Source organism: Passer domesticus, chromosome 6, assembly GCF_036417665.1.
Source record: "Passer domesticus isolate bPasDom1 chromosome 6, bPasDom1.hap1, whole genome shotgun sequence".
Taxonomy (NCBI): Eukaryota; Metazoa; Chordata; class Aves; order Passeriformes; family Passeridae; genus Passer; species Passer domesticus.
The window spans coordinates 64,262,783-64,334,158 of record NC_087479.1 but is presented as its reverse complement, the minus strand read 5'-3'; positions in this window follow the sequence as shown (position 1 = coordinate 64,334,158).

The following is a 71,376-nucleotide window of genomic DNA, read 5'->3' as shown; positions in this document are numbered from 1 at the left end:
GAAACAAAAGTCACCAGGCCAGGTTCCTGATGTCAGTTTGCAGGAGGCACTTGGCACTGTCAAACCAACCGCAGGTGCCTGTGGGGGCACCTAACATCTGGGAGGTATCCTGATCCGTGTGGAATTTCAGCAGGCAGCCGGCCACTCCTGGCCACATGGCCCTGGACATGAACCATGGCCTTTCCCCAGAGAAACAAAAATCACCAGGCCAGGTTCCTGATGTCAGTTTGCAGGAGGCACTTGGCACTCTCAAACCAGCCAGAGTTTCCTGTTGGGGCACCTTGCGTCTGGGAGGTATCCTGATCCGTGCGGAATTTCAGCAGGCAGCCGGCCACTCCGGTCCACTGGGCACTGGACAAGAATGATGGCCTTTCCCCAGAGAAACAAAAGTCACCAGGCCACGTTCCTGATGTCAGTTTGCAGGAGGCACTTGGCACTCTCAAACCAGCCACAGTTTCCTCTGGGGGCGCCTTGCGTCTGGGAGGTATCCTCAACCGTGAGGAATTTCAGAAGGCAGCCAGCCACTCCGGACCACCGGGCCCTGGACAAGAATGATGGCACTTTCCCAGAGAAACAAAAGTCACCAGGCCAGGTTCCTGATGTCAGTTTGCAGGAGGCACTTGGCACTCTCAAACCAGCCACAGTTGCATGTGGTGGTACTTTCGGTATGGGAGGTATCCTGATCCATGCGGAATTTCAGCAGGCAGCCGGCCATTGCGGGCCACTAGGCCCTGGACATGAACCATGGCCTTTCCCCAGAGAAACAAAAGTCACCAGGCCAGGTTCCTGATGTCAGTTTGCAGGAGGCACTTGGCACTCTCAAACCAGCCACAGTTGCCTAGTGGGGGCACCTTGCATCTGGGAGGTATCCTCAACCTTGCGGAATTTCAGCAGGCAGCCGGCCACGCCGGTCCACTGGGCACTGGACAAGAATGATGGCCCTTTCCCACAGAAACAAAACTCACCAGGCCAGGTTCGTGATGTCAGTTTTCAAGAGGCACTTGGCACTGTCAAACCAGCCACAGTTGCCTGTGGTGGTACTTTCGGTATGGGAGGTATCCTGATCCATGCGGAATTTCAGCAGGCAGCCTGCCACTGCAGGCCACCTGGCGCTGGACATGAACCATGGCCATTCCCCAGAGAAACAAAAGCACCAGGCCAGGTTCCTGATGTCTGTTTGCAGGAGGCACTTGGCACTGTCCAACCAGCCACAGTTGCCTATGGTGGTACTTTCGGTCTGGGAGGTATCCTGATCCGTTCAGAATTTCTGCAGGCTGCCGGCCACGCCGGGCCACCGGGCCCTGGACAAGAATGATGGCCTTTCCCCAGAGAAACAAAAGTCACCAGGCCAGGTTCCTGATGTCAGTTTGCAGGAGGCACTTGGCACTGTCAAACAAATCGCAGGTCCCTCTGGGGGCACTTGCATCTGGGAGGTATTATGATTCGTTCAGAATTTCAGCAGGCAGCCGGCCTCTCTGGTCCAACTGGTCCAGGATATGAACCATGGCCTTTCCCCTGAGAAACAAAAGTCACCAGGCCAGGTTCCTGATGTCAGTTTGCAGGAGGCACTAAGCACTGTCAAACCAGCCACAATTGCCTGTCGGGGCACCTTGCATCAGGGATGTATCCTCATACGTGCGGAATTTCTGCTGGCAGCCGGCCACTCCTGGCCACCTGGCCCTGGACATGAACCATGGCCTTTCCACAGAGAAACAAAAGTCACCAGGCCAGGTTCCTGATGTCAGTTTGCAGGAGGCACTTGGCACTGTCAAACCAACCGCAGGTGCCTGCTGGGCACTTTGCATCTGGGCGGCATCCTGATCCGTTCGGAATTTCAGCAGACAGCCGGCCACTCCGGTCCAACTGGTCCAGGATATGAACCATGGCCTTTCCCCAGAGAAACAAAAGTCACCAGGCCAGGTTCCTGATGTCAGTTTGCAGGAGGCACTAGGCACTGTCAAACCAGCCACAGTTGCCTGTGGTGGTACTTTCGGTCTGGGAGGTACCCTGATCCGTTCAGAATTTCTGCAGGCTGCCGGCCACGCCGGGCCACCGGGCCCTGGACAAGAATGATGGCCTTTCCCCAGAGAAACAAAAGTCACCAGGCCAGGTTCCTGATGTCAGTTTGCAGGAGGCACTGGGCACTGTCATACCAGCCACAGGTGCCTGTTGGAGCACCTTGCATTTGGGCGGCATCCTGATCCCTTCGGAATTTCAGCAGACAGCCGGCCACTCCGGTCCACCTGGTCCAGGATATGAACCATGGCCTTTCCCCAGAGAAACAAAAGTCACCAGGCCAGGTTCCTGATGTCAGTTTGCAGGAGGCACTTGGCACTCTCAAACCAGCCACAGTTTCCTCTGGGGGCGCCTTGCGTCTGGGAGGTATCCTCAACTGTGAGGAATTTCAGAAGGCAGCCAGCCACTCCGGGCCACCGGGTACTGGACAAGAATGATGGCCTTTCCCAGAGAAACAAAAGTCTCCAGGCCAGGTTCCTGATGTCAGTTTGCAGGAGGCACTAGGCACTGTCAAACCAGCCACAGTTGCATGTGGTGGTACTTTCGGTATGGGAGGTATCCTGATCCATGCGGAATTTCAGCAGGCAGCCGGCCGTTGCGGGCCACTAGGCCCTGGACATGAACCATGGCCTTTCCCCAGAGAAACAAAAGTCACCAGGCCAGGTTCCTGATGTCAGTTTGCAGGAGGCACTTGGCACTCTCAAACCAGCCACAGTTGCCTAGTGGGGGCACCTTGCATCTGGGAGGTATCCTGATCCGTGCGGAATTTCAGCAGGCAGCCGGCCACACCGGTCCACTGGGCACTGGACAAGAATGATGGCCCTTTCCCAGAGAAACAAAAGTCACCAGGCCAGGTTCCTGATGTCAGTTTGCAGGAGGCACTTGGCACTGTCAAACCAGCCACAGTTGCCTGTGGTGGTACTTTCGGTATGGGAGGTATCCTGATCCATGCGGAATTTCAGCAGGCAGCCGGCCACTGCAGGCCACCTGGCGCTGGACATGAACCATGGCCATTCCCCAGAGAAACAAAAGTCACCAGGCCAGGTTCCTGATGTCAGTTTGCAGGAGGCACTTGGCACTGTCAAACCAGCCGCAGTTGCCTGTGGGGGCACCTTGCATATGGGCGGTCCTGATCCGTGCGGAATTTCAACAGGCAGAAGGCCACTACGGGCTACCGGGCCCTGGACACGAACGATGGGCGTTCCCCAGAGAAACAAAAGTCACCAGGCCAGGTTCCTCATGTCAGTTTGCAGGAGGCACTAGGCACTGTCAAACCAGCCACAGTTGCCTGTGGTGGTACTTTCGGTCTGGGAGGTATCCTGATCCGTGCGGAATTTCAGCAGGCAGCCGGCCACTCCGGGCCACCGGGCACTGTACATGATCTATGGCCTTTCCCCAGAGAAACAAAAGTCACCAGGCCAGGTTCCTGATGTCAGTTTGCCGGAGGCACTTGGCACTGTCAAACCAGCCACAGTTGCCTGTGTGGGCACATTGCATCCGGGACGTATCCTGATCGGTTCGGAATTTCAGCATGCAGCCGGCGACTCCGGGCCACCGGGCACTGGACATCATCTATGGCCTTTCCCCAGAGAAACAAAGGCACTAGGCCCGGTTCCTGATGTCCATTTGCAGGAGGCACTTGGCACTGTCAAACAAATCGCAGGTCCCTCTGGGGGCACTTGCATCTGGGAGGTATTTTGATTCGTTTGGAATTTCAGCAGGCAGGCGGCCTCTCTGGTCCAACTGGTCCAGGATATGAACCATGGCCTTTCCCCTGAGAAACAAAAGTCACCAGGCCAGGTTCCTGATGTCAGTTTGCAGGAGGCACTAGGCACTGTCAAACCAGCCACAATTTCCTGTGGGGGCACCTTGCATCAGGGATGTATCCTCATACGTGCGGAATTTCAGCTGGCAGCCGGCCACTTCGGGCCACCTGGCGCTGGACATGAACCATGGCCTTTCCCCAGAGAAACAAAAGTCACCAGGCCAGGTTCCTGATGTCAGTTTGCAGGAGGCACTTGGCACTGTCAAACCAACCGCAGGTGCCTGTGGGGGCACCTTACATCTGGGAGGTATCCTGATCCGTGTGGAATTTCAGCAGGCAGCCGGCCACTCCTGCCCACCTGGCCCTGGACATGAACCATGGCCTTTCCCCAGAGAAACAAAAGTCACCAGGCCACGTTCCTGATGTCAGTTTGCAGGAGGCACTTGGCAGTCTCAAACCAGCCAGAGTTTCCTCTGGGGGCACCTTGCGTCTGGGAGGTATCCTGATCCGTGCGGAATTTCAGCAGGCAGCCGGCCACTCCGGTCCACTGGGCACTGGACAAGAATGATGGCCTTTCCCCAGAGAAACAAAAGTCACCAGGCCAGGTTCCTGATGTCAGTTTGCAGGAGGCACTAGGCACTGTCATACCAGCCACAGTTGCCTGTGGTGGTGTTTTCGGTCTGGGAGGCATCCTGATCCATGCGGAATTTCAGCAGGCAGCAGGCCACTCCGGGCCACCTGTCGCTGGACATGGGCCATGGCCTTTCCCCAGAGAAACAAAAGTCACCAGGCCAGGTTCCTGATGTCAGTTTGCAGGAGGCACTTGGCACTGTCAAACCAACCGCAGGTGCCTGCTGGGCACTTTGCATCTGGGCGGCATCCTGATTCGTTCGGAATTTCAGCAGACAGCCGGCCACTCCGGTCCAACTGGTCCAGGATATGAACCATGGCCTTTCCCCAGAGAAACAAAAGTCACCAGGCCAGGTTCCTGATGTCAGTTTGCAGGAGGCACTTGGCACTGTCAAACCAGCCACAGTTGCCTGTGGTGGTATTTTCGGTCTGGGAGGTATCCTGATCCGTTCAGAATTTCTGCAGGCTGCCGGCCACACCGTGCCACCGGGCCCTGGACAAGAATGATGGCCCTTTCCCAGAGAAACAAAACTCACCAGGCCAGGTTCCTGATGTCAGTTTGCAGGAGGCACTAGGCACTGTCAAACCAGCCACAGTTGCCTGTGGTGGTGCTTTCGGTCTGGGAGGTATCCTGATCCGTTCAGAATTTCTGCAGGCTGCCGGCCACGCCGGGCCACCGGGCCCTGGACAAGAATGATGGCCTTTCCCCAGAGAAACAAAAGTCACCAGGCCAGGTTCCTGATGTCAGTTTGCAGGAGGCACTGGGCACTGTCATACCAGCCACAGGTGCCTGTTGGAGCACCTTGCATTTGGGCGGCATCCTGATCCCTTCGGAATTTCAGCAGACAGCCGGCCACTCCGGTCCACCTGGTCCAGGATATGAACCATGGCCTTTCCCCAGAGAAACAAAAGTCACCAGGCCAGGTTCCTGATGTCAGTTTGCAGGAGGCACTTGGCACTCTCAAACCAGCCACAGTTTCCTCTGGGGGCGCCTTGCGTCTGGGAGGTATCCTCAACCGTGAGGAATTTCAGAAGGCAGCCAGCCACTCCGGACCACCGGGCCCTGGACAAGAATGATGGCACTTTCCCAGAGAAACAAAAGTCACCAGGCCAGGTTCCTGATGTCAGTTTGCAGGAGGCACTTGGCACTCTCAAACCAGCCACAGTTGCATGTGGTGGTACTTTCGGTATGGGAGGTATCCTGATCCATGCGGAATTTCAGCAGGCAGCCGGCCATTGCGGGCCACTAGGCCCTGGACATGAACCATGGCCTTTCCCCAGAGAAACAAAAGTCACCAGGCCAGGTTCCTGATGTCAGTTTGCAGGAGGCACTTGGCACTCTCAAACCAGCCACAGTTGCCTAGTGGGGGCACCTTGCATCTGGGAGGTATCCTCAACCTTGCGGAATTTCAGCAGGCAGCCGGCCACGCCGGTCCACTGGGCACTGGACAAGAATGATGGCCCTTTCCCACAGAAACAAAACTCACCAGGCCAGGTTCGTGATGTCAGTTTTCAAGAGGCACTTGGCACTGTCAAACCAGCCACAGTTGCCTGTGGTGGTACTTTCGGTATGGGAGGTATCCTGATCCATGCGGAATTTCAGCAGGCAGCCTGCCACTGCAGGCCACCTGGCGCTGGACATGAACCATGGCCATTCCCCAGAGAAACAAAAGCACCAGGCCAGGTTCCTGATGTCTGTTTGCAGGAGGCACTTGGCACTGTCCAACCAGCCACAGTTTCCACTGGGGGCACCTTGCGTCTGGGAGGTATCCTCAACCGTGAGGAATTTCAGAAGGCTGCCGGCCTCTCCGGGCCACCGGGCACAGGACATGAATGATGGCCTATCCCCAGAGAAACAAAACTCACCAGGCCAGGTTCCTGATGTCAGTTTGCAGGAGGCACTTGGCACTGTCAAACCAGCCACAGTTGCCTATGGTGGTACTTTCGGTCTGGGAGGTATCCTGATCCGTTCAGAATTTCTGCAGGCTGCCGGCCACGCCGGGCCACCGGGCCCTGGACAAGAATGATGGCCTTTCCCCAGAGAAACAAAAGTCACCAGGCCAGGTTCCTGATGTCAGTTTGCAGGAGGCACTTGGCACTGTCAAACAAATCGCAGGTCCCTCTGGGGGCACTTGCATCTGGGAGGTATTATGATTCGTTCAGAATTTCAGCAGGCAGCCGGCCTCTCTGGTCCAACTGGTCCAGGATATGAACCATGGCCTTTCCCCTGAGAAACAAAAGTCACCAGGCCAGGTTCCTGATGTCAGTTTGCAGGAGGCACTTGGCACTGTCAAACCAACCGCAGGTGCCTGTGGGGGCACCTAACATCTGGGAGGTATCCTGATCCGTGTGGAATTTCAGCAGGCAGCCGGCCACTCCTGGCCACATGGCCCTGGACATGAACCATGGCCTTTCCCCAGAGAAACAAAAATCACCAGGCCAGGTTCCTGATGTCAGTTTGCAGGAGGCACTTGGCACTCTCAAACCAGCCAGAGTTTCCTGTTGGGGCACCTTGCGTCTGGGAGGTATCCTGATCCGTGCGGAATTTCAGCAGGCAGCCGGCCACTCCGGTCCACTGGGCACTGGACAAGAATGATGGCCTTTCCCCAGAGAAACAAAAGTCACCAGGCCACGTTCCTGATGTCAGTTTGCAGGAGGCACTTGGCACTCTCAAACCAGCCACAGTTGCCTGTGGTGGTATTTTCGGTCTGGGAGGTATCCTGATCGGTTCAGAATTTCTGCAGACTGCCGGCCACTCCGGTCCACTGGGCACTGGACAAGAACGATGGCCTTTCCCCAGAGAAACAAAAGTCACCAGGCCACGTTCCTGATGTCAGTTTGCAGGAGGCACTAGGCACTGTCATACCAGCCAGATTTGCCTGCGGTGGTGTTTTCGGTCTGGGAGGCATCCTGATCCATGCGGAATTTCAGCAGGCAGCCGGCCACTCCGGGCCACCTGTCGCTGGACATGGGCCATGGCCTTTCCCCAGAGAAACAAAAGTCATCAGGCCAGGTTCCTGATGTCAGTTTGCAGGAGGCACTTGGCACTGTCAAACCAACCGCAGGTGCCTGCTGGGCACTTTGCATCTGGGCGGCATCCCGATCCGTTCGGAATTTCAGCAGACAGCCGGCCACTCCGGTCCAACTGGTCCAGGATATGAACCATGGCCTTTCCCCAGAGAAACAAAAGTCACCAGGCCAGGTTCCTGATGTCAGTTTGCAGGAGGCACTTGGCACTCTCAAACCAGCCACAGTTTCCTCTGGTGGCGCCTTGCGTCTGGGAGGTATCCTCAACTGTGAGGAATTTCAGAAGGCAGCCAGCAACTCCTGGCCACCGGGTACTGGACAAGAATGATGGCCTTTACCCAGAGAAACAAAAATCACCAGGCCAGGTTCCTGATGTCAGTTTGCAGGAGGCACTTGGCACTGTCAAACCAGCCACAGTTCCTGTGGTGATATTTTCGGTCTGGGAGGTATCCTGATCCGTTCAGAATTTCAGCAGGCGGCCGGACACTAGGGGCCACCCGGCCCTGGAAACGTACAATGGCCTTTCCCCAGAGAAACAAAAGTCACCAGGCCAGGTTCCTGATGTCAGTTTGCAGGAGGCACTTGGCACTCTCAAATCAGCCACAGTTGCCTGCAGTGGGACTTTCGGTTTGGGAGGTATCGTGATCCGTGTGGAATTTCAGCAGGCAGCCGGCCACTCCGGGCCACCGGGCACTGTACACGATCTATGGCCTTTCCACAGAGAAACAAAAGCACCAGGCCAGGTTCCTGATGTCTGTTTGCAGGAGGCACTTGGCACTGTCAAACCAGCCACAGTTGCCTAGTGGGGGCACCTTGCATCTGGGAGGTATCCTGATCCGTGCGGAATTTTAGCAGGCAGCCGGCCACTCCGGTCCACTGGGCACTGGATAAGAATGATGGCCCTTTCCCAGAGAAACAAAAGTCACCAGGCCAGGTTCCAGATGTCAGTTTGCAGGAGGCACTAGGCACTGTCAAACCAGCCACAGCTGCAAGTGGTGGTACTTTCGGTCTGGGAGGTATCCTGATCCATGCGGAATTTCAGCAGGCAGCCGGCCACTCCGGGCCACCAGGCCCTGGACATGAACCATGGCCTTTCCCCAGAGAAACAAAAGTCACCAGGCCAGGTTCCTGATGTCAGTTTGCAGGAGGCACTAGGCACTCTCAAACCAGCCACAGTTCCCTTTTGGGTCTCCTTTCATCTTGGAGGTATCCTCAACCGTGAGGAATTTCAGCAAGCAGCCGCCAACTGCGTGCCAAAGGGCAGTGGGCACGAACGATAGCCTTTCCCAGGAGAAAAAAAACTCACCAGGCCAGGTTCCTGATGTCAGTTTGCAGGAGGCACTTGGCACTGTCCAACCAGCCACAGTTTCCACTGGGGGCACCTTGCGTCTGGGAGGTATCCTCAACCGTGAGGAATTTCAGAAGGCTGCCGGCCTCTCCGGGCCACCGGGCACAGGACATGAATGATGGCCTATCCCCAGAGAAACAAAACTCACCAGGCCAGGTTCCTGATGTCAGTTTGCAGGAGGCACTTGGCACTGTCAAACCAGCCACAGTTGCCTATGGTGGTACTTTCGGTCTGGGAGGTATCCTGATCCGTTCAGAATTTCTGCAGGCTGCCGGCCACGCCGGGCCACCGGGCCCTGGACAAGAATGATGGCCTTTCCCCAGAGAAACAAAAGTCACCAGGCCAGGTTCCTGATGTCAGTTTGCAGGAGGCACTTGGCACTGTCAAACAAATCGCAGGTCCCTCTGGGGGCCCTTGCATCTGGGAGGTATTATGATTCGTTCAGAATTTCAGCAGGCAGCCGGCCTCTCTGGTCCAACTGGTCCAGGATATGAACCATGGCCTTTCCCCTGAGAAACAAAAGTCACCAGGCCAGGTTCCTGATGTCAGTTTGCAGGAGGCACTAAGCACTGTCAAACCAGCCACAATTGCCTGTCGGGGCACCTTGCATCAGGGATGTATCCTCATACGTGCGGAATTTCTGCTGGCAGCCGGCCACTCCTGGCCACCTGGCCCTGGACATGAACCATGGCCTTTCCACAGAGAAACAAAAGTCACCAGGCCAGGTTCCTGATGTCAGTTTGCAGGAGGCACTTGGCACTGTCAAACCAACCGCAGGTGCCTGTGGGGGCACCTAACATCTGGGAGGTATCCTGATCCGTGTGGAATTTCAGCAGGCAGCCGGCCACTCCTGGCCACCTGGCCCTGGACATGAACCATGGCCTTTCCCCAGAGAAACAAAAATCACCAGGCCAGGTTCCTGATGTCAGTTTGCAGGAGGCACTTGGCACTCTCAAACCAGCCTGAGTTTCCTGTTGGGGCACCTTGCGTCTGGGAGGTATCCTGATCCGTGCGGAATTTCAGCAGGCAGCCGGCCACTCCGGTCCACTGGGCACTGGACAAGAATGATGGCCTTTCCCCAGAGAAACAAAAGTCACCAGGCCAGGTTCCTGATGTCAGTTTGCAGGAGGCACTTGGCACTGTCAAACCAGCCACAGTTGCCTGTGGTGGTATTTTCGGTCTGGGAGGTATCCTGATCCGTTCAGAATTTCTGCAGGCTGCCGGCCATTGCGGGCCACCCGGCCCTGGACAAGAATGATGGCCCTTTCCCAGAGAAACAATAGTCACCAGGCCAGGTTCCTGATGTCAGTTTGCAGGAGGCACTTGGCACTGTCATACCAGCCACATTTGCCTGTGGTGGTGTTTTCGGTCTGGGAGGCATCCTGATACATGCGGAATTTCAGCAGGCAGCCGGCCACTCCGGGCCACCTGTCGCTGGACATGGGCCATAGCCTTTCCCCAGAGAAACAAAAGTCACCAGGCCAGGTTCCTGATGTCAGTTTGCAGGAGGCACTTGGCACTGTCAAACCAACCGCAGGTGCCTGCTGGGCACTTTGCATCTGGGCGGCATCCCGATCCGTTCGGAATTTCAGCAGACAGCCGGCCACTCCGGTCCAACTGGTCCAGGATATGAACCATGGCCTTTCCCCAGAGAAACAAAAGTAACCAGGCCAGGTTCCTGATGTCAGTTTGCAGGAGGCACTTGGCACTGTCAAACCTGCCACAGTTGCCTGTGGTGGTATTTTCGGTCTGGGAGGTATCCTCATCCATTCAGAATTTCAGCAGGCTGCCGGCCACGACGGACCACCGGGCCCTGGACAAGAATGATGGCCCTTTCCCAGAGAAACAAAAGTCACCAGGCCAGGTTCCTGATGTCAGTTTGCAGGAGGCACTAGGCACTGTCAAACCAACCGCAGTTGCATGTGGTGGTACTTTCGGTATGGGAGGTATCCTGATCCATGCGGAATTTCAGCAGGCAGCCGGCCATTGCTGGCCACTAGGCCCTGGACATGAACCATGGCCTTTCCCCAGAGAAACAAAAGTCACCAGGCCAGGTTCCTGATGTTAATTTGCAGGAGGCACTAGGCACTGTCAAACCAGCCACAGTTCCCTTTTGGAGCTCCTTTCATCTTGGAGGTGTCCTCAACCGTGAGGAATTTCAGCAAGCAGCCGCCAACTGCGTGCCAAAGGGCACTGGGCACGAACGATGGCCTTTCCCCAGAGAAAAAAAACTCACCAGGTCAGGTTCCTGATGTCAGTTTTCAGGAGGCACTTGGCACTGTCAAACCAACCACAGGTGCATCTGGGGGAACCTTGCATCTGGGATGTATCCTCATACGTGCGGAATTTCAGCAGGCAGCCGGCCACTCCTGGCCACCCGGCCCTGGACACGAACCATGGCCTTTCCCCAGAGAAACAATAGTCACCAGGCCAGGTTCCTGATGTCAGTTTGCAGGAGGCACTTGGCACTGTCAAACCAGCCACAGTTGCCTAGTGGGGGCACCTTGCATCTGGGAGGTATCCTGATCCGTGCGGAATTTTAGCAGGCAGCCGGCCACTCCGGTCCACTGGGCACTGGATAAGGATGATGGCCCTTTCCCAGAGAAACAAAAGTCACCAGGCCAGGTTCCAGATGTCAGTTTGCAGGAGGCACTAGGCACTCTCAAACCAGCCACAGTTGCCTGTGGTGGTACTTTCGGTCTGGGAGGTATCGTGATCCGTGTGGAATTTCAGCAGGCAGCCGGCCATTGCGGGCCACCAGGCCCTGGACATGAACCATGGCCTTTCCCCAGAGAAACAAAACTCACCAGGCCAGGTTCCTGATGTCAGTTTGCAGGAGGCACTAGGCACTCTCAAACCAGCCACAGTTCCCTTTTGGGTCTCCTTTCATCTTGGAGGTATCCTCAACCGTGAGGAATTTCAGCAAGCAGCCGCCAACTGCGTGCCAAAGGGCAGTGGGCACGAACGATGGCCTTTCCCAGGAGAAAAAAACCTCACCAGGCCAGGTTCCTGATGTCAGTTTGCAGGAGGCACTTGGCACTGTCAAACCAACCGCAGGTGCCTGTGGGGGCACCTTGCAACTGGGCGGCATCCTGATCCGTTCGGAATTTCAGCAGGCAGCCGGCCACTCCGGTCCAACTGGTCCAGGATATGAACCATGGCCTTTCCCCAGAGAAACAAAAGTCACCAGGCCAGGTTCCTGATGTCAGTTTGCAGGAGGCACTTGGCACTGTCAAACCAGCCACAGTTGCCTGTGGGAGCACCCTGCATTTGGGAGGTATCCTCAACCGTGAGGAATTTCAGCAGGCAGCCGGCCACTCCGGGCCAGCGGGCCCCGGACAAGAATGATGGCCCTTTCCCAGAGAAACAAAAGTCACCAGGCCAGGTTCCTGATGTCAGTTTGCAGGAGGCACTTGGCACTCTCAAACCAGCCACAGTTGCCTGCGGTGGTACTTTCGGTCTGGGAGGTATCGTGATCCGTGTGGAATTTCAGCAGGCAGGCGGCCACTCCTGGCCACCGGGCACTGTACACGATCTATGGCCTTTCCCCAGAGAAACAAAAGTCACCAGGCCAGGTTCCTGATGTCAGTTTGCAGGAGGCACTTGGCACTGTCAAACCAGCCACAGTTGCCTAGTGGGGGCACCTTGCGTCTGGGAGGTATCGTGATCCGTGTGGAATTTCAGCAGGCAGCCGGCCACTCCGGTCCACTTGGCACTGGACAAGAATGATGGCTCTTTCCCCAGAGAAACAAAAGTCACCAGGCCAGGTTCCTGATGTCAGTTTGCAGGAGGCACTTGGCACTCTCAAACAAGCCACAGTTTCCTGTGGGTGCACCTTGCGTCTGGGAGGTATCCTCTACCGTGAGGAATTTCAGAAGGCAGCCAGCCACTCCGGGCCACCGGGCACTGGACAAGAATGATGGCCTATCCCCAGAGAAACAAAACTCACCAGGCCAGGTTCCTGATGTCAGTTTGCAGGAGGCACTTGGCACTGTCAAACCAGCCACAGTTGCCTGTGGGAGCACCCTGCATTTGGGAGGTATCCTCAACCGTGAGGAATTTCAGCAGGCAGCCGGCCACTCCGGGCCAGCGGGCCCCGGACAAGAATGATGGCCCTTTCCCAGAGAAACAAAACTCACCAGGCCAGGTTCCTGATGTCAGTTTGCAGGAGGCACTTGGCACTCTCAAACCAGCCACAGTTGCCTGCGGTGGTACTTTCGGTCTGGGAGGTATCGTGATCCGTGTGGAATTTCAGCAGGCAGGCGGCCACTCCTGGCCACCGGGCACTGTACACGATCTATGGCCTTTCCCCAGAGAAACAAAAGTCACCAGGCCAGGTTCCTGATGTCAGTTTGCAGGAGGCACTTGGCACTGTCAAACCAGCCACAGTTGCCTAGTGGGGGCACCTTGCGTCTGGGAGGTATCGTGATCCGTGTGGAATTTCAGCAGGCAGCCGGCCACTCCGGTCCACTGGGCACTGGACAAGAATGATGGCTCTTTCCCCAGAGAAACAAAAGTCACCAGGCCAGGTTCCTGATGTCAGTTTGCAGGAGGCACTTGGCACTCTCAAGCAAGCCACAGTTTCCTGTGGGTGCACCTTGCGTCTGGGAGGTATCCTCTACCGTGAGGAATTTCAGAAGGCAGCCAGCCACTCCGGGCCACCGGGCACTGGACAAGAATGATGGCCTATCCCCAGAGAAACAAAACTCACCAGGCCAGGTTCCTGATGTCAGTTTGCAGGAGGCACTTGGCACGGTCAAACCAGCCACAGTTCCTGTGGTGGTACTTTCGGTCTGGGAGGTATCCGGATCCGTTCAGAATTTCAGCAGGCGGCCGGCCACTAGGGGCCACCCGGTCCTGGAAACGTACAATGGCCTTTCCCCAGAGAAACAAAAGTCACCAGGCCAGGTTCCTCATGTCAGTTTGCAGGAGGCACTTGGCACTGTCAAACCAGCCACAGTTGCCTGCGGTGGTATTTTCGGTCTCGGAGGTATCCTGATCCGTTCAGAATTTCTGCAGGCTGCCGGCCACACCGGGCCACCGGGCCCTGCACAAGAATGATGGCCCTTTCCCAGAGAAACAAAACTCACCAGGCCAGGTTCCTGATGTCAGTTTGCAGGAGGCACTAGGCACTGTCAAACCAGCCACTGTTGCCTGTGGTGGTACTTTCGGTCTTGGAGATATCCTGATCCGTTCAGAATTTCTGCAGGCTGCCGGCCACGCCGGACCACCGGGCCCTGGACAAGAATGATGGCCTTTCCCTAGAGAAACAAAAGTCACCAGGCCAGGTTCCTGATGTCAGTTTGCAGGAGGCACTGGGCACTGTCATACCAGCCACAGGTGCCTGTTGGAGCACCTTGCATTTGGGCGGCATCCTGATCCGTTCGGAATTTCAGCAGACAGCCGGCCACTCCGGTCCAACTGGTCCAGGATATGAACCATGGCCTTTCCCCAGAGAAACAAAAGTCACCAGGCCAGGTTCCTGATGTCAGTTTGCAGGAGGCACTTGGCACTCTCAAACCAGCCACAGTTTCCTCTGGTGGCGCCTTGCGTCTGGGAGGTATCCTCAACTGTGAGGAATTTCAGAAGGCAGCCAGCCACTCCTGGCCACCGGGTACTGGACAAGAATGATGGCCTTTCCCCAGAGAAACAAAAGTCACCAGGCCAGGTTCCTGATGTCAGTTTGCAGGAGGCACTTGGCACTGTCAAACCAGCCACAGTTCCTGTGGTGATATTTTCGGTCTGGGAGGTATCCTGATCCGTTCAGAATTTCAGCAGGCGGCCGGACACTAGGGGCCACCCGGCCCTGGAAACGTACAATGGCCTTTCCCCAGAGAAACAAAAGTCACCAGGCCAGGTTCCTGATGTCAGTTTGCCGGAGGCACTTGGCACTGTCAAACCAGCCACAGTTGCCTGTGTGGGCACATTGCATCCGGGACGTATCCTGATCGGTTCGGAATTTCAGCATGCAGCCGGCGACTCCGGGCCACCGGGCACTGGACATCATCTATGGCCTTTCCCCAGAGAAACAAAGGCACTAGGCCCGGTTCCTGATGTCCATTTGCAGGAGGCACTTGGCACTGTCAAACAAATCGCAGGTCCCTCTGGGGGCACTTGCATCTGGGAGGTATTTTGATTCGTTTGGAATTTCAGCAGGCAGGCGGCCTCTCTGGTCCAACTGGTCCAGGATATGAACCATGGCCTTTCCCCTGAGAAACAAAAGTCACCAGGCCAGGTTCCTGATGTCAGTTTGCAGGAGGCACTAGGCACTGTCAAACCAGCCACAATTTCCTGTGGGGGCACCTTGCATCAGGGATGTATCCTCATACGTGCGGAATTTCAGCTGGCAGCCGGCCACTTCGGGCCACCTGGCGCTGGACATGAACCATGGCCTTTCCCCAGAGAAACAAAAGTCACCAGGCCAGGTTCCTGATGTCAGTTTGCAGGAGGCACTTGGCACTGTCAAACCAACCGCAGGTGCCTGTGGGGGCACCTTACATCTGGGAGGTATCCTGATCCGTGTGGAATTTCAGCAGGCAGCCGGCCACTCCTGCCCACCTGGCCCTGCACATGAACCATGGCCTTTCCCCAGAGAAACAAAAGTCACCAGGCCACGTTCCTGATGTCAGTTTGCAGGAGGCACTTGGCAGTCTCAAACCAGCCAGAGTTTCCTCTGGGGGCACCTTGCGTCTGGGAGGTATCCTGATCCGTGCGGAATTTCAGCAGGCAGCCGGCCACTCCGGTCCACTGGGCACTGGACAAGAATGATGGCCTTTCCCCAGAGAAACAAAAGTCACCAGGCCAGGTTCCTGATGTCAGTTTGCAGGAGGCACTAGGCACTGTCATACCAGCCACAGTTGCCTGTGGTGGTGTTTTCGGTCTGGGAGGCATCCTGATCCATGCGGAATTTCAGCAGGCAGCAGGCCACTCCGGGCCACCTGTCGCTGGACATGGGCCATGGCCTTTCCCCAGAGAAACAAAAGTCACCAGGCCAGGTTCCTGATGTCAGTTTGCAGGAGGCACTTGGCACTGTCAAACCAACCGCAGGTGCCTGCTGGGCACTTTGCATCTGGGCGGCATCCTGATTCGTTCGGAATTTCAGCAGACAGCCGGCCACTCCGGTCCAACTGGTCCAGGATATGAACCATGGCCTTTCCCCAGAGAAACAAAAGTCACCAGGCCAGGTTCCTGATGTCAGTTTGCAGGAGGCACTTGGCACTGTCAAACCTGCCACAGTTGCCTGTGGTGGTATTTTCGGTCTGGGAGGTATCCTGATCCGTTCAGAATTTCTGCAGGCTGCCGGCCACACCGGGCCACCGGGCCCTGGACAAGAATGATGGCCCTTTCCCAGAGAAACAAAACTCACCAGGCCAGGTTCCTGATGTCAGTTTGCAGGAGGCACTAGGCACTGTCAAACCAGCCACAGTTGCCTGTGGTGGTGCTTTCGGTCTGGGAGGTATCCTGATCCGTTCAGAATTTCTGCAGGCTGCCGGCCACGCCGGGCCACCGGGCCCTGGACAAGAATGATGGCCTTTCCCCAGAGAAACAAAAGTCACCAGGCCAGGTTCCTGATGTCAGTTTGCAGGAGGCACTGGGCACTGTCATACCAGCCACAGGTGCCTGTTGGAGCACCTTGCATTTGGGCGGCATCCTGATCCCTTCGGAATTTCAGCAGACAGCCGGCCACTCCGGTCCAACTGGTCCAGGATATGAACCATGGCCTTTCCCCAGAGAAACAAAAGTCACCAGGCCAGGTTCCTGATGTCAGTTTGCAGGAGGCACTTGGCACTCTCAAACCAGCCACAGTTGCCTAGTGGGGGCACCTTGCATCTGGGAGGTATCCTCAACCTTGCGGAATTTCAGCAGACAGCCGGCCACGCCGGTCCACTGGGCACTGGACAAGAATGATGGCCCTTTCCCACAGAAACAAAACTCACCAGGCCAGGTTCGTGATGTCAGTTTTCAAGAGGCACTTGGCACTGTCAAACCAGCCACAGTTGCCTGTGGTGGTACTTTCGGTATGGGAGGTATCCTGATCCATGCGGAATTTCAGCAGGCAGCCTGCCACTGCAGGCCACCTGGCGCTGGACATGAACCATGGCCATTCCCCAGAGAAACAAAAGCACCAGGCCAGGTTCCTGATGTCTGTTTGCAGGAGGCACTTGGCACTGTCCAACCAGCCACAGTTTCCACTGGGGGCACCTTGCGTCTGGGAGGTATCCTCAACCGTGAGGAATTTCAGAAGGCTGCCGGCCTCTCCGGGCCACCGGGCACAGGACATGAATGATGGCCTATCCCCAGAGAAACAAAACTCACCAGGCCAGGTTCCTGATGTCAGTTTGCAGGAGGCACTTGGCACTGTCAAACCAGCCACAGTTGCCTATGGTGGTACTTTCGGTCTGGGAGGTATCCTGATCCGTTCAGAATTTCTGCAGGCTGCCGGCCACGCCGGGCCACCGGGCCCTGGACAAGAATGATGGCCTTTCCCCAGAGAAACAAAAGTCACCAGGCCAGGTTCCTGATGTCAGTTTGCAGGAGGCACTTGGCACTGTCAAACAAATCGCAGGTCCCTCTGGGGGCACTTGCATCTGGGAGGTATTATGATTCGTTCAGAATTTCAGCAGGCAGCCGGCCTCTCTGGTCCAACTGGTCCAGGATATGAACCATGGCCTTTCCCCTGAGAAACAAAAGTCACCAGGCCAGGTTCCTGATGTCAGTTTGCAGGAGGCACTAAGCACTGTCAAACCAGCCACAATTGCCTGTCGGGGCACATTGCATCAGGGATGTATCCTCATACGTGCGGAATTTCTGCTGGCAGCCGGCCACTCCTGGCCACCTGGCCCTGGACATGAACCATGGCCTTTCCACAGAGAAACAAAAGTCACCAGGCCAGGTTCCTGATGTCAGTTTGCAGGAGGCACTTGGCACTGTCAAACCAACCGCAGGTGCCTGTGGGGGCACCTAACATCTGGGAGGTATCCTGATCCGTGTGGAATTTCAGAAGGCAGCCGGCCACTCCTGGCCACATGGCCCTGGACATGAACCATGGCCTTTCCCCAGAGAAACAAAAGTCACCAGGCCACGTTCCTGATGTCAGTTTGCAGGAGGCACTTGGCACTCTCAAACCAGCCACAGTTGCCTGTGGTGGTATTTTCGGTCTGGGAGGTATCCTGATCGGTTCAGAATTTCTGCAGGCTGCCGGCCACGCCGGGCCACAAGGGCCCTGGACAAGAATGATGGCCCTTTCCCAGAGAAACAAAAGTCACCAGGCCAGGTTCCTGATGTCAGTTTGCAGGAGGCACTAGGCACTGTCATACCAGCCAGATTTGCCTGCGGTGGTGTTTTCGGTCTGGGAGGCATCCTGATCCATGCGGAATTTCAGCAGGCAGCCGGCCACTCCGGGCCACCTGTCGCTGGACATGGGCCATGGCCTTTCCCCAGAGAAACAAAAGTCATCAGGCCAGGTTCCTGATGTCAGTTTGCAGGAGGCACTTGGCACTGTCAAACCAACCGCAGGTGCCTGCTGGGCACTTTGCATCTGGGCGGCATCCCGATCCGTTCGGAATTTCAGCAGACAGCCGGCCACTCCGGTCCAACTGGTCCAGGATATGAACCATGGCCTTTCCCCAGAGAAACAAAAGTCACCAGGCCAGGTTCCTGATGTCAGTTTGCAGGAGGCACTTGGCACTCTCAAACCAGCCACAGTTTCCTCTGGTGGCGCCTTGCGTCTGGGAGGTATCCTCAACTGTGAGGAATTTCAGAAGGCAGCCAGCCACTCCTGGCCACCGGGTACTGGACAAGAATGATGGCCTTTACCCAGAGAAACAAAAATCACCAGGCCAGGTTCCTGATGTCAGTTTGCAGGAGGCACTTGGCACTGTCAAACCAGCCACAGTTCCTGTGGTGATATTTTCGGTCTGGGAGGTATCCTGATCCGTTCAGAATTTCAGCAGGCGGCCGGACACTAGGGGCCACCCGGCCCTGGAAACGTACAATGGCCTTTCCCCAGAGAAACAAAAGTCACCAGGCCAGGTTCCTGATGTCAGTTTGCAGGAGGCACTTGGCACTCTCAAATCAGCCACAGTTGCCTGCAGTGGGACTTTCGGTTTGGGAGGTATCGTGATCCGTGTGGAATTTCAGCAGGCAGCCGGCCACTCCGGGCCACCGGGCACTGTACACGATCTATGGCCTTTCCACAGAGAAACAAAAGCACCAGGCCAGGTTCCTGATGTCAGTTTGCAGGAGGCACTTGGCACTGTCAAACCAGCCACAGTTGCCTAGTGGGGGCACCTTGCATCTGGGAGGTATCCTGATCCGTGCGGAATTTTAGCAGGCAGCCGGACACTCCGGTCCACTGGGCACTGGATAAGAATGATGGCCCTTTCCCAGAGAAACAAAAGTCACCAGGCCAGGTTCCAGATGTCAGTTTGCAGGAGGCACTAGGCACTGTCAAACCAGCCACAGCTGCAAGTGGTGGTACTTTCGGTCTGGGAGGTATCCTGATCCATGCGGAATTTCAGCAGGCAGCCGGCCACTCCGGGCCACCAGGCCCTGGACATGAACCATGGCCTTTCCCCAGAGAAACAAAAGTCACCAGGCCAGGTTCCTGATGTCAGTTTGCAGGAGGCACTAGGCACTCTCAAACCAGCCACAGTTCCCTTTTGGGTCTCCTTTCATCTTGGAGGTATCCTCAACCGTGAGGAATTTCAGCAAGCAGCCGCCAACTGCGTGCCAAAGGGCAGTGGGCACGAACGATAGCCTTTCCCAGGAGAAAAAAAACTCACCAGGCCAGGTTCCTGATGTCAGTTTGCAGGAGGCACTTGGCACTGTCCAACCAGCCACAGTTTCCACTGGGGGCACCTTGCGTCTGGGAGGTATCCTCAACCGTGAGGAATTTCAGAAGGCTGCCGGCCTCTCCGGGCCACCGGGCACAGGACATGAATGATGGCCTATCCCCAGAGAAACAAAACTCACCAGGCCAGGTTCCTGATGTCAGTTTGCAGGAGGCACTTGGCACTGTCAAACCAGCCACAGTTGCCTATGGTGGTACTTTCGGTCTGGGAGGTATCCTGATCCGTTCAGAATTTCTGCAGGCTGCCGGCCACGCCGGGCCACCGGGCCCTGGACAAGAATGATGGCCTTTCCCCAGAGAAACAAAAGTCACCAGGCCAGGTTCCTGATGTCAGTTTGCAGGAGGCACTTGGCACTGTCAAACAAATCGCAGGTCCCTCTGGGGGCACTTGCATCTGGGAGGTATTATGATTCGTTCAGAATTTCAGCAGGCAGCCGGCCTCTCTGGTCCAACTGGTCCAGGATATGAACCATGGCCTTTCCCCTGAGAAACAAAAGTCACCAGGCCAGGTTCCTGATGTCAGTTTGCAGGAGGCACTAAGCACTGTCAAACCAGCCACAATTGCCTGTCGGGGCACCTTGCATCAGGGATGTATCCTCATACGTGCGGAATTTCTGCTGGCAGCCGGCCACTCCTGGCCACCTGGCCCTGGACATGAACCATGGCCTTTCCACAGAGAAACAAAAGTCACCAGGCCAGGTTCCTGATGTCAGTTTGCAGGAGGCACTTGGCACTGTCAAACCAACCGCAGGTGCCTGTGGGGGCACCTAACATCTGGGAGGTATCCTGATCCGTGTGGAATTTCAGCAGGCAGCCGGCCACTCCTGGCCACCTGGCCCTGGACATGAACCATGGCCTTTCCCCAGAGAAACAAAAATCACCAGGCCAGGTTCCTGATGTCAGTTTGCAGGAGGCACTTGGCACTCTCAAACCAGCCAGAGTTTCCTGTTGGGGCACCTTGCGTCTGGGAGGTATCCTGATCCGTGCGGAATTTCAGCAGGCAGCCGGCCACTCCGGTCCACTGGGCACTGGACAAGAATGATGGCCTTTCCCCAGAGAAACAAAAGTCACCAGGCCAGGTTCCTGATGTCAGTTTGCAGGAGGCACTTGGCACTGTCAAACCAGCCACAGTTGCCTGTGGTGGTATTTTCGGTCTGGGAGGTATCCTGATCCGTTCAGAATTTCTGCAGGCTGCCGGCCATTGCGGGCCACCCGGCCCTGGACAAGAATGATGGCCCTTTCCCAGAGAAACAATAGTCACCAGGCCAGGTTCCTGATGTCAGTTTGCAGGAGGCACTTGGCACTGTCATACCAGCCACATTTGCCTGTGGTGGTGTTTTCGGTCTGGGAGGCATCCTGATACATGCGGAATTTCAGCAGGCAGCCGGCCACTCCGGGCCACCTGTCGCTGGACATGGGCCATAGCCTTTCCCCAGAGAAACAAAAGTCACCAGGCCAGGTTCCTGATGTCAGTTTGCAGGAGGCACTTGGCACTGTCAAACCAACCGCAGGTGCCTGCTGGGCACTTTGCATCTGGGCGGCATCCCGATCCGTTCGGAATTTCAGCAGACAGCCGGCCACTCCGGTCCAACTGGTCCAGGATATGAACCATGGCCTTTCCCCAGAGAAACAAAAGTAACCAGGCCAGGTTCCTGATGTCAGTTTGCAGGAGGCACTTGGCACTGTCAAACCTGCCACAGTTGCCTGTGGTGGTATTTTCGGTCTGGGAGGTATCCTGATCCGTTCAGAATTTCTGCAGGCTGCCGGCCACACCGGGCCACCGGGCCCTGGACAAGAATGATGGCCCTTTCCCAGAGAAACAAAACTCACCAGGCCAGGTTCCTGATGTCAGTTTGCAGGAGGCACTAGGCACTGTCAAACCAGCCACAGTTGCCTGTGGTGGTGCTTTCGGTCTGGGAGGTATCCTGATCCGTTCAGAATTTCTGCAGGCTGCCGGCCACGCCGGGCCACCGGGCCCTGGACAAGAATGATGGCCTTTCCCCAGAGAAACAAAAGTCACCAGGCCAGGTTCCTGATGTCAGTTTGCAGGAGGCACTGGGCACTGTCATACCAGCCACAGGTGCCTGTTGGAGCACCTTGCATTTGGGCGGCATCCTGATCCCTTCGGAATTTCAGCAGACAGCCGGCCACTCCGGTCCAACTGGTCCAGGATATGAACCATGGCCTTTCCCCAGAGAAACAAAAGTCACCAGGCCAGGTTCCTGATGTCAGTTTGCAGGAGGCACTTGGCACTCTCAAACCAGCCACAGTTGCCTAGTGGGGGCACCTTGCATCTGGGAGGTATCCTCAACCTTGCGGAATTTCAGCAGACAGCCGGCCACGCCGGTCCACTGGGCACTGGACAAGAATGATGGCCCTTTCCCACAGAAACAAAACTCACCAGGCCAGGTTCGTGATGTCAGTTTTCAAGAGGCACTTGGCACTGTCAAACCAGCCACAGTTGCCTGTGGTGGTACTTTCGGTATGGGAGGTATCCTGATCCATGCGGAATTTCAGCAGGCAGCCTGCCACTGCAGGCCACCTGGCGCTGGACATGAACCATGGCCATTCCCCAGAGAAACAAAAGCACCAGGCCAGGTTCCTGATGTCTGTTTGCAGGAGGCACTTGGCACTGTCCAACCAGCCACAGTTTCCACTGGGGGCACCTTGCGTCTGGGAGGTATCCTCAACCGTGAGGAATTTCAGAAGGCTGCCGGCCTCTCCGGGCCACCGGGCACAGGACATGAATGATGGCCTATCCCCAGAGAAACAAAACTCACCAGGCCAGGTTCCTGATGTCAGTTTGCAGGAGGCACTTGGCACTGTCAAACCAGCCACAGTTGCCTATGGTGGTACTTTCGGTCTGGGAGGTATCCTGATCCGTTCAGAATTTCTGCAGGCTGCCGGCCACGCCGGGCCACCGGGCCCTGGACAAGAATGATGGCCTTTCCCCAGAGAAACAAAAGTCACCAGGCCAGGTTCCTGATGTCAGTTTGCAGGAGGCACTTGGCACTGTCAAACAAATCGCAGGTCCCTCTGGGGGCACTTGCATCTGGGAGGTATTATGATTCGTTCAGAATTTCAGCAGGCAGCCGGCCTCTCTGGTCCAACTGGTCCAGGATATGAACCATGGCCTTTCCCCTGAGAAACAAAAGTCACCAGGCCAGGTTCCTGATGTCAGTTTGCAGGAGGCACTAAGCACTGTCAAACCAGCCACAATTGCCTGTCGGGGCACATTGCATCAGGGATGTATCCTCATACGTGCGGAATTTCTGCTGGCAGCCGGCCACTCCTGGCCACCTGGCCCTGGACATGAACCATGGCCTTTCCACAGAGAAACAAAAGTCACCAGGCCAGGTTCCTGATGTCAGTTTGCAGGAGGCACTTGGCACTGTCAAACCAACCGCAGGTGCCTGTGGGGGCACCTAACATCTGGGAGGTATCCTGATCCGTGTGGAATTTCAGAAGGCAGCCGGCCACTCCTGGCCACATGGCCCTGGACATGAACCATGGCCTTTCCCCAGAGAAACAAAAGTCACCAGGCCACGTTCCTGATGTCAGTTTGCAGGAGGCACTTGGCACTCTCAAACCAGCCACAGTTGCCTGTGGTGGTATTTTCGGTCTGGGAGGTATCCTGATCGGTTCAGAATTTCTGCAGGCTGCCGGCCACGCCGGGCCACAAGGGCCCTGGACAAGAATGATGGCCCTTTCCCAGAGAAACAAAAGTCACCAGGCCAGGTTCCTGATGTCAGTTTGCAGGAGGCACTAGGCACTGTCATACCAGCCAGATTTGCCTGCGGTGGTGTTTTCGGTCTGGGAGGTATCCTGATCCATGCGGAATTTCAGCAGGCAGCCGGCCACTCCGGGCCACCTGTCGCTGGACATGGGCCATGGCCTTTCCCCAGAGAAACAAAAGTCATCAGGCCAGGTTCCTGATGTCAGTTTGCAGGAGGCACTTGGCACTGTCAAACCAACCGCAGGTGCCTGCTGGGCACTTTGCATCTGGGCGGCATCCCGATCCGTTCGGAATTTCAGCAGACAGCCGGCCACTCCGGTCCAACTGGTCCAGGATATGAACCATGGCCTTTCCCCAGAGAAACAAAAGTCACCAGGCCAGGTTCCTGATGTCAGTTTGCAGGAGGCACTTGGCACTCTCAAACCAGCCACAGTTTCCTCTGGTGGCGCCTTGCGTCTGGGAGGTATCCTCAACTGTGAGGAATTTCAGAAGGCAGCCAGCCACTCCTGGCCACCGGGTACTGGACAAGAATGATGGCCTTTACCCAGAGAAACAAAAATCACCAGGCCAGGTTCCTGATGTCAGTTTGCAGGAGGCACTTGGCACTGTCAAACCAGCCACAGTTCCTGTGGTGATATTTTCGGTCTGGGAGGTATCCTGATCCGTTCAGAATTTCAGCAGGCGGCCGGACACTAGGGGCCACCCGGCCCTGGAAACGTACAATGGCCTTTCCCCAGAGAAACAAAAGTCACCAGGCCAGGTTCCTGATGTCAGTTTGCAGGAGGCACTTGGCACTCTCAAATCAGCCACAGTTGCCTGCAGTGGGACTTTCGGTTTGGGAGGTATCGTGATCCGTGTGGAATTTCAGCAGGCAGCCGGCCACTCCGGGCCACCGGGCACTGTACACGATCTATGGCCTTTCCACAGAGAAACAAAAGCACCAGGCCAGGTTCCTGATGTCAGTTTGCAGGAGGCACTTGGCACTGTCAAACCAGCCACAGTTGCCTAGTGGGGGCACCTTGCATCTGGGAGGTATCCTGATCCGTGCGGAATTTTAGCAGGCAGCCGGACACTCCGGTCCACTGGGCACTGGATAAGAATGATGGCCCTTTCCCAGAGAAACAAAAGTCACCAGGCCAGGTTCCAGATGTCAGTTTGCAGGAGGCACTAGGCACTGTCAAACCAGCCACAGCTGCAAGTGGTGGTACTTTCGGTCTGGGAGGTATCCTGATCCATGCGGAATTTCAGCAGGCAGCCGGCCACTCCGGGCCACCAGGCCCTGGACATGAACCATGGCCTTTCCCCAGAGAAACAAAAGTCACCAGGCCAGGTTCCTGATGTCAGTTTGCAGGAGGCACTAGGCACTCTCAAACCAGCCACAGTTCCCTTTTGGGTCTCCTTTCATCTTGGAGGTATCCTCAACCGTGAGGAATTTCAGCAAGCAGCCGCCAACTGCGTGCCAAAGGGCAGTGGGCACGAACGATAGCCTTTCCCAGGAGAAAAAAAACTCACCAGGCCAGGTTCCTGATGTCAGTTTGCAGGAGGCACTTGGCACTGTCCAACCAGCCACAGTTTCCACTGGGGGCACCTTGCGTCTGGGAGGTATCCTCAACCGTGAGGAATTTCAGAAGGCTGCCGGCCTCTCCGGGCCACCGGGCACAGGACATGAATGATGGCCTATCCCCAGAGAAACAAAACTCACCAGGCCAGGTTCCTGATGTCAGTTTGCAGGAGGCACTTGGCACTGTCAAACCAGCCACAGTTGCCTATGGTGGTACTTTCGGTCTGGGAGGTATCCTGATCCGTTCAGAATTTCTGCAGGCTGCCGGCCACGCCGGGCCACCGGGCCCTGGACAAGAATGATGGCCTTTCCCCAGAGAAACAAAAGTCACCAGGCCAGGTTCCTGATGTCAGTTTGCAGGAGGCACTTGGCACTGTCAAACAAATCGCAGGTCCCTCTGGGGGCACTTGCATCTGGGAGGTATTATGATTCGTTCAGAATTTCAGCAGGCAGCCGGCCTCTCTGGTCCAACTGGTCCAGGATATGAACCATGGCCTTTCCCCTGAGAAACAAAAGTCACCAGGCCAGGTTCCTGATGTCAGTTTGCAGGAGGCACTAAGCACTGTCAAACCAGCCACAATTGCCTGTCGGGGCACCTTGCATCAGGGATGTATCCTCATACGTGCGGAATTTCTGCTGGCAGCCGGCCACTCCTGGCCACCTGGCCCTGGACATGAACCATGGCCTTTCCACAGAGAAACAAAAGTCACCAGGCCAGGTTCCTGATGTCAGTTTGCAGGAGGCACTTGGCACTGTCAAACCAACCGCAGGTGCCTGTGGGGGCACCTAACATCTGGGAGGTATCCTGATCCGTGTGGAATTTCAGCAGGCAGCCGGCCACTCCTGGCCACCTGGCCCTGGACATGAACCATGGCCTTTCCCCAGAGAAACAAAAATCACCAGGCCAGGTTCCTGATGTCAGTTTGCAGGAGGCACTTGGCACTCTCAAACCAGCCAGAGTTTCCTGTTGGGGCACCTTGCGTCTGGGAGGTATCCTGATCCGTGCGGAATTTCAGCAGGCAGCCGGCCACTCCGGTCCACTGGGCACTGGACAAGAATGATGGCCTTTCCCCAGAGAAACAAAAGTCACCAGGCCAGGTTCCTGATGTCAGTTTGCAGGAGGCACTTGGCACTGTCAAACCAGCCACAGTTGCCTGTGGTGGTATTTTCGGTCTGGGAGGTATCCTGATCCGTTCAGAATTTCTGCAGGCTGCCGGCCATTGCGGGCCACCCGGCCCTGGACAAGAATGATGGCCCTTTCCCAGAGAAACAATAGTCACCAGGCCAGGTTCCTGATGTCAGTTTGCAGGAGGCACTTGGCACTGTCATACCAGCCACATTTGCCTGTGGTGGTGTTTTCGGTCTGGGAGGCATCCTGATACATGCGGAATTTCAGCAGGCAGCCGGCCACTCCGGGCCACCTGTCGCTGGACATGGGCCATAGCCTTTCCCCAGAGAAACAAAAGTCACCAGGCCAGGTTCCTGATGTCAGTTTGCAGGAGGCACTTGGCACTGTCAAACCAACCGCAGGTGCCTGCTGGGCACTTTGCATCTGGGCGGCATCCCGATCCGTTCGGAATTTCAGCAGACAGCCGGCCACTCCGGTCCAACTGGTCCAGGATATGAACCATGGCCTTTCCCCAGAGAAACAAAAGTAACCAGGCCAGGTTCCTGATGTCAGTTTGCAGGAGGCACTTGGCACTGTCAAACCTGCCACAGTTGCCTGTGGTGGTATTTTCGGTCTGGGAGGTATCCTGATCCGTTCAGAATTTCTGCAGGCTGCCGGCCACACCGGGCCACCGGGCCCTGGACAAGAATGATGGCCCTTTCCCAGAGAAACAAAACTCACCAGGCCAGGTTCCTGATGTCAGTTTGCAGGAGGCACTAGGCACTGTCAAACCAGCCACAGTTGCCTGTGGTGGTGCTTTCGGTCTGGGAGGTATCCTGATCCGTTCAGAATTTCTGCAGGCTGCCGGCCACGCCGGGCCACCGGGCCCTGGACAAGAATGATGGCCTTTCCCCAGAGAAACAAAAGTCACCAGGCCAGGTTCCTGATGTCAGTTTGCAGGAGGCACTGGGCACTGTCATACCAGCCACAGGTGCCTGTTGGAGCACCTTGCATTTGGGCGGCATCCTGATCCCTTCGGAATTTCAGCAGACAGCCGGCCACTCCGGTCCAACTGGTCCAGGATATGAACCATGGCCTTTCCCCAGAGAAACAAAAGTCACCAGGCCAGGTTCCTGATGTCAGTTTGCAGGAGGCACTTGGCACTCTCAAACCAGCCACAGTTGCCTAGTGGGGGCACCTTGCATCTGGGAGGTATCCTCAACCTTGCGGAATTTCAGCAGACAGCCGGCCACGCCGGTCCACTGGGCACTGGACAAGAATGATGGCCCTTTCCCACAGAAACAAAACTCACCAGGCCAGGTTCGTGATGTCAGTTTTCAAGAGGCACTTGGCACTGTCAAACCAGCCACAGTTGCCTGTGGTGGTACTTTCGGTATGGGAGGTATCCTGATCCATGCGGAATTTCAGCAGGCAGCCTGCCACTGCAGGCCACCTGGCGCTGGACATGAACCATGGCCATTCCCCAGAGAAACAAAAGCACCAGGCCAGGTTCCTGATGTCTGTTTGCAGGAGGCACTTGGCACTGTCCAACCAGCCACAGTTTCCACTGGGGGCACCTTGCGTCTGGGAGGTATCCTCAACCGTGAGGAATTTCAGAAGGCTGCCGGCCTCTCCGGGCCACCGGGCACAGGACATGAATGATGGCCTATCCCCAGAGAAACAAAACTCACCAGGCCAGGTTCCTGATGTCAGTTTGCAGGAGGCACTTGGCACTGTCAAACCAGCCACAGTTGCCTATGGTGGTACTTTCGGTCTGGGAGGTATCCTGATCCGTTCAGAATTTCTGCAGGCTGCCGGCCACGCCGGGCCACCGGGCCCTGGACAAGAATGATGGCCTTTCCCCAGAGAAACAAAAGTCACCAGGCCAGGTTCCTGATGTCAGTTTGCAGGAGGCACTTGGCACTGTCAAACAAATCGCAGGTCCCTCTGGGGGCACTTGCATCTGGGAGGTATTATGATTCGTTCAGAATTTCAGCAGGCAGCCGGCCTCTCTGGTCCAACTGGTCCAGGATATGAACCATGGCCTTTCCCCTGAGAAACAAAAGTCACCAGGCCAGGTTCCTGATGTCAGTTTGCAGGAGGCACTAAGCACTGTCAAACCAGCCACAATTGCCTGTCGGGGCACATTGCATCAGGGATGTATCCTCATACGTGCGGAATTTCTGCTGGCAGCCGGCCACTCCTGGCCACCTGGCCCTGGACATGAACCATGGCCTTTCCACAGAGAAACAAAAGTCACCAGGCCAGGTTCCTGATGTCAGTTTGCAGGAGGCACTTGGCACTGTCAAACCAACCGCAGGTGCCTGTGGGGGCACCTAACATCTGGGAGGTATCCTGATCCGTGTGGAATTTCAGAAGGCAGCCGGCCACTCCTGGCCACATGGCCCTGGACATGAACCATGGCCTTTCCCCAGAGAAACAAAAGTCACCAGGCCACGTTCCTGATGTCAGTTTGCAGGAGGCACTTGGCACTCTCAAACCAGCCACAGTTGCCTGTGGTGGTATTTTCGGTCTGAGAGGTATCCTGATCGGTTCAGAATTTCTGCAGGCTGCCGGCCACGCCGGGCCACAAGGGCCCTGGACAAGAATGATGGCCCTTTCCCAGAGAAACAAAAGTCACCAGGCCAGGTTCCTGATGTCAGTTTGCAGGAGGCACTAGGCACTGTCATACCAGCCAGATTTGCCTGCGGTGGTGTTTTCGGTCTGGGAGGTATCCTGATCCATGCGGAATTTCAGCAGGCAGCCGGCCACTCCGGGCCACCTGTCGCTGGACATGGGCCATGGCCTTTCCCCAGAGAAACAAAAGTCATCAGGCCAGGTTCCTGATGTCAGTTTGCAGGAGGCACTTGGCACTGTCAAACCAACCGCAGGTGCCTGCTGGGCACTTTGCATCTGGGCGGCATCCCGATCCGTTCGGAATTTCAGCAGACAGCCGGCCACTCCGGTCCAACTGGTCCAGGATATGAACCATGGCCTTTCCCCAGAGAAACAAAAGTCACCAGGCCAGGTTCCTGATGTCAGTTTGCAGGAGGCACTTGGCACTCTCAAACCAGCCACAGTTTCCTCTGGTGGCGCCTTGCGTCTGGGAGGTATCCTCAACTGTGAGGAATTTCAGAAGGCAGCCAGCCACTCCTGGCCACCGGGTACTGGACAAGAATGATGGCCTTTACCCAGAGAAACAAAAATCACCAGGCCAGGTTCCTGATGTCAGTTTGCAGGAGGCACTTGGCACTGTCAAACCAGCCACAGTTCCTGTGGTGATATTTTCGGTCTGGGAGGTATCCTGATCCGTTCAGAATTTCAGCAGGCGGCCGGACACTAGGGGCCACCCGGCCCTGGAAACGTACAATGGCCTTTCCCCAGAGAAACAAAAGTCACCAGGCCAGGTTCCTGATGTCAGTTTGCAGGAGGCACTTGGCACTCTCAAATCAGCCACAGTTGCCTGCAGTGGGACTTTCGGTTTGGGAGGTATCGTGATCCGTGTGGAATTTCAGCAGGCAGCCGGCCACTCCGGGCCACCGGGCACTGTACACGATCTATGGCCTTTCCACAGAGAAACAAAAGCACCAGGCCAGGTTCCTGATGTCAGTTTGCAGGAGGCACTTGGCACTGTCAAACCAGCCACAGTTGCCTAGTGGGGGCACCTTGCATCTGGGAGGTATCCTGATCCGTGCGGAATTTTAGCAGGCAGCCGGACACTCCGGTCCACTGGGCACTGGATAAGAATGATGGCCCTTTCCCAGAGAAACAAAAGTCACCAGGCCAGGTTCCAGATGTCAGTTTGCAGGAGGCACTAGGCACTGTCAAACCAGCCACAGCTGCAAGTGGTGGTACTTTCGGTCTGGGAGGTATCCTGATCCATGCGGAATTTCAGCAGGCAGCCGGCCACTCCGGGCCACCAGGCCCTGGACATGAACCATGGCCTTTCCCCAGAGAAACAAAAGTCACCAGGCCAGGTTCCTGATGTCAGTTTGCAGGAGGCACTAGGCACTCTCAAACCAGCCACAGTTCCCTTTTGGGTCTCCTTTCATCTTGGAGGTATCCTCAACCGTGAGGAATTTCAGCAAGCAGCCGCCAACTGCGTGCCAAAGGGCAGTGGGCACGAACGATAGCCTTTCCCAGGAGAAAAAAAACTCACCAGGCCAGGTTCCTGATGTCAGTTTGCAGGAGGCACTTGGCACTGTCCAACCAGCCACAGTTTCCACTGGGGGCACCTTGCGTCTGGGAGGTATCCTCAACCGTGAGGAATTTCAGAAGGCTGCCGGCCTCTCCGGGCCACCGGGCACAGGACATGAATGATGGCCTATCCCCAGAGAAACAAAACTCACCAGGCCAGGTTCCTGATGTCAGTTTGCAGGAGGCACTTGGCACTGTCAAACCAGCCACAGTTGCCTATGGTGGTACTTTCGGTCTGGGAGGTATCCTGATCCGTTCAGAATTTCTGCAGGCTGCCGGCCACGCCGGGCCACCGGGCCCTGGACAAGAATGATGGCCTTTCCCCAGAGAAACAAAAGTCACCAGGCCAGGTTCCTGATGTCAGTTTGCAGGAGGCACTTGGCACTGTCAAACAAATCGCAGGTCCCTCTGGGGGCACTTGCATCTGGGAGGTATTATGATTCGTTCAGAATTTCAGCAGGCAGCCGGCCTCTCTGGTCCAACTGGTCCAGGATATGAACCATGGCCTTTCCCCTGAGAAACAAAAGTCACCAGGCCAGGTTCCTGATGTCAGTTTGCAGGAGGCACTAAGCACTGTCAAACCAGCCACAATTGCCTGTCGGGGCACCTTGCATCAGGGATGTATCCTCATACGTGCGGAATTTCTGCTGGCAGCCGGCCACTCCTGGCCACCTGGCCCTGGACATGAACCATGGCCTTTCCACAGAGAAACAAAAGTCACCAGGCCAGGTTCCTGATGTCAGTTTGCAGGAGGCACTTGGCACTGTCAAACCAACCGCAGGTGCCTGTGGGGGCACCTAACATCTGGGAGGTATCCTGATCCGTGTGGAATTTCAGCAGGCAGCCGGCCACTCCTGGCCACCTGGCCCTGGACATGAACCATGGCCTTTCCCCAGAGAAACAAAAATCACCAGGCCAGGTTCCTGATGTCAGTTTGCAGGAGGCACTTGGCACTCTCAAACCAGCCAGAGTTTCCTGTTGGGGCACCTTGCGTCTGGGAGGTATCCTGATCCGTGCGGAATTTCAGCAGGCAGCCGGCCACTCCGGTCCACTGGGCACTGGACAAGAATGATGGCCTTTCCCCAGAGAAACAAAAGTCACCAGGCCAGGTTCCTGATGTCAGTTTGCAGGAGGCACGTGGCACTCTCAAACCAGCCACAGTTGCCTGCGGTGGTACTTTCGGTCTGGGAGGTATCGTGATCCGTGTGGAATTTCAACAGGCAGGCGGCCACTCCTGGCCACCGGGCACTGTACACGATCTATGGCCTTTCCCCAGAGAAACAAAAGTCACCAGGCCAGGTTCCTGATGTCAGTTTGCAGGAGGCACTTGGCACTGTCAAACCAGCCACAGTTGCCTAGTGGGGGCACCTTGCATCTGGGAGGTATCGTGATCCGTGTGGAATTTCAGCAGGCAGCCGGCCACTCCGGTCCACTGGGCACTGGACAAGAATGATGGCTCTTTCCCCAGAGAAACAAAAGTCACCAGGCCAGGTTCCTGATGTCAGTTTGCAGGAGGCACTTGGCACTCTCAAGCAAGCCACAGTTTCCTGTGGGTGCACCTTGCGTCTGGGAGGTATCCTCTACCGTGAGGAATTTCAGAAGGCAGCCAGCCACTCCGGGCCACCGGGCACTGGACAAGAATGATGGCCTATCCCCAGAGAAACAAAACTCACCAGGCCAGGTTCCTGATGTCAGTTTGCAGGAGGCACTTGGCACGGTCAAACCAGCCACAGTTCCTGTGGTGGTACTTTCGGTCTGGGAGGTATCCGGATCCGTTCAGAATTTCAGCAGGCGGCCGGCCACTAGGGGCCACCCGGTCCTGGAAACGTACAATGGCCTTTCCCCAGAGAAACAAAAGTCACCAGGCCAGGTTCCTCATGTCAGTTTGCAGGAGGCACTTGGCACTGTCAAACCAGCCACAGTTGCCTGCGGTGGTATTTTCGGTCTCGGAGGTATCCTGATCCGTTCAGAATTTCTGCAGGCTGCCGGCCACACCGGGCCACCGGGCCCAGCACAAGAATGATGGCCCTTTCCCAGAGAAACAAAACTCACCAGGCCAGGTTCCTGATGTCAGTTTGCAGGAGGCACTAGGCACTGTCAAACCAGCCACAGTTGCCTGTGGTGGTACTTTCGGTCTTGGAGATATCCTGATCCGTTCAGAATTTCTGCAGGCTGCCGGCCACGCCGGACCACCGGGCCCTGGACAAGAATGATGGCCTTTCCCTAGAGAAACAAAAGTCACCAGGCCAGGTTCCTGATGTCAGTTTGCAGGAGGCACTGGGCACTGTCATACCAGCCACAGGTGCCTGTTGGAGCACCTTGCATTTGGGCGGCATCCTGATCCGTTCGGAATTTCAGCAGACAGCCGGCCACTCCGGTCCAACTGGTCCAGGATATGAACCATGGCCTTTCCCCAGAGAAACAAAAGTCACCAGGCCAGGTTCCTGATGTCAGTTTGCAGGAGGCACTTGGCACTCTCAAACCAGCCACAGTTTCCTCTGGTGGCGCCTTGCGTCTGGGAGGTATCCTCAACTGTGAGGAATTTCAGAAGGCAGCCAGCCACTCCTGGCCACCGGGTACTGGACAAGAATGATGGCCTTTCCCCAGAGAAACAAAAGTCACCAGGCCAGGTTCCTGATGTCAGTTTGCAGGAGGCACTTGGCACTGTCAAACCAGCCACAGTTCCTGTGGTGATATTTTCGGTCTGGGAGGTATCCTGATCCGTTCAGAATTTCAGCAGGCGGCCGGACACTAGGGGCCACCCGGCCCTGGAAACGTACAATGGCCTTTCCCCAGAGAAACAAAAGTCACCAGGCCAGGTTCCTGATGTCAGTTTGCAGGAGGCACTTGGCACTCTCAAATCAGCCACAGTTGCCTGCGGTGGTACTTTCGGTTTGGGAGGTATCGTGATCCGTGTGGAATTTCAGCAGGCAGCCGGCCACTCCGGGCCACCGGGCACTGTACACGATCTATGGCCTTTCCACAGAGAAACAAAAGCACCAGGCCAGGTTCCTGATGTCTGTTTGCAGGAGGCACTTGGCACTGTCAAACCAGCCACAGTTGCCTAGTGGGGGCACCTTGCATCTGGGAGGTATCCTGATCCGTGCGGAATTTTAGCAGGCAGCCGGCCACTCCGGTCCACTGGGCACTGGATAAGGATGATGGCCCTTTCCCAGAGAAACAAAAGTCACCAGGCCAGGTTCCAGATGTCAGTTTGCAGGAGGCACTAGGCACTCTCAAACCAGCCACAGTTGCCTGTGGTGGTACTTTCGGTCTGGGAGGTATCGTGATCCGTGTGGAATTTCAGCAGGCAGCCGGCCATTGCGGGCCACCAGGCCCTGGACATGAACCATGGCCTTTCCCCAGAGAAACAAAAGTCACCAGGCCAGGTTCCTGATGTCAGTTTGCAGGAGGCACTAGGCACTCTCAAACCAGCCACAGTTCCCTTTTGGGTCTCCTTTCATCTTGGAGGTATCCTCAACCGTGAGGAATTTCAGCAAGCAGCCGCCAACTGCGTGCCAAAGGGCAGTGGGCAGGAACGATGGCCTTTCCCAGGAGAAAAAAAACTCACCAGGCCAGGTTCCTGATGTCAGTTTGCAGGAGGCACTTGGCACTGTCAAACCAACCGCAGGTGCCTGTGGGGGCACCTTGCATCTGGGCGGCATCCTGATCCGTTCGGAATTTCAGCAGGCAGCCGGCCACTCCGGTCCAACTGGTCCAGGATATGAACCATGGCCTTTCCCCAGAGAAACAAAAGTCACCAGGCCAGGTTCCTGATGTCAGTTTGCAGGAGGCACTTGGCACTGTCAAACCAGCCACAGTTGCCTGTGGGAGCACCCTGCATTTGGGAGGTATCCTCAACCGTGAGGAATTTCAGCAGGCAGCCGGCCACTCCGGGCCAGCGGGCCCCGGACAAGAATGATGGCCCTTTCCCAGAGAAACAAAAGTCACCAGGCCAGGTTCCTGATGTCAGTTTGCAGGAGGCACTTGGCACTCTCAAACCAGCCACAGTTGCCTGCGGTGGTACTTTCGGTCTGGGAGGTATCGTGATCCGTGTGGAATTTCAGCAGGCAGGCGGCCACTCCTGGCCACCGGGCACTGTACACGATCTATGGCCTTTCCCCAGAGAAACAAAAGTCACCAGGCCAGGTTCCTGATGTCAGTTTGCAGGAGGCACTTGGCACTCTCAAACCAGCCACAGTTGCCTAGTGGGGGCACCTTGCGTCTGGGAGGTATCGTGATCCGTGTGGAATTTCAGCAGGCAGCCGGCCACTCCGGTCCACTGGGCACTGGACAAGAATGATGGCTCTTTCCTAAGAGAAACAAAAGTCACCAGGCCAGGTTCCTGATGTCAGTTTGCAGGAGGCACTTGGCACTCTCAAACAAGCCACAGTTTCCTGTGGGTGCACCTTGCGTCTGGGAGGTATCCTCTACCGTGAGGAATTTCAGAAGGCAGCCAGCCACTCCGGGCCACCGGGCACTGGACAAGAATGATGGCCTATCCCCAGAGAAACAAAACTCACCAGGCCAGGTTCCTGATGTCAGTTTGCAGGAGGCACTTGGCACGGTCAAACCAGCCACAGTTCCTGTGGTGGTACTTGCGGTTTGGGAGGTATCCGGATCCGTTCAGAATTTCAGCAGGCGGCCGGCCACTAGGGGCCACCCGGTCCTGGAAACGTACAATGGCCTTTCCCCAGAGAAACAAAAGCACCAGGCCAGGTTCCTGATGTCTGTTTGCAGGAGGCACTTGGCACTGTCCAACCAGCCACAGTTTCCACTGGGGGCACCTTGCGTCTGGGAGGTATCCTCAACCGTGAGGAATTTCAGCAGGCAGCCGGCCTCTCCGGGCCACCGGGCACAGGACAAGAATGATGGCCTATCCCTAGAGAAACAAAACTCACCAGGCCAGGTTCCTGATGTCAGTTTGCAGGAGGCACTTGGCACTGTCAAACCAGCCACAGTTGCGTGTGGTGGTATTTTCGGTCTGGGAGGTATCCTGATCCGTTCAGAATTTCTGCAGGATGCCGGCCACACCGGGCCACCGGGCCCTGGACAAGAATGATGGCCCTTTCCCAGAGAAACAAAACTCACCAGGCCAGGTTCCTGATGTCAGTTTGCAGGAGGCACTAGGCACTGTCAAACCAGCCACAGTTGCCTGTGGTGGTACTTTTGGTCTGGGAGGTATCCTGATCCGTTCAGAATTTCTGCAGGCTGCCGGCCACGCCGGGCCACCGGGCCCTGGACAGGAATGATGGCCTTTCCCCAGAGAAACAAAAGTCACCAGGCCAGGTTCCTGATGTCAGTTTGCAGGAGGCACTTGGCACTGTCAAACCAGCACAGTTTCCTAGTGGGGGCACCTTGCATCTGGGAGGTATCATGATCCGTGCGGAATTTCAGCAGGCAGCCGGCCACTCCTGGCCACCGGGCACTGTACACGATCTATGGCCTTTCCCCAGAGAAACAAAAGTCACCAGGCCAGGTTCCTGATGTCAGTTTGCAGGAGGCACTTGGCACTGTCAAACCAGCCACAGTTGCCTAGTGGGGGCACCTTGCATCTGGGAGGTATCCTGATCCGTGCGGAATTTCTGCAGGCAGCCGGCCACTCCGGTCCACTGGGCACTGGACAAGAATGATGGCTCTTTCCCAGAGAAACAAAAGTCACCAGGCCAGGTTCCTGATGTCAGTTTGCAGGAGGCACTTGGCACTGTCAAACCAGCCACAGTTGCCTGTGGTGGTACTTTCGGTATGGGAGGTATCCTGATCCATGCGGAATTTCAGCAGGCAGCCGGCCACTGCGGGCCACCTGGTGCTGGACATGAACCATGGCCATTCCCCTGAGAAACAAAAGTCACCAGGCCAGGTTCCTGATGTCAGTTTGCAGGAGGCACTAGGCACTGTCAAACCAGCCACAATTTTCTGTGGGGGCACCTTGCATCTGGGATATATCCTCATACGTGCGGAATTTCAGCAGGCAGCCGGCCACTGCGGGCCACCTGGCGCTGGACATGAACCATGGCCTTTCCCCAGAGAAACAAAAGTCACCAGGCCAGGTTCCTGATGTCAGTTTGCAGGACGCACTAGGCATTGTCAAACCAGCCACAGTTCCCTTTTGGGGCTCCTTTCATCTAGGAGGTATCCTCAACCGTGAGGAATTTCAGCAGGAAGCAGCCGCCAACTGCGTGACAAAGGGCACTGGGCACGAACGATGGCCTTTCCCCAGAGAAACAAAAATCACCAGGCCAGGTTCCTGATGTCAGTTTGCAGGAGGCACTTGGCACTGTCAAACCAGCCACAGTTCCTGTGGTGATATTTTCGGTTTGGGAGGTATCCTGATCCGTTCAGAATTTCAGCAGGCGGCCGGACACTAGGGGCCACCCGGCCCTGGAAACGTACAATGGCCTTTCCCCAGAGAAACAAAAGTCACCAGGCCAGGTTCCTGATGTCAGTTTGCAGGAGGCACTTGGCACTCTCAAATCAGCCACAGTTGCCTGCAGTGGGACTTTCGGTTTGGATGGTATCGTGATCCGTGCGGAATTTCAGCAGGCAGCAGGCCACTCCGGGCCACCGGGCACTGTACACGATCTATGGCCTTTCCCCAGAGAAACAAAAGCACCAGGCCAGGTTCCTGATGTCTGTTTGCAGGAGGCACTTGGCACTGTCAAACCAGCCACAGTTGCCTAGTGGGGGCACCTTGCATCTGGGAGGTATCCTGATCCGTTCGGAATTTCAGCAGGCAGCCGGCCACTCCGGTCCACTGGGCACTGGATAAGAATGATGGCCCTTTCCCAGAGAAACAAAAGTCACCAGGCCAGGTTCCAGATGTCAGTTTGCAGGAGGCACTAGGCACTGTCAAACCAGCCACAGCTGCAAGTGGTGGTACTTTCGGTCTGGGAGGTATCCTGATCCATGCGGAATTTCAGCAGGCAGCCGGCCATTGCGGGCCACCAGGCTCTGGACATGAACCATGGCCCTTTCCCAGAGAAACAAAAGTCACCAGGCCAGGTTCCTGATGTCAGTTTGCAGGAGGCACTTGGCACTGTCAAAACAACCGCAGGTGCCTGTGGGGGCACCTTGCATCTGGGCGGCATCCTGATCCGTTCGGAATTTCAGCAGGCAGCCGGCCACTCCGGTCCAACTGGTCCAGGATATGAACCATGGCCTTTCCCCAGAGAAACAAAAGTCACCAGGCCAGGTTCCTGATGTCAGTTTGCAGGAGGCACTTGGCACTGTCAAACCAGCCACAGTTGCCTGCGGTGGTACTTTCGGTCTGGGAGGTATCCTGATCCGTTCAGAATTTCAGCAGGCGGCCGGACACTAGGGGCCACCCGGCCCGGGAAACGTACAATGGCCTTTCCCCAGAGAAACAAAAGTCACCAGGCCAGGTTCCTGATGTCAGTTTGCAGGAGGCACTTGGCACTCTCAAATCAGCCACAGTTGCCTGCGGTGGTACTTTCGGTTTGGGAGGTATCGTGATCCGTGTGGAATTTCAGTAGGCAGCCGGCCACTCCGGGCCACCGGGCACTGTACACGATCTATGGCCTTTCCACAGAGAAACAAAAGCACCAGGCCAGGTTCCTGATGTCAGTTTGCAGGAGGCACTTGGCACTGTCAAACCAGCCACAGTTGCCTAGTGGGGGCACCTTGCATCTGGGAGGTATCCTGATCCGTGCGGAATTTTAGCAGGCAGCCGGCCACTCCGGTCCACTGGGCACTGGATAAGGATGATGGCCCTTTCCCAGAGAAACAAAAGTCACCAGGCCAGGTTCCAGATGTCAGTTTGCAGGAGGCACTAGGCACTGTCAAACCAGCCGCAGTTGCCTGTGGTGGTACTTTCGGTCTGGGAGGTATCGTGATCCGTGTGGAATTTCAGCAGGCAGCCGGCCACTCCTGGCCACCTGGCCCTGGACATGAACCATGGCCTTTCCCCAGAGAAACAAAAATCACCAGGCCAGGTTCCTGATGTCAGTTTGCAGGAGGCACTTGGCACTATCAAACCAGCCAGAGTTACCTGTTGGGGCACCTTTCGTATGGGAGGTATCCTGATCCGTGCGGAATTTCAGCAGGCAGCCGGCCACTCCGGTCCACTGGGCACTGGACAAGAATGATGGCCTTTCCCCAGAGAAACAAAAGTCACCAGGCCACGTTCCTGATGTCAGTTTGCAGGAGGCACTTGGCACTGTCAAACCAGCCACAGTTGCCTGTGGTGGTATTTTCGGTCTGGGAGGTATCCTGATCCGTTCAGAATTTCTGCAGGCTGCCGGCCATTGCGGGCCACCCGGCCCTGGACAAGAATGATGGCCCTTTCCCAGAGAAACAAAACTCACCAGGCCAGGTTCCTGATGTCAGTTTGCAGGAGGCACTTGGCACTCTCAAACCAGCCACAGTTGCCTGCGGTGGTACTTTCGGTCTGGGAGGTATCGTGATCCGTGTGGAATTTCAGCAGGCAGGCGGCCACTCCTGGCCACCGGGCACTGTACACGATCTATGGCCTTTCCCCAGAGAAAAAAAAGTCACCAGGCCAGGTTCCTGATGTCAGTTTGCAGGAGGCACTAGGCACTGTCAAACCAGCCACAGTTTCCTGTTGGGGCTCCTTGTGTCTGCGGCGTATCCTCAACCGTGACGAATTTCAGCAGGCAGCCAGCCCCTCCGGGCCAGCGGGCCCCGGACAAGAATGATGGCCTTTCCCCAGAGAAACAAAAGTCACCAGGCCAGGTTCCTGATGTCAGTTTGCAGGAGGCACTTGGCACTCTTAAACCAGCCACAGTTTCCACTGGGGGCACCTTGCGTCTGGGAGGTATCCTCAACCGTGAGGAATTTCAGAAGGCAGCCAGCCACTCCGGGCCACCGGGTACTGGACAAGAATGATGGCCTTTCCCCAGAGAAACAAAACTCACCAGGCCAGGTTCCTGATGTCAGTTTGCAGGAGGCACTTGGCACTGTCAAACCAGCCACAGTTGCCTGTGGAGGTACCTTCGGTCTGAGAGGTATCCTGATCCGTTTCGAATTTCAGTAGGGAGCCGGCCACTCCGGGCCACCAGGCCCTAGAGAGGAACGATGGCCTTTCCCCAGAGAAACAAAAGTCACCAGGTCAGGTTCCTGATGTCAGTTTGCAGGAGGCACTTGGCACTGTCACACCAGCCACAGATGCCTTTGGGGGCACCTTGCATCTGGGAGGTATCCTGATCCGTGCGGAATTTCAGCAGGCAGCCGGCCAATCCGGGCCTTCGGGTCCAGGATGTGAACCATTGCTTTCCCCAGAGAAACAAAAGTCACCAGGCCAGGTTCCTGATGTCAGTTTGCAGGAGGCACTTGGCACTCTCAAACCAGCCACAGTTGCCTGTGGGGGCACTTTCCATCTTGGAGGCATCCTGATCCGTGCGGAATTTCAGCAGGCAGCCGAGCAGGCCGGGCCACCCGGCCCTGGACACGAACGACGGCCTTTCCCCTGAGAAACAAAAGTCACCAGGCCAGGTTCCTGATGTCAGTTTGCAGGAGGCACTTGGCACTGTCAAACCAGCCACAGTTGCCTAGTGGGGGCACCTTGCATCTGGGAGGTATCCTGATCCGTGCGGAATTTCAGCAGGCAGCCGGCCACTCCTGGCCACCGGGCACTGTACACGATCTATGGCCTTTCCCCAGAGAAACAAAAGTCACCAGGCCAGGTTCCTGATGTCAGTTTGCAGGAGGCACTTGGCACTGTCAAACCAGCACAGTTTCCTAGTGGGGGCACCTTGCATCTGGGAGGTATCATGATCCGTGCGGAATTTCAGCAGGCAGCCGGCCACTCCTGGCCACCGGGCACTGTACACGATCTATGGCCTTTCCCCAGAGAAACAAAAGTCACCAGGCCAGGTTCCTGATGTCAGTTTGCAGGAGGCACTTGGCACTGTCAAACCAGCCACAGTTGCCTAGTGGGGGCACCTTGCATCTGGGAGGTATCCTGATCCGTGCGGAATTTCTGCAGGCAGCCGGCCACTCCGGTCCACTGGGCACTGGACAAGAATGATGGCTCTTTCCCAGAGAAACAAAAGTCACCAGGCCAGGTTCCTGATGTCAGTTTGCAGGAGGCACTTGGCACTGTCAAACCAGCCACAGTTGCCTGTGGTGGTACTTTCGGTATGGGAGGTATCCTGATCCATGCGGAATTTCAGCAGGCAGCCGGCCACTGCGGGCCACCTGGTGCTGGACATGAACCATGGCCATTCCCCTGAGAAACAAAAGTCACCAGGCCAGGTTCCTGATGTCAGTTTGCAGGAGGCACTAGGCACTGTCAAACCAGCCACAATTTTCTGTGGGGGCACCTTGCATCTGGGATATATCCTCATACGTGCGGAATTTCAGCAGGCAGCCGGCCACTGCGGGCCACCTGGCGCTGGACATGAACCATGGCCTTTCCCCAGAGAAACAAAAGTCACCAGGCCAGGTTCCTGATGTCAGTTTGCAGGACGCACTAGGCATTGTCAAACCAGCCACAGTTCCCTTTTGGGGCTCCTTTCATCTAGGAGGTATCCTCAACCGTGAGGAATTTCAGCAGGAAGCAGCCGCCAACTGCGTGACAAAGGGCACTGGGCACGAACGATGGCCTTTCCCCAGAGAAACAAAAATCACCAGGCCAGGTTCCTGATGTCAGTTTGCAGGAGGCACTTGGCACTGTCAAACCAGCCACAGTTCCTGTGGTGATATTTTCGGTTTGGGAGGTATCCTGATCCGTTCAGAATTTCAGCAGGCGGCCGGACACTAGGGGCCACCCGGCCCTGGAAACGTACAATGGCCTTTCCCCAGAGAAACAAAAGTCACCAGGCCAGGTTCCTGATGTCAGTTTGCAGGAGGCACTTGGCACTCTCAAATCAGCCACAGTTGCCTGCAGTGGGACTTTCGGTTTGGATGGTATCGTGATCCGTGCGGAATTTCAGCAGGCAGCAGGCCACTCCGGGCCACCGGGCACTGTACACGATCTATGGCCTTTCCCCAGAGAAACAAAAGCACCAGGCCAGGTTCCTGATGTCTGTTTGCAGGAGGCACTTGGCACTGTCAAACCAGCCACAGTTGCCTAGTGGGGGCACCTTGCATCTGGGAGGTATCCTGATCCGTTCGGAATTTCAGCAGGCAGCCGGCCACTCCGGTCCACTGGGCACTGGATAAGAATGATGGCCCTTTCCCAGAGAAACAAAAGTCACCAGGCCAGGTTCCAGATGTCAGTTTGCAGGAGGCACTAGGCACTGTCAAACCAGCCACAGCTGCAAGTGGTGGTACTTTCGGTCTGGGAGGTATCCTGATCCATGCGGAATTTCAGCAGGCAGCCGGCCATTGCGGGCCACCAGGCTCTGGACATGAACCATGGCCCTTTCCCAGAGAAACAAAAGTCACCAGGCCAGGTTCCTGATGTCAGTTTGCAGGAGGCACTTGGCACTGTCAAAACAACCGCAGGTGCCTGTGGGGGCACCTTGCATCTGGGCGGCATCCTGATCCGTTCGGAATTTCAGCAGGCAGCCGGCCACTCCGGTCCAACTGGTCCAGGATATGAACCATGGCCTTTCCCCAGAGAAACAAAAGTCACCAGGCCAGGTTCCTGATGTCAGTTTGCAGGAGGCACTTGGCACTGTCAAACCAGCCACAGTTGCCTGCGGTGGTACTTTCGGTCTGGGAGGTATCCTGATCCGTTCAGAATTTCAGCAGGCGGCCGGACACTAGGGGCCACCCGGCCCGGGAAACGTACAATGGCCTTTCCCCAGAGAAACAAAAGTCACCAGGCCAGGTTCCTGATGTCAGTTTGCAGGAGGCACTTGGCACTCTCAAATCAGCCACAGTTGCCTGCGGTGGTACTTTCGGTTTGGGAGGTATCGTGATCCGTGTGGAATTTCAGTAGGCAGCCGGCCACTCCGGGCCACCGGGCACTGTACACGATCTATGGCCTTTCCACAGAGAAACAAAAGCACCAGGCCAGGTTCCTGATGTCAGTTTGCAGGAGGCACTTGGCACTGTCAAACCAGCCACAGTTGCCTAGTGGGGGCACCTTGCATCTGGGAGGTATCCTGATCCGTGCGGAATTTTAGCAGGCAGCCGGCCACTCCGGTCCACTGGGCACTGGATAAGGATGATGGCCCTTTCCCAGAGAAACAAAAGTCACCAGGCCAGGTTCCAGATGTCAGTTTGCAGGAGGCACTAGGCACTGTCAAACCAGCCGCAGTTGCCTGTGGTGGTACTTTCGGTCTGGGAGGTATCGTGATCCGTGTGGAATTTCAGCAGGCAGCCGGCCACTCCTGGCCACCTGGCCCTGGACATGAACCATGGCCTTTCCCCAGAGAAACAAAAATCACCAGGCCAGGTTCCTGATGTCAGTTTGCAGGAGGCACTTGGCACTATCAAACCAGCCAGAGTTACCTGTTGGGGCACCTTTCGTATGGGAGGTATCCTGATCCGTGCGGAATTTCAGCAGGCAGCCGGCCACTCCGGTCCACTGGGCACTGGACAAGAATGATGGCCTTTCCCCAGAGAAACAAAAGTCACCAGGCCACGTTCCTGATGTCAGTTTGCAGGAGGCACTTGGCACTGTCAAACCAGCCACAGTTGCCTGTGGTGGTATTTTCGGTCTGGGAGGTATCCTGATCCGTTCAGAATTTCTGCAGGCTGCCGGCCATTGCGGGCCACCCGGCCCTGGACAAGAATGATGGCCCTTTCCCAGAGAAACAAAACTCACCAGGCCAGGTTCCTGATGTCAGTTTGCAGGAGGCACTTGGCACTCTCAAACCAGCCACAGTTGCCTGCGGTGGTACTTTCGGTCTGGGAGGTATCGTGATCCGTGTGGAATTTCAGCAGGCAGGCGGCCACTCCTGGCCACCGGGCACTGTACACGATCTATGGCCTTTCCCCAGAGAAAAAAAAGTCACCAGGCCAGGTTCCTGATGTCAGTTTGCAGGAGGCACTAGGCACTGTCAAACCAGCCACAGTTTCCTGTTGGGGCTCCTTGTGTCTGCGGCGTATCCTCAACCGTGACGAATTTCAGCAGGCAGCCAGCCCCTCCGGGCCAGCGGGCCCCGGACAAGAATGATGGCCTTTCCCCAGAGAAACAAAAGTCACCAGGCCAGGTTCCTGATGTCAGTTTGCAGGAGGCACTTGGCACTCTTAAACCAGCCACAGTTTCCACTGGGGGCACCTTGCGTCTGGGAGGTATCCTCAACCGTGAGGAATTTCAGAAGGCAGCCAGCCACTCCGGGCCACCGGGTACTGGACAAGAATGATGGCCTTTCCCCAGAGAAACAAAACTCACCAGGCCAGGTTCCTGATGTCAGTTTGCAGGAGGCACTTGGCACTGTCAAACCAGCCACAGTTGCCTGTGGAGGTACCTTCGGTCTGAGAGGTATCCTGATCCGTTTCGAATTTCAGTAGGGAGCCGGCCACTCCGGGCCACCAGGCCCTAGAGAGGAACGATGGCCTTTCCCCAGAGAAACAAAAGTCACCAGGTCAGGTTCCTGATGTCAGTTTGCAGGAGGCACTTGGCACTGTCACACCAGCCACAGATGCCTTTGGGGGCACCTTGCATCTGGGAGGTATCCTGATCCGTGCGGAATTTCAGCAGGCAGCCGGCCAATCCGGGCCTTCGGGTCCAGGATGTGAACCATTGCTTTCCCCAGAGAAACAAAAGTCACCAGGCCAGGTTCCTGATGTCAGTTTGCAGGAGGCACTTGGCACTCTCAAACCAGCCACAGTTGCCTGTGGGGGCACTTTCCATCTTGGAGGCATCCTGATCCGTGCGGAATTTCAGCAGGCAGCCGAGCAGGCCGGGCCACCCGGCCCTGGACACGAACGACGGCCTTTCCCCTGAGAAACAAAAGTCACCAGGCCAGGTTCCTGATGTCAGTTTGCAGGAGGCACTTGGCACTGTCAAACCAGCCACAGTTGCCTAGTGGGGGCACCTTGCATCTGGGAGGTATCCTGATCCGTGCGGAATTTCAGCAGGCAGCCGGCCACTCCTGGCCACCGGGCACTGTACACGATCTATGGCCTTTCCCCAGAGAAACAAAAGTCACCAGGCCAGGTTCCTGATGTCAGTTTGCAGGAGGCACTTGGCACTGTCAAACCAGCCACAGTTGCCTAGTGGGGGCACCTTGCATCTGGGAGGTATCCTGATCCGTGCGGAATTTCTGCAGGCAGCCGGCCACTCCGGTCCACTGGGCACTGGACAAGAATGATGGCTCTTTCCCAGAGAAACAAAAGTCACCAGGCCAGGTTCCTGATGTCAGTTTGCAGGAGGCACTTGGCACTGTCAAACCAGCCACAGTTGCCTGTGGTGGAACTTTCGGTATGGGAGGTATCCTGATCCATGCGGAATTTCAGCAGGCAGCCGGCCACTGCGGGCCACCTTGTGCTGGACATGAACCATGGCCATTCCCCTGAGAAACAAAAGTCACCAGGCCAGGTTCCTGATGTCAGTTTGCAGGAGGCACTTGGCACTGTCAAACCAGCCACAGTTGCCTAGTGGGGGCACCTTGCATCTGGGATATATCCTCATACGTGCGGAATTTCAGCAGGCAGCCGGCCACTGCCCGCCACCTGGCGCTGGACATGAACCATGGCCTTTCCCCAGAGAAACAAAAGTCACCAGGCCAGGTTCCTGATGTCAGTTTGCAGGACGCACTAGGCATTGTCAAACCAGCCACAGTTCCCTTTTGGGGCTCCTTTCATCTAGGAGGTATCCTCAACCGTGAGGAATTTCAGCAGGAAGCAGCCGCCAACTGCGTGCCAAAGGGCACTGGGCACGAACGATGGCCTTTCCCCAGAGAAACAAAAGTCACCAGGCCAGGTTCCTGATGTCAGTTTGCAGGAGGCACTTGGCACTGTCAAACCAGCCACAGTTGCCTGTGGGAGCACCCTGCATCTGGGAGGTATCCTCAACCGTGAGGAATTTCAGCAGGCAGCCGGCCACTCCGGGCCACCGGGCACTGTACACGATCTATGGCCTTTCCCCAGAGAAACAAAAGTCACCAGGCCAGGTTCCTGATGTCAGTTTGCCGGAGGCACTTGGCACTGTCAAACCAGCCACAGTTGCCTGTGTGGGCACATTGCATCCGGGACGTATCCTGATCGGTTCGGAATTTCAGCAGGCGGCCGGCCACTCCGGGCCACCGGGCACTGGACATCATCTATGGCCTTTCCCCAGAGAAACAAAAGTCACTAGGCCCGGTTCCTGATGTCATTTTGCAGGAGGCGCTTGGCACTGTCAAACAAATCGCAGGTGCCTGTGGGAGCACCCTGCATCTGGGAGGTATCCTCAACTGTGAGGAATTTCAGCAGGCAGCCGGCCACTCCGGGCCAGATGGCCCCGGACAAGAATGATGGCCTTTTCCCAGAGAAACAAAAGTCACCAGGCCAGGTTCCTGATGTCAGTTTGCAGGAGGCACTTGGCACTCTCAAACAAGCCACAGTTTCCTCTGGGGGCACCTTGCTTCTGGGAGGTATCCTCAACCGTGAGGAATTTCAGAAGGCAGCCAGCCACTCCGGGCCACTGGGCACTGGACAAGAATGATGGCCTTTCCCCAGAGAAACAAAAGTCACCAGGCCATGTTCCTGATGTCAGTTTGCAGGAGGCACTAGGCACTGTCAAACAAGCCACAGTTGCCTGTGGTGGTATTTTTGGTCTGGGAGGTATCCTGATCCGTGCTGAATTTCTGCAGGCTGCCGGATACGCCGGGCCACCAGGCCCTGGACAAGAATGATGGTCCTTTCCCAGAGAAACAAAACTCACCAGGCCAGGTTCCTGATGTCAGTTTGCAGGAGGCACTAGGCACTGTCAAACCAGCCACAGTTGCCTGTGGTGGTATTTTCGGTCTGGGAGGCATCCTGATCCATGCGGAATTTCAGCAGGCAGCCGGCCACTCCGGGCCACCTGTCGCTGGACATGAGCCATGGCCTTTCCCCAGAGAAACAAAAGTCACCAGGCCAGGTTCCTGATGTCAGTTTGCAGGAGGCACTAGGCACTGTCAAACCAGCCACAGTTGCCTGAGGTGGTACTTTCGGTCTGGGAGGTATCCTGATCCATGCGGAATTTCAGGAGGCAGCCGGCCATTGCGGGCCACCAGGCCCTGGACATGAACCATGGCCTTTCCCCAGAGAAACAAAAGTCACCAGGCCAGGTTCCTGATGTCAGTTTGCAGGAGGCACTAGGCACTGTCAAACCAGCCACAGTTCCCTTTTGGAGCTCCTTTCATCTTGGAGGTGTCCTCAACCGTGAGGAATTTCAGCAAGCAGCCGCCAACTGCGTGCCAAAGGGCACTGGGCACGAACGATGGCCTTTCCCCAGAGAAAAAAACCTGACCAGGTCAGGTTCCTGATGTCAGTTTGCAGGAGGCACTTGGCACTGTCAAACCAACCACAGGTGCATCTGGGGGAACCTTGCATCTGGGACGTATCCTGATCCGTTCGGAATTTCAGCAGGCAGCCGGCCCCTCCGGGCCACCGGGCACTGGACATCATCTATGGCCTTTCCCCAGAGAAACAAAAGTCACTAGGCCCGGTTCCTGATGTCAATTTGCAGGAGGAATTTGGCACTGTCAAACCAGCCACAATTTCCTGTGGGGGCACCTTGCATCAGGGATGTATCCTCATACGTGCGGAATTTCAGCAGGCAGCTGACCACTCCCGGCCACCCGGCCCTGGACATGAACCATGGCCTTTCCCCAGAGAAACAATAGTCACCAGGCCAGGTTCCTGATGTCAGTTTGCAGGAGGCACTAGGCACTGTCAAACCAACCGCAGGTGCCTGTTGGGGCACCTTGCATCTGGGCGGCATCCTGATCCGTTCGGAATTTCAGCAGGCAGCCGGCCACTCCGGTCCAACTGGTCCAGGATATGAACCATGGCCTTTCCCCAGAGAAACAAAAGTCACCAGGCCAGGTTCCTCATGTCAGTTTGCAGGAGGCACTTGGCACTGTCAAACCAGCCACAGTTTCCTGTTGGGGCTCCTTGTGTCTGGGGCGTATCCTCAACCGTGACGAATTTCAGCAGGCAGTCAAGCCCCTCCGGGCCACAGGGCCCCGGACGAGAATGATGGCCTTTCCCCAGAGAAACAAAAGTCACCAGGCCAGGTTCCTGATGTCAGTTTGCAGGAGGCATTTGGCACTGTCAAACCAGCCACAGTTGCCTGTGGTGGTATTTTCGGTCTGGGAGGTATCCTGATCCGTTCAGAATTTCTGCAGGCTGCCGGCCCCACCGGGCCACCAAGCCCTGGACAAGAATGATGGCCCTTTCCCAGAGAAACAAAACTCACCAGGCCAGGTTCCTGATGTCAGTTTGCAGGAGGCACTAGGCACTGTCAAACCAGCCACAGTTGCCTGTGGTGGTACTTTTGGTCTGGGAGGTATCCTGATCCGTTCAGAATTTCGGCAGGCTGCAGGACACGCCGGGCCACCGGGTCCTGGACAAGAATGATGGCCTTTCCCCAGAGAAAAAAAAGTCACCAGGCCAGGTTCCTGATGTCAATTTGCAGGAGGCACTTGGCACTGTCATACCAGCCACAGGTGCCTGTTGGAGCACCTTGCATTTGGGCGGCATCCTGATCCGTTCGGAATTTCAGCAGACAGCCGGCCACTCCGGTCCAACTGGTCCAGGATATGAACCATGGCCTTTCCCCAGAGAAACAAAAGTCACCAGGCCAGGTTCCTGATGTCAGTTTGCAGGTGGCACTTGGCACTCTCAAACCAGCCAGTTTCCTCTGGGGGCGCCTTGCGTCTGGGAGGTATCCTCAACTGTGAGGAATTTCAGAAGGCAGCCAGCCACTCCTGGCCACCGGGCACTGGACAAGAATGATGGCCTTTCCCCAGAGAAACAAAAGTCACCAGGCCAGGTTCCTGATGTCAGTTTGCAGGAGGCACTTGGCACTCTCAAACCAGCCACAGTTGCCTGCGGTGGTACTTTCGGTCTGGGAGGTATCGTGATCCGTGTGGAATTTCAGCAGGCAGCCGGCCACTCCTGGCACCGTGCACGGTACACGATCTATGGCATTTCCCCAGAGAAACAAAAGTCACCAGGCCAGGTTCCTGATGTCAGTTTGCAGGAGGCACTTGGCACTGTCAAACCAGCCACTGTTGCCTAGTGGGGGCACCTTGCGTCTGGGAGGTATCCTCAACCGTGAGGAATTTCAGAAGGCAGTCAGCCACTCTGGGCCACGGGGCACTGGACAAGAATGATGGCCTATCCCCAGAGAAACAAAACTCACCAGGCCAGGTTCCTGATGTCAGTTTGCAGGAGGCACTTGGCACTCTCAAACCAGCCACAGTTGCCTGTGGTGGTATTTTCGGTCTGGGAGGTATCCTGATCCGTTCAGAATTTCTGCAGGCTGCCGGCCCCACCGGGCCACCGGGCCCTGGACAAGAATGATGGCCCTTTCCCAGAGAAACAAAAGTCACCAGGCCAGGTTCCTGATGTCAGTTTGCAGGAGGCACTAGGCACTGTCAAACCAGCCACAGGTGCCTGTCGTGGTACTTTCGGTCTGGGAGGTATCCTGATCCGTTCAGAATTTCTGCAGGCTGCAGGCCACGCCGGGCCACCGGGCCCTGGACAAGAATGATGGCCTTTCCCCAGAGAAAAAAAAGTCACCAGGCCAGGTTCCTGATGTCAATTTGCAGGAGGCACTTGGCACTGTCATACCAGCCACAGGTGCCTGTTGGAGCACCATGCATTAGGGCGGCATCCTGATCCGTTCAGAATTTCAGCAGACAGCCGGCCACTCCGGTCCAACTGGTCCAGGATATGAACCATGGCCTTTCCCCAGAGAAACAAAAGTCACCAGGCCAGGTTCCTGATGTCAGTTTGCAGGAGGCACTTGGCACTGTCATACCAGCCACAGGTGCCTGTTGGAGCACCTTGCATTTGGGCGGCATCCTGATCCGTTCGGAATTTCAGCAGACAGCCGGCCACTCCGGTCCAACTGGTCCAGGATATGAACCATGGCCTTTCCCCAGAGAAACAGAAGTCACCAGGCCAGGTTCCTGATGTCAGTTTGCAGGAGGCACTTGGCACTGTCATACCAGCCACAGGTGCCTGTTGGAGCACCATGCATTTGGGCGGCATCCTGATCCGTTCGGAATTTCAGCAGACAGCCGGCCACTCCGGTCCAACTGGTCCAGGATATGAACCATGGCCTTTCCCCAGAGAAACAAAAGTTACCAGGCCAGGTTTCTGATGTCAATTTGCAGGAGGCACTTGGCACTGTCATACCAGCCACAGGTGCCTGTTGGAGCACCTTGCATTTGGGCGGCATCCTGATCCGTTCGGAATTTCAGCAGACAGCCGGCCACTCCGGTCCAACTGGTCCAGGATATGAACCATGGCCTTTCCCCAGAGAAACAAAAGTCACCAGGCCAGGTTCCTGATGTCAGTTTGCAGGAGGCACTTGGCACTGTCAAACCAGCCACAGTTTCCTCTGGGGGCGCCTTGCGTCTGGCAGGTATCCTCTACCGTGAGGAATTTCAGAAGGCAGCCAGCCACTCCTGGCCACCGGGCACTGGACAAGAATGATGGCCTTTCCCCAGAGAAACAAAAGTCACCAGGCCAGGTTCCTGATGTCAGTTTGCAGGAGGCACTTGGCACTCTCAAACCAGCCACAGTTGCCTGCGGTGGTTCTTTCGGTCTGGGAGGTATCCTGATCCGTGTGGAATTTCAGCAGGTAGCCGGCCACTCCTGGCACCGTGCACTGTACACGATCTATGGCATTTCCCCAGAGAAACAAAAGTCACCAGGCCAGGTTCCTGATGTCAGTTTGCAGGAGGCACTTGGCACTGTCAAACCAGCCACAGTTGCCTAGTGGGGGCACCTTGCATCTGGGAGGTATCCTGATCCGTGCGGAATTTCTGCAGGCAGCCGGCCACTCCGGTCCACTGGGCACTGGACAAGAATGATGGCTCTTTCCCAGAGAAACAAAAGTCACCAGGCCAGGTTCCTGATGTCAGTTTGCAGGAGGCACTTGGCACTGTCAAACCAGCCACAGTTGCCTGTGGTGGTACTTTCGGTATGGGAGGTATCCTGATCCATGCGGAATTTCAGCAGGCAGCCGGCCACTGCGGGCCACCTGGTGCTGGACATGAACCATGGCCATTCCCCTGAGAAACAAAAGTCACCAGGCCAGGTTCCTGATGTCAGTTTGCAGGAGGCACTTGGCACTGTCAAACCAGCCACAGTTGCCTAGTGGGGGCACCTTGCATCTGGGATATATCCTCATACGTGCGGAATTTCAGCAGGCAGCCGGCCACTGCGGGCCACCTGGCGCTGGACATGAACCATGGCCTTTCCCCAGAGAAACAAAAGTCACCAGGCCAGGTTCCTGATGTCAGTTTGCAGGACGCACTAGGCATTGTCAAACCAGCCACAGTTCCCTTTTGGGGCTCCTTTCATCTAGGAGGTATCCTCAACCGTGAGGAATTTCAGCAGGAAGCAGCCGCCAACTGCGTGCCAAAGGGCACTGGGCACGAACGATGGCCTTTCCCCAGAGAAACAAAAGTCACCAGGCCAGGTTCCTGATGTCAGTTTGCAGGAGGCACTTGGCACTGTCAAACCAGCCACAGTTGCCTGTGGGAGCACCCTGCATCTGGGAGGTATCCTCAACCGTGAGGAATTTCAGCAGGCAGCCGGCCACTCCGGGCCACCGGGCACTGTACACGATCTATGGCCTTTCCCCAGAGAAACAAAAGTCACCAGGCCAGGTTCCTGATGTCAGTTTGCAGGAGGCACTTGGCACTGTCAAACCAGCCACAGTTGCCTGTGTGGGCACATTGCATCCGGGACGTATCCTGATCGGTTTGGAATTTCAGCATGCAGCCAGCCACTCCAGGCCACCGGGCACTGGACATCATCTATGGCCTTTCCCCAGAGAAACAAAAGTCACTAGGCCCGGTTCCTGATGTCAATTTGCAGGAGGCACTTGGCACTGTCAAACAAATCGCAGGTGCCTGTGGGAGCACCCTGCATCTGGGAGGTATCCTCAACTGTGAGGAATTTCAGCAGGCAGCCGGCCACTCCGGGCCAGATGGCCCCGGACAAGAATGATGGCCTTTTCCCAGAGAAACAAAAGTCACCAGGCCAGGTTCCTGATGTCAGTTTGCAGGAGGCACTTGGCACTGTCAAACCAGCCACAGTTGCCTGCGCGTGCACCTTGCATCTGGGCGGTATCCTCATACTTGCGGAATTTCAGCAGGCAGCCGGCCACTCTGGGCCACCCGGACCTGGACATGAACCATGGCCTTTCCCAAGCGAAACAAAAGTCACCAGGCCAGGTTCCTGATGTCAGTTTGCAGGAGGCACTTGGCACTGTCAAACCAGCCACAGTTGCCTGTGGGGGCACCTTCCATCTTGGAGGTATCCTGATCCGTGCGAAATTTCAGCAGGCAGCCGGCCACTCTGGGCCACCGAGTCCTGGAGAGGAACGATTGCCTTTCCCCAGAGAAACAAATGTCACTAGGTTCGGTTCCTGATGTCAATTTGCAGGAGGCACTGGGCACTGTCAAACCAATTGCAGGGGCTTCTGGGGTCACCTTGCATTTGGGTGGCATCCTGATCCGTTCGGAATTTCATTAGGCAGCCGGCCACTCCGGTCCAACTGGTCCAGGATATGAACCATGGCCTTTCCCCAGAGAAACAAAAATCACCAGGCCAGGTTCCTGATGTCCGTTTGCAGGAGGCACTTGGCACTCTCAAACAAGCCACAGTTTCCTCTGGGGGCACCTTGCTTCTGGGAGGTATCCTCAACCGTGAGGAATTTCAGAAGGCAGCCAGCCACTCCGGGCCACTGGGCACTGGACAAGAATGATGGCCTTTTCCCAGAGAAACAAAAGTCACCAGGCCACGTTCCTGATGTCAGTTTGCAGGAGGCACTAGGCACTGTCAAACCAGCCACAGTTGCCTGTGGTGGTATTTTTGGTCTGGGAGGTATCCTGATCAGTGCTGAATTTCTGCAGGCTGCCGGATACGCCGGGCCACCGGGCCCTGGACAAGAATGATAGTCCTTTCCCAGAGAAACAAAACTCACCAGGCCAGGTTCCTGATGTCAGTTTGCAGGAGGCACTAGGCACTGTCAAACCAGCCACAGTTGCCTGTGGTGGTATTTTCGGTCTGGGAGGCATCCTGATCCATGCGGAATTTCAGCAGGCAGCCGGCCACTCCGGGCCACCTGTCGCTGGACATGAGCCATGGCCTTTCCCCAGAGAAACAAAAGTCACCAGGCCAGCTTCCTGATGTCAGTTTGCAGGAGGCACTAGGCACTGTCAAACCAGCCACAGTTGCCTGTGGTGGTACTTTCGGTCTGGGAGGTATCCTGATCCGTTCAGAATTTCTGCAGGCTGCAGGCCACGCCGGGCCACCGGGCCCTGGACAAGAATGATGGCCTTTCCCCAGAGAAAAAAAAGTCACCAGGCCAGGTTCCTGATGTCAATTTGCAGGAGGCACTTGGCACTGTCATACCAGCCACAGGTGCCTGTTGGAGCACCTTGCATCTGGGCGGCATCCTGATCCGTTCGGAATTTCAGCAGGCAGCCGGCCACTCCGGTCCAACTGGTCCAGGATATGAACCACGGCCTTTCCCCAGAGAAACAAAAGTCACCAGGCCAGGTTCCTGATGTCAGTTTGCAGGAGGCACTTGGCACTGTCAAACCAGCCACAGTTCCCTGTGGGAGCACCCTGCATCTGGGAGGTATCCTGATCCGTTCGGAATTTCAGCAGGCAGCCGGCCACTCCGGGCCACCGGGCCCCGGACAAGAATGATGGCCCTTTCCCAGAGAAACAAAAGTCACCAGGCCAGGTTCCTGATGTCAGTTTGCAGGAGGCACTTGGCACTGTCAAACCAGCCACAGTTGCCTAGTGGGGGCACCTTGCATCTGGGATATATCCTCATACGTGCGGAATTTCAGCAGGCAGCCGGCCACTGCCCGCCACCTGGCGCTGGACATGAACCATGGCCTTTCCCCAGAGAAACAAAAGTCACCAGGCCAGGTTCCTGATGTCAGTTTGCAGGACGCACTAGGCATTGTCAAACCAGCCACAGTTCCCTTTTGGGGCTCCTTTCATCTAGGAGGTATCCTCAACCGTGAGGAATTTCAGCAGGAAGCAGCCGCCAACTGCGTGCCAAAGGGCACTGGGCACGAACGATGCCCTTTCCCCAGAGAAACAAAAGTCACCAGGCCAGGTTCCTGATGTCAGTTTGCAGGAGGCACTTGGCACTGTCAAACCAGCCACAGTTGCCTGTGGGAGCACCCTGCATCTGGGAGGTATCCTCAACCGTGAGGAATTTCAGCAGGTAGCCGGCCATTGCGGGCCACCGGGCACTGTACACGATCTATGGCCTTTCCCCAGAGAAACAAAAGTCACCAGGCCAGGTTCCTGATGTCAGTTTGCCGGAGGCACTTGGCACTGTCAAACCAGCCACAGTTGCCTGTGTGGGCACATTGCATCCGGGACGTATCCTGATCGGTTCGGAATTTCAGCATGCAGCCGGCCACTCCGGGCCACCGGGCACTGGACATCATCTATGGCCTTTCCCCAGAGAAACAAAAGTCACTAGGCCCGGTTCCTGATGTCAATTTGCAGGAGGCACTTGGCACTGTCAAACAAATCGCAGGTGCCTGTGGGAGCACACTGCATCTGGGAGGTATCCTCAACTGTGAGGAATTTCAGCAGGCAGCCGGCCACTCCGGGCCAGATGGCCCCGGACAAGAATGATGGCCTTTTCCCAGAGAAACAAAAGTCACCAGGCCACGTTCCTGATGTCAGTTTGCAGGAGGCACTTGGCACTGTCAAACCAGCCACAGTTGCCTGCGCGTGCACCTTGCATCTGGGCGGTATCCTCATACTTGCGGAATTTCAGCAGGCAGCCGGCCACTCTGGGCCACCCGGACCTGGACATGAACCATGGCCTTTCCCAAGAGAAACAAAAGTCACCAGGCCAGGTTCCTGATGTGAGTTTGCAGGAGGCACTTGGCACTCTCAAACCAGCCACAGTTGCCTGTGGGGGCACCTTCCATCTTGGAGGTATCCTGATCCGTGCGAAATTTTAGCAGGCAGCCGGCCACTCTGGGCCACCGAGTCCTGGAGAGGAACGATTGCCTTTCCCCAGAGAAACAAATGTCACTAGGCTCGGTTCCTGATGTCAATTTGCAGGAGGCACTTGGCACTGTCAAACCAATTGCAGGGGCTTCTGGGGTCACCTTGAATTTGGGTGCCATCCTGATCCGTTCGGAATTTCAGTAGGCAGCCGGCCACTCCGGTCCAACTGGTCCAGGATATGAACCATGGCCTTTCCCCAGAGAAACAAAAATCACCAGGCCAGGTTCCTGATGTCAGTTTGCAGGAGGCATTTGGCACTCTCAAACAAGCCACAGTTTCCTCTGGGGGCACCTTGCGTCTGGGAGGTATCCTCAACCGTGAGGAATTTCAGAAGGCAGCCCGCCACTCCGGGCCACCGGGCACTGGACAAGAATGATGGCCTTTCCCCTGAGAAACAAAAGTCACCAGGCCAGGTTCCTGATGTCAATTTGCAGGAGGCACTTGGCACTGTCATACCAGCCACAGGTGCCTGTTGGAGCACCTTGCATTTGGGCGGCATCCTGATCCGTTCGGAATTTCAGCAGGCAGCCGGCCACTCCGGTCCAACTGGTCCAGGATATGAACGATGGCCTTTCCCCAGAGAAACAAAAGTCACCAGGCCAGGTTCCTGATGTCAGTTTGCAGGAGGCACTTGGCACTCTCAAACCAGCCACAGTTTCCTCTGGGGGCGCCTTGCGTCTGGCAGGTATCCTCTACCGTGAGGAATTTCAGAAGGCAGCCAGCCACTCCTGGCCACCGGGCACTGGACAAGAATGATGGCCTTTCCCCAGAGAAACAAATGTCACCAGGCCAGGTTCCTATTGTCAGTTTGCAGGAGGCACTTGGCACTCTCAAACCAGCCACAGTTGCCTGCGGTGGTTCTTTGGGTCTGGGAGGTATCCTGATCCGTGTGGAATTTCAGCAGGTAGCCGGCCACTCCTGGCACCGTGCACTGTACACGATCTATGGCATTTCCCCAGAGAAACAAAAGCCACCAGGCCAGGTTCCTGATGTCAGTTTGCAGGAGGCACTTGGCACTGTCAAACCAGCCACAGTTGCCTAGTGGGGGCACCTTGCATCTGGGAGGTATCCTGATCCGTGCTGAATTTTAGCAGGCAGCCGGCCACTCCGGTCCACTGGGCACTGGACAAGAATGATGGCCCTTTCCCAGAGAAACAAAAGTCACCAGGCCAGGTTCCAGATGTCAGTTTGCAGGAGGCACTAGGCACTGTCAAACCAGCCACAGTTGCCTGTGGTGGTACTTTTGGTCTGGGAGGTATCCTGATCCATGCGGAATTTCAGCAGGCAGCCGGCCATTGCGGGCCACCAGGCCCTGGACATGAACCATGGCCTTTCCCCAGAGAAACAAAACTCACCAGGCCAGGTTCCTGATGTCAGTTTGCAGGAGGCACTAGGCACTGTCAAACCAGCCACAGTTCCCTTTTGGGTCTCCTTTCGTCTTGGAGGTATCCTCAACCTTGAGGAATTTCAGCAAGCAGCCGCCAACTGCGTGCCAAAGGGCAGTGGGCACGAACGATGGCCTTTCCTAGGAGAAGAAAAACTCACCAGGCCAGGTTCCTGATGTCAGTTTGCAGGAGGCACTTGGCACTGTCAAACCAACCGCAGGTGCCTGTGGGGGCACCTTGCATCTGGGCGGCATCCTGACCCGTTCGGAATTTCAGCAGGCAGCCGGCCACTCCGGTCCAACTGGTCCAGGATATGAACCACGGCCTTTCCCCAGAGAAACAAAAGTCACCAGGCCAGGTTCCTGATGTCAGTTTGCAGGAGGCACTTGGCACTGTCAAACCAGCCACAGTTCCCTGTGGGAGCACCCTGCATCTGGGAGGTATCCTGATCCGTTCGGAATTTCAGCAGGCAGCCGGCCACTCCGGGCCACCGGGCCCCGGACAAGAATGATGGCCCTTTCCCAGAGAAACAAAAGTCAGCAGGCCAGGTTCCTGATGTCAGTTTGCAGGAGGCACTTGGCACTGTCAAACCAGCCACAGTTGCCTAGTGGGAGCACCTTGCATCTGGGATATATCCTCATACGTGCGGAATTTCAGCAGGCAGCCGGCCACTGCCCGCCACCTGGCGCTGGACATGAACCATGGCCTTTCCCCAGAGAAACAAAAGTCACCAGGCCAGGTTCCTGATGTCAGTTTGCAGGACGCACTAGGCATTGTCAAACCAGCCACAGTTCCCTTTTGGGGCTCCTTTCATCTAGGAGGTATCCTCAACCGTGAGGAATTTCAGCAGGAAGCAGCCGCCAACTGCGTGCCAAAGGGCACTGGGCACGAACGATGCCCTTTCCCCAGAGAAACAAAAGTCACCAGGCCAGGTTCCTGATGTCAGTTTGCAGGAGGCACTTGGCACTGTCAAACCAGCCACAGTTGCCTGTGGGAGCACCCTGCATCTGGGAGGTATCCTCAACCGTGAGGAATTTCAGCAGGCAGCCGGCCACTCCGGGCCACCGGGCACTGTACACGATCTATGGCCTTTCCCCAGAGAAACAAAAGTCACCAGGCCAGGTTCCTGATGTCAGTTTGCCGGAGGCACTTGGCACTGTCAAACCAGCCACAGTTGCCTGTGTGGGCACATTGCATCCGGGACGTATCCTGATCGGTTCGGAATTTCAGCATGCAGCCGGCCACTCCGGGCCACCGGGCACTGGACATCATCTATGGCCATTCCCCAGAGAAACAAAAGTCACTAGGCCCGGTTCCTGATGTCAATTTGCAGGAGGCACTTGGCACTGTCAAACAAATCGCAGGTGCCTGTGGGAGCACACTGCATCTGGGAGGTATCCTCAACTGTGAGGAATTTCAGCAGGCAGCCGGCCACTCCGGGCCAGATGGCCCCGGACAAGAATGATGGCCTTTTCCCAGAGAAACAAAAGTCACCAGGCCAGGTTCCTGATGTCAGTTTGCAGGAGGCACTTGGCACTGTCAAACCAGCCACAGTTGCCTGTGGTGGTACTTTCGGTCTGGGAGGTATCCTGATCCGTTCAGAATTTCTGCAGGCTGCAGGCCACGCCGGGCCACCGGGCCCTGGACAAGAATGATGGCCTTTCCCCAGAGAAAAAAAAGTCACCAGGCCAGGTTCCTGATGTCAATTTGCAGGAGGCACTTGGCACTGTCATACCAGCCACAGGTGCCTGTTGGAGCACCTTGCATTTGGGCGGCATCCTGATCCGTTCGGAATTTCAGCAGACAGCCGGCCACTCCGGTCCAACTGGTCCAGGATATGAACCATGGCCTTTCCCCAGAGAAACAAAAGTCACCAGGCCAGGTTCCTGATGTCAATTTGCAGGAGGCACTTGGCACTGTCATACCAGCCACAGGTGCCTGTTGGAGCACCTTGCATTTGGGCGGCATCCTGATCCGTTCGGAATTTCAGCAGGCAGCCGGCCACTCCGGTCCAACTGGTCCAGGATATGAACCATGGCCTTTCCCCAGAGAAACAAAAGTCACCAGGCCAGGTTCCTGATGTCAGTTTGCAGGAGGCACTTGGCACTCTCAAACCAGCCACAGTTTCCTCTGGGGGCGCCTTGCGTCTGGCAGGTATCCTCTACCGTGAGGAATTTCAGAATGCAGCCAGCCACTCCTGGCCACCGGGCACTGGACAAGAATGATGGCCTTTCCCCAGAGAAACAAATGTCACCAGGCCAGGTTCCTGATGTCAGTTTGCAGGAGGCACTTGGCACTCTCAAACCAGCCACAGTTGCCTGCGGTGGTTCTTTCGGTCTGGGAGGTATCCTGATCCGTGTGGAATTTCAGCAGGTAGCCGGCCACTCCTGGCACCGTGCACTGTACACGATCTATGGCATTTCCCCAGAGAAACAAAAGCCACCAGGCCAGGTTCCTGATGTCAGTTTGCAGGAGGCACTTGGCACTGTCAAACCAGCCACAGTTGCCTAGTGGGGGCACCTTGCATCTGGGAGGTATCCTGATCCGTGCTGAATTTTAGCAGGCAGCCGGCCACTCCGGTCCACTGGGCACTGGACAAGAATGATGGCCCTTTCCCAGAGAAACAAAAGTCACCAGGCCAGGCTCCAGATGTCAGTTTGCAGGAGGCACTAGGCACTGTCAAACCAGCCACAGTTGCCTGTGGTGGTACTTTTGGTCTGGGAGGTATCCTGATCCATGCGGAATTTCAGCAGGCAGCCGGCCATTGCGGGCCACCAGGCCCTGGACATGAACCATGGCCTTTCCCCAGAGAAACAAAACTCACCAGGCCAGGTTCCTGATGTCAGTTTGCAGGAGGCACTAGGCACTCTCAAACCAGCCACAGTTCCCTTTTGGGTCTCCTTTCATCTTGGAGGTATCCTCAACCTTGAGGAATTTCAGCAAGCAGCCGCCAACTGCGTGCCAAAGGGCAGTGGGCACGAACGATGGCCTTTCCTAGGAGAAGAAAAACTCACCAGGCCAGGTTCCTGATGTCAGTTTGCAGGAGGCACTTGGCACTGTCAAACCAACCGCAGGTGCCTGTGGGGGCACCTTGCATCTGGGCGGCATCCTGATCCGTTCGGAATTTCAGCAGGCAGCCGGCCACTCCGGTCCAACTGGTCCAGGATATGAACCACGGCCTTTCCCCAGAGAAACAAAAGTCACCAGGCCAGGTTCCTGATGTCAGTTTGCAGGAGGCACTTGGCACTGTCAAACCAGCCACAGTTCCCTGTGGGAGCACCCTGCATCTGGGAGGTATCCTGATCCGTTCGGAATTTCAGCAGGCAGCCGGCCACTCCGGGCCACCGGGCCCCGGAGAAGAATGATGGCCCTTTCCCAGAGAAAAAAAAGTCACCAGGCCAGGTTCCTGATGTCAGTTTGCAGGAGGCACTTGGCACTGTCAAACCAGCCACAGTTGCCTAGTGGGGGCACCTTGCATCTGGGATATATCCTCATACGTGCGGAATTTCAGCAGGCAGCCGGCCACTGCCCGCCACCTGGCGCTGGACATGAACCATGGCCTTTCCCCAGAGAAACAAAAGTCACCAGGCCAGGTTCCTGATGTCAGTTTGCAGGACGCACTAGGCATTGTCAAACCAGCCACAGTTCCCTTTTGGGGCTCCTTTCATCTAGGAGGTATCCTCAACCGTGAGGAATTTCAGCAGGAAGCAGCCGCCAACTGCGTGCCAAAGGGCACTGGGCACGAACGATGCCCTTTCCCCAGAGAAACAAAAGTCACCAGGCCAGGTTCCTGATGTCAGTTTGCAGGAGGCACTTGGCACTGTCAAACCAGCCACAGTTGCCTGTGGGAGCACCCTGCATCTGGGAGGTATCCTCAACCGTGAGGAATTTCAGCAGGTAGCCAGCCATTGCGGGCCACCGGGCACTGTACACGATCTATGGCCTTTCCCCAGAGAAACAAAAGTCACCAGGCCAGGTTCCTGATGTCAGTTTGCCGGAGGCACTTGGCACTGTCAAACCAGCCACAGTTGCCTGTGTGGGCACATTGCATCCGGGACGTATCCTGATCGGTTCGGAATTTCAGCAGGCAGCCGGCCACTCCGGGCCACCGGGCACTGGACATCATCTATGGCCTTTCCCCAGAGAAACAAAAGTCACTAGGCCCGGTTCCTGATGTCAATTTGCAGGAGGCACTTGGCACTGTCAAACAAATCGCAGGTGCCTGTGGGAGCACACTGCATCTGGGAGGTATCCTCAACTGTGAGGAATTTCAGCAGGCAGCCGGCCACTCCGGGCCAGATGGCCCCGGACAAGAATCATGGCCTTTTCCCAGAGAAACAAAAGTCACCAGGCCAGGTTCCTGATGTCAGTTTGCAGGAGGCACTTGGCACTGTCAAACCAGCCACAGTTGCCTGCGCGTGCACCTTGCATCTGGGCGGTATCCTCATACTTGCGGAATTTCAGCAGGCAGCCGGCCACTCTGGGCCACCCGGACCTGGACATGAACCATGGCCTTTCCCAAGAGAAACAAAAGTCACCAGGCCAGGTTCCCGATGTGAGTTTGCAGGAGGCACTTGGCACTGTCAAACCAGCCACAGTTGCCTGTGGGGGCACCTTCCATCTTGGAGGTATCCTGATCCGTGCGAAATTTTAGCAGGCAGCCGGCCACTCTGGGCCACCGAGTCCTGGAGAGGAACGATTGCCTTTCCCCAGAGAAACAAATGTCACTAGGCTCGGTTCCTGATGTCATTTTGCAGGAGGCACTTGGCACTGTCAAACCAATTGCAGGGGCTTCTGGGGTCACCTTGAATTTGGGTGCCATCCTGATCCGTTCGGAATTTCAGTAGGCAGCCGGCCACTCCGGTCCAACTGGTCCAGGATATGAACCATGGCCTTTCCCCAGAGAAACAAAAATCACCAGGCCAGGTTCCTGATGTCAGTTTGCAGGAGGCACTTGGCACTCTCAAACAAGCCACAGTTTCCTCTGGGGGCACCTTGCGTCTGGGAGGTATCCTCAACCGTGAGGAATTTCAGAAGGCAGCCCGCCACTCCGGGCCACCGGGCACTGGACAAGAATGATGGCCTTTCCCCTGAGAAACAAAAGTCACCAGGCCAGGTTCCTGATGTCAATTTGCAGGAGGCACTTGGCACTGTCATACCAGCCACAGGTGCCTGTTGGAGCACCTTGCATTTGGGCGGCATCCTGATCCGTTCGGAATTTCAGCAGGCAGCCGGCCACTCCGGTCCAACTGGTCCAGGATATGAACCATGGCCTTTCCCCAGAGAAACAAAAGTCACCAGGCCAGGTTCCTGATGTCAGTTTGCAGGAGGCACTTGGCACTCTCAAACCAGCCACAGTTTCCTCTGGGGGCGCCTTGCGTCTGGCAGGTATCCTCTACCGTGAGGAATTTCAGAAGGCAGCCAGCCACTCCTGGCCACCGGGCACTGGACAAGAATGATGGCCTTTCCCCAGAGAAACAAATGTCACCAGGCCAGGTTCCTGATGTCAGTTTGCAGGAGGCACTTGGCACTCTCAAACCAGCCACAGTTGCCTGCGGTGGTTCTTTGGGTCTGGGAGGTATCCTGATCCGTGTGGAATTTCAGCAGGTAGCCGGCCACTCCTGGCACCGTGCACTGTACACGATCTATGGCATTTCCCCAGAGAAACAAAAGCCACCAGGCCAGGTTCCTGATGTCAGTTTGCAGGAGGCACTTGGCACTGTCAAACCAGCCACAGTTGCCTAGTGGGGGCACCTTGCATCTGGGAGGTATCCTGATCCGTGCTGAATTTTAGCAGGCAGCCGGCCACTCCGGTCCACTGGGCACTGGACAAGAATGATGGCCCTTTCCCAGAGAAACAAAAGTCACCAGGCCAGGCTCCAGATGTCAGTTTGCAGGAGGCACTAGGCACTGTCAAACCAGCCACAGTTGCCTGTGGTGGTACTTTTGGTCTGGGAGGTATCCTGATCCATGCGGAATTTCAGCAGGCAGCCGGCCATTGCGGGCCACCAGGCCCTGGACATGAACCATGGCCTTTCCCCAGAGAAACAAAACTCACCAGGCCAGGTTCCTGATGTCAGTTTGCAGGAGGCACTAGGCACTGTCAAACCAGCCACAGTTCCCTTTTGGGTCTCCTTTCATCTTGGAGGTATCCTCAACCTTGAGGAATTTCAGCAAGCAGCCGCCAACTGCGTGCCAAAGGGCAGTGGGCACGAACGATGGCCTTTCCTAGGAGAAGAAAAACTCACCAGGCCAGGTTCCTGATGTCAGTTTGCAGGAGGCACTTGGCACTGTCAAACCAACCGCAGGTGCCTGTGGGGGCACCTTGCATCTGGGCGGCATCCTGATCCGTTCGGAATTTCAGCAGGCAGCCGGCCACTCCGGTCCAACTGGTCCAGGATATGAACCACGGCCTTTCCCCAGAGAAACAAAAGTCACCAGGCCAGGTTCCTGATGTCAGTTTGCAGGAGGCACTTGGCACTGTCAAACCAGCCACAGTTCCCTGTGGGAGCACCCTGCATCTGGGAGGTATCCTGATCCGTTCGGAATTTCAGCAGGCAGCCGGCCACTCCGGGCCACCGGGCCCCGGAGAAGAATGATGGCCCTTTCCCAGAGAAAAAAAAGTCACCAGGCCAGGTTCCTGATGTCAGTTTGCAGGAGGCACTTGGCACTGTCAAACCAGCCACAGTTGCCTAGTGGGGGCACCTTGCATCTGGGATATATCCTCATACGTGCGGAATTTCAGCAGGCAGCCGGCCACTGCCCGCCACCTGGCGCTGGACATGAACCATGGCCTTTCCCCAGAGAAACAAAAGTCACCAGGCCAGGTTCCTGATGTCAGTTTGCAGGACGCACTAGGCATTGTCAAACCAGCCACAGTTCCCTTTTGGGGCTCCTTTCATCTTGGAGGTATCCTCAACCGTGAGGAATTTCAGCAGGAAGCAGCCGCCAACTGCGTGCCAAAGGGCACTGGGCACGAACGATGCCCTTTCCCCAGAGAAACAAAAGTCACCAGGCCAGGTTCCTCATGTCAGTTTGCAGGAGGCACTTGGCACTGTCAAACCAGCCACAGTTGCCTGTGGGAGCACCCTGCATCTGGGAGGTATCCTCAACCGTGAGGAATTTCAGCAGGTAGCCGGCCATTGCGGGCCACCGGGCACTGTACACGATCTATGGCCTTTCCCCAGAGAAACAAAAGTCACCAGGCCAGGTTCCTGATGTCAGTTTGCCGGAGGCACTTGGCACTGTCAAACCAGCCACAGTTGCCTGTGTGGGCACATTGCATCCGGGACGTATCCTGATCGGTTCGGAATTTCAGCAGGCAGCCGGCCACTCCGGGCCACCGGGCACTGGACATCATCTATGGCCTTTCCCCAGAGAAACAAAAGTCACTAGGCCCGGTTCCTGATGTCAATTTGCAGGAGGCACTTGGCACTGTCAAACAAATCGCAGGTGCCTGTGGGAGCACACTGCATCTGGGAGGTATCCTCAACTGTGAGGAATTTCAGCAGGCAGCCGGCCACTCCGGGCCAGATGGCCCCGGACAAGAATCATGGCCTTTTCCCAGAGAAACAAAAGTCACCAGGCCAGGTTCCTGATGTCAGTTTGCAGGAGGCACTTGGCACTGTCAAACCAGCCACAGTTGCCTGCGCGTGCACCTTGCATCTGGGCGGTATCCTCATACTTGCGGAATTTCAGCAGGCAGCCGGCCACTCTGGGCCACCCGGACCTGGACATGAACCATGGCCTTTCCCAAGAGAAACAAAAGTCACCAGGCCAGGTTCCCGATGTGAGTTTGCAGGAGGCACTTGGCACTGTCAAACCAGCCACAGTTGCCTGTGGGGGCACCTTCCATCTTGGAGGTATCCTGATCCGTGCGAAATTTTAGCAGGCAGCCGGCCACTCTGGGCCACCGAGTCCTGGAGAGGAACGATTGCCTTTCCCCAGAGAAACAAATGTCACTAGGCTCGGTTCCTGATGTCATTTTGCAGGAGGCACTTGGCACTGTCAAACCAATTGCAGGGGCTTCTGGGGTCACCTTGAATTTGGGTGCCATCCTGATCCGTTCGGAATTTCAGTAGGCAGCCGGCCACTCCGGTCCAACTGGTCCAGGATATGAACCATGGCCTTTCCCCAGAGAAACAAAAATCACCAGGCCAGGTTCCTGATGTCAGTTTGCAGGAGGCACTTGGCACTCTCAAACAAGCCACAGTTTCCTCTGGGGGCACCTTGCGTCTGGGAGGTATCCTCAACCGTGAGGAATTTCAGAAGGCAGCCCGCCACTCCGGGCCACCGGGCACTGGACAAGAATGATGGCCTTTCCCCTGAGAAACAAAAGTCACCAGGCCAGGTTCCTGATGTCAATTTGCAGGAGGCACTTGGCACTGTCATACCAGCCACAGGTGCCTGTTGGAGCACCTTGCATTTGGGCGGCATCCTGATCCGTTCGGAATTTCAGCAGGCAGCCGGCCACTCCGGTCCAACTGGTCCAGGATATGAACCATGGCCTTTCCCCAGAGAAACAAAAGTCACCAGGCCAGGTTCCTGATGTCAGTTTGCAGGAGGCACTTGGCACTCTCAAACCAGCCACAGTTTCCTCTGGGGGCGCCTTGCGTCTGGCAGGTATCCTCTACCGTGAGGAATTTCAGAAGGCAGCCAGCCACTCCTGGCCACCGGGCACTGGACAAGAATGATGGCCTTTCCCCAGAGAAACAAATGTCACCAGGCCAGGTTCCTGATGTCAGTTTGCAGGAGGCACTTGGCACTCTCAAACCAGCCACAGTTGCCTGCGGTGGTTCTTTGGGTCTGGGAGGTATCCTGATCCGTGTGGAATTTCAGCAGGTAGCCGGCCACTCCTGGCACCGTGCACTGTACACGATCTATGGCATTTCCCCAGAGAAACAAAAGCCACCAGGCCAGGTTCCTGATGTCAGTTTGCAGGAGGCACTTGGCACTGTCAAACCAGCCACAGTTGCCTAGTGGGGGCACCTTGCATCTGGGAGGTATCCTGATCCGTGCTGAATTTTAGCAGGCAGCCGGCCACTCCGGTCCACTGGGCACTGGACAAGAATGATGGCCCTTTCCCAGAGAAACAAAAGTCACCAGGCCAGGTTCCAGATGTCAGTTTGCAGGAGGCACTAGGCACTGTCAAACCAGCCACAGTTGCCTGTGGTGGTACTTTTGGTCTGGGAGGTATCCTGATCCATGCGGAATTTCAGCAGGCAGCCGGCCATTGCGGGCCACCAGGCCCTGGACATGAACCATGGCCTTTCCCCAGAGAAACAAAAGTCACCAGGCCAGGTTCCTGATGTCAGTTTGCAGGAGGCACTTGGCACTGTCAAACCAGCCACAGTTCCCTTTTGGGTCTCCTTTCATCTTGGAGGTATCCTCAACCTTGAGGAATTTCAGCAAGCAGCCGCCAACTGCGTGCCAAAGGGCAGTGGGCACGAACGATGGCCTTTCCTAGGAGAAGAAAAACTCACCAGGCCAGGTTCCTGATGTCAGTTTGCAGGAGGCACTTGGCACTGTCAAACCAACCGCAGGTGCCTGTGGGGGCACCTTGCATCTGGGCGGCATCCTGATCCGTTCGGAATTTCAGCAGGCAGCCGGCCACTCCGGTCCAACTGGTCCAGGATATGAACCGTGGCCTTTCCCCAGAGAAACAAAAGTCACCAGGCCAGGTTCCTGATGTCAGTTTGCAGGAGGCACTTGGCACTGTCAAACCAGCCACAGTTCCCTGTGGGAGCACCCTGCATCTGGGAGGTATCCTGATCCGTTCGGAATTTCAGCAGGCAGCCGGCCCCTCCGGGCCAGCGGGCCCCGGACAAGAATGATGGCCCTTTCCCAGAGAAACAAAAGTCACCAGGCCAGGTTCCTGATGTCAGTTTGCAGGAGGCACTTGGCACTCTCAAACCAGCCACAGTTGCCTGCGGTGGTACTTTCGGTCTGGGAGGTATCCTGATCCGTGCGGAATTTCAGCAGGCAGCCGGCCACTCCGGGCCACCGGGCACTGTACACGATCTATGGCCTTTCCCCAGAGAAACAAAAGTCACCAGGCCAGGTTCCTGATGTCAGTTTGCCGGAGGTACTTGGCACTGTCAAACCAGCCACAGTTGCCTATGTGGGCACATTGCATCCGGGACGTGTCCTGATCTGTTCGGAATTTCAGCATGCAGCCGGCCACTCCGGGCCACCGGGCACTGGACATCATCTATGGCCTTTCCCCAGAGAAACAAAAGTCACAAGGCCCGGTTCCTGATGTCAATTTGCAGGAGGCACTTGGTACTGTCAAACAAATCGCAGGTGCCTGTGGGGGCACTTGTATCTGGGAGGTATCCTGATTCGTTCGGAATTTCAGCAGGCAGCCGGCCTCTCTGGTCCAACTGGTCCAGGATATGAACCATGGCCTTTCCCCTGAGAAACAAAAGTCACCAGGCCAGGTTCCTGATGTCAGTTTGCAGGAGGCACTAGGCACTGTCAAACCAGCCACAATTTCCTGTGGGGGCACCTTGCATCAGGGATGTATCCTCATACGTGCGGAATTTCAGCTGGCAGCCGGCCACTGCGGGCCACCTGGCGCTGGACATGAACCATGGCCTTTCCCCAGAGAAACAAAAGTCACCAGGCCAGGTTCCTGATGTCAGTTTGCAGGACGCACTAGGCACTGTCAAACCAGCCACAGTTGCCTGTCGTGGTACTTTCGGTCTGGGAGGTATCCTGATCCATGCGGAATTTCAGCAGGCAGCCGGCCATTGCGGGCCACCAGGCCCTGGACATGAACCATGGCCTTTCCCCAGAGAAACAAAAGTCACCAGGCCAGGTTCCAGATGTCAGTTTGCAGGAGGCACTAGGCACTGTCAAACCAGCCACAGTTGCTTGTGGTGGTACTTTCGGTCTGGAAGGTATCCTGATCCGTGCGGAATTTCAGCAGGCAGCCGGCCATTGCGGGCCACCAGGCCCTGGACATGAACCATGGCCTTTCCCCAGAGAAACAAAACTCACCAGGCCAGGTTCCTGATGTCAGTTTGCAGGATGCACTTGGCACTGTCAAAGAAGCCGCAGTTGCCTGTGGGGGCACCTTGCATATGGGCGGTCCTGATCCGTGCGGAATTTCAGCAGGCAGAAGGCCACTACGGGCTACCGGGCCCTGGACACGAACGATGGCCTTTCCCCAGAGAAACAAAAGTCACCAGGCCAGGTTCCTGATGTCAGTTTGCAGGAGGCACTAGGCACTGTCAAACCAGCCACAGTTGCTTGTGGTGGTACTTTCGGTCTGGGAGGTATCCTGATCCGTGCGGAATTTCAGCAGGCAGCCGGCCACTCCGGGCCACCGGGCACTGGACATCATCTATGGCCTTTCCCCAGAGAAACAAAAGTCACTAGGCCCGGTTCCTGATGTCTATTTGCCAGAGGCACTTGGCACTGTCAAACAAATCGCAGGTGCCTGTGGGGGCACTTGCATCTGGGAGGTATCCTGATTCGTTCGGAATTTCAGCAGGCAGCCGGTCTCTCTGGTCCAACTGGTCCAGGATATGAACTATGGCCTTTCCCCTGAGAAACGAAAGTCACCAGGCCAGGTTCCTGATGTCAGTTTGCAGGAGGCACTAGGCACTGTCAAACCAGCCACAATTTCCTGTGGGGGCACCTTGCATCTGGGATGTATCCTCATACGTGCGGAATTTCAGCAGGCAGCCGGCCACTGCGGGCCATCTGGCGCTGGACATGAACCCTGGCCTTTCCCCAGAGAAACAAAAGTCACCAGGCCAGGTTCCTGATGTCAGTTTGCAGGAGGAACTTGGCACTGTCAAACCAACCGCAGGTGCCTGTGGGGGCACCTTGCATATGGGCGGCATCCTGATCGGTTCGGAATTTCAGCAGGCAGCCAGCCACTCCGGTCCAACTGGTCCAGGATATGAACCATGGCCTTTCCCCAGAGAAACAAAAGTCACCAGGCCAGGTTCCTGATGTCAGTTTGAAGGAGGCACTTGGCACTCTCAAACCAGCCACAGTTTCCTGTGGGGGCCCCTTTCGTCTGGGGCGTATCCTCAACCGTGACGAATTTCAGCAGGAAGCCAGACCCTCCGGGCCACAGGGCCCCGGACGAGAATGATGGCCTTTCCCCAGAGAAACAAAAGTCACCAGGCCAGGTTCCTGATGTCAGTTTGCAGGAGGCACTTGGCACTCTCAAACCAGCCACAGTTGCCTGCGGTGGTACTTTCGGTCTGGGAGGTATCCTGATCCGTGCGGAATTTCAGCAGGCAGCCGGCCACTCCGGGCCACCGGGCACTGTACACGATCTATGGCCTTTCCCCAGAGAAACAAAAGTCACCAGGCCAGGTTCCTGATGTCAATTTGCAGGAGGCACTTGGCACTGTCATACCAGCCACAGTTCCCTTTTGGAGCACCTTGCATTTGGGCGGCATCCTGATCCGTTCGGAATTTCAGCAGGCAGCCGGCCACTCCGGTCCAACTGGTCCAGGATATGAACCATGGCCTTTCCCCAGAGAAACAAAAGTCACCAGGCCAGGTTCCTGATGTCAGTTTGCAGGAGGCACTTGGCACTCTCAAACCAGCCACAGTTTCCTCTGGGGGCGCCTTGCGTCTGGCAGGTATCCTCTACCGTGAGGAATTTCAGAAGGCAGCCAGCCACTCCTGGCCACCGGGCACTGGACAAGAATGATGGCCTTTCCCCAGAGAAACAAATGTCACCAGGCCAGGTTCCTGATGTCAGTTTGCAGGAGGCACTTGGCACTCTCAAACCAGCCACAGTTGCCTGCGGTGGTTCTTTGGGTCTGGGAGGTATCCTGATCCGTGTGGAATTTCAGCAGGTAGCCGGCCACTCCTGGCACCGTGCACTGTACACGATCTATGGCATTTCCCCAGAGAAACAAAAGCCACCAGGCCAGGTTCCTGATGTCAGTTTGCAGGAGGCACTTGGCACTGTCAAACCAGCCACAGTTGCCTAGTGGGGGCACCTTGCATCTGGGAGGTATCCTGATCCGTGCTGAATTTTAGCAGGCAGCCGGCCACTCCGGTCCACTGGGCACTGGACAAGAATGATGGCCCTTTCCCAGAGAAACAAAAGTCACCAGGCCAGGTTCCAGATGTCAGTTTGCAGGAGGCACTAGGCACTGTCAAACCAGCCACAGTTGCCTGTGGTGGTACTTTTGGTCTGGGAGGTATCCTGATCCATGCGGAATTTCAGCAGGCAGCCGGCCATTGCGGGCCACCAGGCCCTGGACATGAACCATGGCCTTTCCCCAGAGAAACAAAAGTCACCAGGCCAGGTTCCTGATGTCAGTTTGCAGGAGGCACTTGGCACTGTCAAACCAGCCACAGTTCCCTTTTGGGTCTCCTTTCATCTTGGAGGTATCCTCAACCTTGAGGAATTTCAGCAAGCAGCCGCCAACTGCGTGCCAAAGGGCAGTGGGCACGAACGATGGCCTTTCCTAGGAGAAGAAAAACTCACCAGGCCAGGTTCCTGATGTCAGTTTGCAGGAGGCACTTGGCACTGTCAAACCAACCGCAGGTGCCTGTGGGGGCACCTTGCATCTGGGCGGCATCCTGATCCGTTCGGAATTTCAGCAGGCAGCCGGCCACTCCGGTCCAACTGGTCCAGGATATGAACCGTGGCCTTTCCCCAGAGAAACAAAAGTCACCAGGCCAGGTTCCTGATGTCAGTTTGCAGGAGGCACTTGGCACTGTCAAACCAGCCACAGTTCCCTGTGGGAGCACCCTGCATCTGGGAGGTATCCTGATCCGTTCGGAATTTCAGCAGGCAGCCGGCCCCTCCGGGCCAGCGGGCCCCGGACAAGAATGATGGCCCTTTCCCAGAGAAACAAAAGTCACCAGGCCAGGTTCCTGATGTCAGTTTGCAGGAGGCACTTGGCACTCTCAAACCAGCCACAGTTGCCTGCGGTGGTACTTTCGGTCTGGGAGGTATCCTGATCCGTGCGGAATTTCAGCAGGCAGCCGGCCACTCCGGGCCACCGGGCACTGTACACGATCTATGGCCTTTCCCCAGAGAAACAAAAGTCACCAGGCCAGGTTCCTGATGTCAGTTTGCCGGAGGTACTTGGCACTGTCAAACCAGCCACAGTTGCCTATGTGGGCACATTGCATCCGGGACGTGTCCTGATCTGTTCGGAATTTCAGCATGCAGCCGGCCACTCCGGGCCACCGGGCACTGGACATCATCTATGGCCTTTCCCCAGAGAAACAAAAGTCACAAGGCCCGGTTCCTGATGTCAATTTGCAGGAGGCACTTGGTACTGTCAAACAAATCGCAGGTGCCTGTGGGGGCACTTGTATCTGGGAGGTATCCTGATTCGTTCGGAATTTCAGCAGGCAGCCGGCCTCTCTGGTCCAACTGGTCCAGGATATGAACCATGGCCTTTCCCCTGAGAAACAAAAGTCACCAGGCCAGGTTCCTGATGTCAGTTTGCAGGAGGCACTAGGCACTGTCAAACCAGCCACAATTTCCTGTGGGGGCACCTTGCATCAGGGATGTATCCTCATACGTGCGGAATTTCAGCTGGCAGCCGGCCACTGCGGGCCACCTGGCGCTGGACATGAACCATGGCCTTTCCCCAGAGAAACAAAAGTCACCAGGCCAGGTTCCTGATGTCAGTTTGCAGGACGCACTAGGCACTGTCAAACCAGCCACAGTTGCCTGTCGTGGTACTTTCGGTCTGGGAGGTATCCTGATCCATGCGGAATTTCAGCAGGCAGCCGGCCATTGCGGGCCACCAGGCCCTGGACATGAACCATGGCCTTTCCCCAGAGAAACAAAAGTCACCAGGCCAGGTTCCAGATGTCAGTTTGCAGGAGGCACTAGGCACTGTCAAACCAGCCACAGTTGCTTGTGGTGGTACTTTCGGTCTGGAAGGTATCCTGATCCGTGCGGAATTTCAGCAGGCAGCCGGCCATTGCGGGCCACCAGGCCCTGGACATGAACCATGGCCTTTCCCCAGAGAAACAAAACTCACCAGGCCAGGTTCCTGATGTCAGTTTGCAGGATGCACTTGGCACTGTCAAAGAAGCCGCAGTTGCCTGTGGGGGCACCTTGCATATGGGCGGTCCTGATCCGTGCGGAATTTCAGCAGGCAGAAGGCCACTACGGGCTACCGGGCCCTGGACACGAACGATGGCCTTTCCCCAGAGAAACAAAAGTCACCAGGCCAGGTTCCTGATGTCAGTTTGCAGGAGGCACTAGGCACTGTCAAACCAGCCACAGTTGCTTGTGGTGGTACTTTCGGTCTGGGAGGTATCCTGATCCGTGCGGAATTTCAGCAGGCAGCCGGCCACTCCGGGCCACCGGGCACTGGACATCATCTATGGCCTTTCCCCAGAGAAACAAAAGTCACTAGGCCCGGTTCCTGATGTCTATTTGCCAGAGGCACTTGGCACTGTCAAACAAATCGCAGGTGCCTGTGGGGGCACTTGCATCTGGGAGGTATCCTGATTCGTTCGGAATTTCAGCAGGCAGCCGGTCTCTCTGGTCCAACTGGTCCAGGATATGAACTATGGCCTTTCCCCTGAGAAACGAAAGTCACCAGGCCAGGTTCCTGATGTCAGTTTGCAGGAGGCACTAGGCACTGTCAAACCAGCCACAATTTCCTGTGGGGGCACCTTGCATCTGGGATGTATCCTCATACGTGCGGAATTT